The following is a 72089-nucleotide window of genomic DNA, read 5'->3' as shown; positions in this document are numbered from 1 at the left end:
TCTCTCTCTTTCTGAATATGGTCTCATGTTATTTTATTAGCTTCCACTGCCCCCACCGACCTCCAACCTACTACGTATTTGTTTTTATTCTCTCCATCAAATTGTATCTTTTCCAGGATTTATTAGTCAGAAATGGTGCAAGACAATTAAATTAGGATCAGCATGCTCCAGCTGCCAGAAAACCACCCAGCTGTGATTGATTAATAGCAAAATGCATCTGATTGTGAGGTTCAATCTGCACCCCCAAATTGCAGTTATTTAATATGATTCTGTCAGCAAAACCTTCTCAGCTGACAATCTTTATGGAACAGCCATCTGTTTTTGAGGATTACAAATACTTTATCAAAATATTTATGACATGTTTCTCCTGAAAGATGATATCGTCTCTTTTTCAATAGATTAATGTCTTAAGGGTAACTGCAAAAGCTAAGTATACAGTGAGAAAATAAACTTTAAGATTTATCTAATTCATCAGCAAGTGACATAGCCCAGAGCCTGAGTCCATTTTTTATTGTCATAGGGGATATTAAACTAACATCAACATAACTAGAGCAGCTGTCGTTTTATTAACAAATTTAAAGGTCATGTTAAATCAAAAATAAGTAGAATTTAAAATGGTTAATTTTGGTTGCAGCTTCCCTCTCCCCCTCTTCCTGATGTGCCAGCAACTTGCCTCTGTTTCTATGCCATTTTGAAGGGAATTAGAAGATATTTCCTGTCAGGCATTCATCTTGAAGTTACACAGATGCTTCAGAATATACAGTGACTTTCCCCCTTCATATCAGTTAATTTATACAATTATTAGTATTCATTATTTATATTAAGGACATGACTAGGGCACCAGCTAAATCAGGGCCTTGTTGTGCTAGGCATAAAGTAAAAAATAATCTCTGATCCTAAGTCTCTACAATCATAAAGACAAGACAATAGATGGGCAACACAAATAAATAGAAGATGGGAAAGAGGACGAGTAAAAAGCGCATGCTTGTGCATAGACTACATGTGTGCACATTCTGAAGTTGTAAGAAGCTGATCAGTAGCAGTATCGCTCACTACCTGCCTAGTCATTATCAGATGGATGCTTTTTGTAGACATCTTGGTAGGAAATGCCTTAGAGGTATTATATATACCTCTAAGATTGGCCATTATATATATTTTAAAGCAAGTCCTATAAGAATCTTGTTAAGAGAGCTAAGGCTTCATTTGCTTTTCTAATGGTTTGTACTGCAATGACTTTGATTTTCCCTCCCTGTGTAATACACATTTTAACAGATTCACATATTTGAGAGAGGAGGCTTTTTGTAGTTGTGTCTAGGAGGCATATAAAGAAATAATACTATTGAAGAAGCGTAAATAAACTTCTGGAAACCCAGGGTATCTTTCAGAAATATCATGTATTTCACCAAGTTATTTCTAACTATTACTTTTTATTTTACTTGATTTCCCTTTTATCTTTTCCCATCAACATAGAACACTGCATAGCCTTCCACACCGATAGCCTCTTTCATATACTTATTGTTTTGAACAGGAATTAAAAGGGAAGTGTAAAACAATTGCATGCTCTTTTCTTCATAATTTTCTTAGATCTAGGGAAAAGAGATTATTTTTCAGTTCAGTTATTATATTTTAGGAGGATCACATTAGGGACATATATATTTATTAGAGAAAACAAATAAACAACCTTTCCATATCCAGCACAGCATTCATTCACTGTTGTAACTTGTTACAGGATATGGCCTCTTTGAGGGGTTCTTGAAGGACATAAATCCACACCATGTAGAGGCCAAGCATAGGAGTTTATTACACACAGCGCTGGCGGAGTGTCACCTTGCTTATTAGGCTCAAAGACACTGTCAATCAATTGATTACAATAGAATATATGGATTTTCCATGTGCGGGGGAAAGTGACAGGGTAGACAGTTCCACACCCCGGGATAGGTTTTGCAGCAAGACAAGATAGCACAGTAGCCAATGGTTAACAGGTTACATAATGTCTCCGCCCATGGTCTCAAATTAGCAAGTTAACATTTAATTAATACTTTGATAAAATGTTATTAGTTTAAATATATATGTTAAATTCTGATTTGAGTCCATAGGAATGGAGCAACTCCTTTGATTGTCCAACAGGTACATTCCTAGGTGTTAAAGCAAAGAAACAGTGAAAGTATATGGCAATAAAGATTGTCTCCTTTGTGTCTTAAGGCAGGCATTGGTCCCTGGGAAAGGGAGATGGGAGGTTGCCATACCTTATACTGATATGTGCCAACTTTCCATAAACTCAAGGTTGGATCTGCGGGAAGAATGTCTCCCTACAGAAGAAACTAACAACCAAAACAGGGCTTCTTTGTTCAATCCACAACTCTGAATAAGACACAATTATTTAGTTCTCAGCTCCAATACCTGGCAATTTGCTGACTAGGCTTATTTTAGCCAAACAAGATTATCTGTTTACCCTAGCTTTCTTTTAGCTAATCACTATTTCCTAGTCCTCGGGTCCCTTGACCATACTCTGGACTTTGGGTCTGGAAAAGAGCTGGCACAATCCATATACCAGGTTGTTATATAAAATGCACATGGATTCTAACCCTTCAGTTCCCCCCAGGGTGCCACATGGAACTGGGGTACCACTGAGTGCCCCTGACCCACCAGCCTGGGCTCCCTCTCACATTGTGCTGCTGTGACAAGTTGCTAAACTCTCCAATCTTGCTATTTCAATCAGCATACACACAGGTAGGGACACACCCAGCTGTAGTAACATGCAGGCAGGCTCTCTGACCAGTCCCTGCATGGGAAGGCTATACAGCTAGGGTACTTACTAGCTTCTCAGGCGCACACCCACTCTGGAGTAATTATATTATCTTGCGCTGCACAGGGAACTGTACAGCATAAGCTCATGAAATTCGCCCCCTCCATCAGTGTGGAGAGGAATATACACAGCTTTCTGCCCAAAATTATGATTTCCACACACTGGTTTTAGACAACAACAACAAAACAAGTGTATTAACTATAAAAGATAGATTTTAAGTGATTATAAGGGACAGCAAACAGATCAAATCAGATTACTTACCAAATAAACAAAAATGCAATCTAAGTTTAAGATACTAAAGAGATTGGATATGAGTAGCAAATTCGCACCCTAATTGTTGATTTAGGCAGCTTGCAGAGATTCTTGAGGGACCAGCTGCACTTGCTTGCACCTTAAAAAATCCAGGTATTTCTTTCATAAGCTAGAAATCCCTCTAGCCTGAGTCCAACCCTTTTCCTCAGGTGTTTCCAGCAGTCTTCTTGGGCAGAGAGTCAGTGAAGAACCACAATGATGTCACTCACCTGCCTTAAATAACTTTTGCATATGGCACAAACCCTTTGTCTCCAACTTTAGTTCCCATGCCTTTCAGTGGGAAAATACTGATATTCCAAGATGGGAGTCCAGTACCAGGTGACTTGGTCACATGTCCTTGTAGGGTCAGAGCAGCCATAAGGAAGGCTCTCAGGTGTTCTCCCTAATGGCCCTTCCCAGCCAGCCATTTAGACTGATTGCATCCTGCCTAGTGGGTGTTCCCCAAGTGTAAACACATTTGTGGTAGATGCATAGGCAATATCCATAACTTCAGATACGAAAATGATACATGCATACAAATAGGATAATCATATTCAGTGAATCATAACCTTTTCAATGATATCTTACATGACCTATCTTTCATAAAATACATCATAGTTATTCCATAATCATATCATAATAACATTACTATGAATAATATGGGGCATAATGCCACAGCCTCAATACTGCAAACATGATCTGTATGTGCCTAACATTACTCATGGGAGTAAATATGCATATATACACAAGTGTTTGCAAAACATGCCTATAAGTGGAGATTTTCAGAGTACAGGTGTCAAGCTTGAAGCACTGGAAAAACTGTGCAGTTCACATACAATGGAGACATAGGCACCAACTCTGTGGGTGCTCTGGGGCTGGAGCACCCACGGGGAAAAAATTGTGGGTGCTGAGCACCCACGGGCAGCTCCCCTATGAGCTCCCCCCACCACCCAGTACTTTCCACCTGCCAGTGGGCCTAACAGATCAGCACCTCGCCCTCCCCCAGTGCCTCCCGCCCGCCGCAAACAGCTGTTTCATGGTGTGCAGGCAGGAGGCTCTGGGAGAAGGAGGGGAAGAGCGAGGATGCATCATGCTCGAGGGGGCAGAACTGGGTGGGAAGAGGTGGGGGTGGGGGTGGATTGGGGCAGGAAGAGGCAGGGTGGGGCAGAGCTGGTGGTTGAGCACACCCTGGCATTTTGGAAATTTGGCACCTTTGGGTGGAAGATTTGCTATTTGACAAAATAGTGGGAGGCAACACCTGCCCATAAACTAGATTGTGGCATTAGGCATAACCCTGAGAAAGGGCTGGTGGGTAAATCACAATCATCCATGAGAAACCCTCACTGCCTTGGAGGCATCCTTCTGAAGCACAGTTCCTCAGGATCTCCTTTCTCTTGCTGAACTATGTGGGGTGAAATCTACTACATCATTTTACAAAGTACAGCACACTCCCTCTAGAGATGGGCAGGAAATTCCACAATTTCAAAAATCTTTCAATTCCAAAAGAGAATAAAACAAAAAAAATAAAAATTTCCTATGAAATAAAATTCTGAAAACAAAATCATTTGGGGCGGATGGAAACATTTAGTTCTGATAAAAAAAAATCCAGTCTGACTTCGACCTCTTTAAAGTATTTTTTTAAATTTTCATATTTTAAAAATTCCTTCTAAAAAGATGGCTTTAAAGTTAAAAATTTAAACTTTTTATTCCAAAAATGCATTATCAAAATGCTCCTTTTCTTTTTTTCGAAATAAAATGTTGTTGAAATCAATACTTTTTTGAAATACTTAGATTTTGATGAAGATGGCATTTTTTGTAAAACAAAACATTTCAATGAACTCTGCTGGGAAATAGAGCCCCATTAACAAAGGCAAATAAAAAAAATCCTGTAAATACAATGCTTTGGGGGCATTTCATATATTTCTGGTGTGAAATGTTCTACTGTAGAGGTGAAATTCTAGCTCCACCACAGTCAGTGGCAAACTTCTATAAACTACAATGAAGCCAGAATTTCACCCTGTGTCTTTTAGTATCTCTTGTGCCAATCAACGTTGTGCAATGGCAGATCATTTTGTTTATTTCTAAGATTCAGTCTCTGGTGAACATCTTATTCACTCACACATTCACACTCCTACACAGTCTCAAATTCATGGAGATTTTCTAGTACTTTTCATTTTGACATTGACTTTAATTGGGCGTATCTCAGGCTTATAAATTTGAAGAGCATTTCATAAAGGCAGGCAGTTTTCCCACCATGTATTTCTCTCTAAGCTGTCACAACCTAGCTCCTGCTAGCACTAGAATATTGTTTATTGTTGTGCTGAATACACAAATTAAAAACAACTAAAATCAGAATTTATGTATAGCTGAAAATGTGCTCCCATTCACAGCATGCATCAAATGGGTGAATATGTAATTTTACAATACTAAACGGTGTGCAGTCAGAGTGTTTAAATGTGAGTTCACTACATTGTTCAGCACCAAAACAGGCAAAATTTACACTTTTGATTCACAGGAAAAAAATGGCTGGAAGGGTAAATTGTCCCTGTTTTAGCTGAATGCAGTATCAATGACTGATCATTGTTATAGTAAAACAATTTTTTTGAGGGGGGGGAGGGAGCGGAAATGACCTGAACAGAACAACAAGTTCCTGAAAAGGTTAGGGCAGACATGTATTTCAATGAGCAAACCTGTCATCCTTCTGTTCAGGATAATGTATGCATTTCATAGACTAATGTTATTTTATTCATAAAAGAATGGATGTACATTCATAAAACAAATGAAATGTCTTACACATATATGTTGCTACTTTTTGAATGGTGTCTGTGCAATATTTGTGTCTACTCCATTCACTGGATAAACTGCATCTAAGAACCTAGGTAGGCAGGTAGATTTATTATGTAGACAGAGATTTCTGAATCCCATATAATACATCAGGAGTGTAAGTATGTGGGATAGTGATGAAGCAAATGTGTAAAGAAATAAAAGTTGGAATTACTTTGATATTTTTATTGTTATGAGGAGTGTTATTCTTGCTATTTGGATGCATTCTGCCACACGGGTAATTCACATATCAGCCTCCATGTTAACAATCAGAAGGAAAACAAGCTATACAGATTCCAAAGTTGTTTTGGCAAACTATAGGCCCAATCCTGCAGCCATGGCAAAGACAACATTCCCATGTCAATTATGATTTTACACCACCTTCCTGAAGAATTTAGTTTTTTTTCTTGGAGGTCAAAATACCTCCCAGGCTTGAACATATTTGGCTTATGAGAGTTGACAAGATCACAGGGCAAGGTATTGTAGTCACCACAGTAATGAAATAATACTATTTAGATATCAACTAGCCAACTACGATTTTAAATTTACTCCTGGAAAAAATGATGAATTAGATGTGCAATTCAGATAGGAAATAGCTACCATGTGTTTAAATGCCTGCCATATTTTCAGCAATCCTGGAAAACAAATCAAATAAGCAAAAAGGCATTCTATTGGCATTGCAAGAAGCACATAAAGTGTCTTAAGGGAAGCTTACAATTAGTCTTGGTCATTGATTGTTTGACTTTTACCATGATATGCTGGCACATCAATATTCTTAGGATATAACTTATGGATTCATCAATATACTTTAAAAGTATTATTTTAAGGGCAGAATTTTCATTAGCAATTTATGCTGCAAGTCAAAGTCTGGGTTAAAAATATAAGGCCAAATATAATAATCATGGTGACTATATAAACTACAATAAAGTTACAACTGGGATAAACTTTATCCCCAAAAAACTTATTTTTGGAGATGTACTGAAGTCAAAAGAACTAGGATTTTCAAAGCAGCCTAGAGGAGTTAGGTGACTGATTCCCATTGGTTAGGAAATGGTTACCCCCTAGCCTCGATTGAAAATCCCAGCCAGAATTCAGGTACACATCTGAATTTTGATCACCTGGAATTATGAGGAGTTTCATATCAGGAGTTTTGGTCCAATTCCATCTACAGTTGCTTTAAACTGTAACTGTAGAGATAGACAGTGAGGTGTGTTGTCTTCAAGCTGAGTCTTATGCATCCAACTCTTGTTAATGTAATAGGATTCAAAGCTATAAATCTCATACCTACATACCTCAAGCTAAGACTAGAATGATTTTCAAGTATGTCTAACAAATTATCAAAGCAATTAATCCAAATTAGTTATTTGAGCCAAATTTCCTAATGAGCCACAAACCAGCTCCAAATTTTACATGTGCAGTTGCTGAACTACGCAAATAATAGAATTCTGTGTACAAAAGGAATCTGCTCACACAAAATTGGACAACTTTTGAACATGTTGAATATGGAAATTCTGAGTCAGGCATGAGGCCCCTTTCTAAAGAAAAAAAGGTCACCTCCCCATTACAAACAGTATGCTATCATTATTTTCTTTTCCATAAAATATTGCTGACAAAAAATTTAACCTCAGATCTGAACGTCTTCAATATCAGTGTAGTGGGGATGATGGGTCCCTGGATTCTGAACCAATTCTTGTTGACTGTGTTCCAGGTCAGCTGCAAAATGAGAGGTTTGGGTTTTATTTTCCTAGCTTGAATTTGGATATAGACAAAATCTCTAGAGTGGAACAAAATGGAAGAGCTCTCACAAACACAACTCATGAGATATTGGTGCCACCAAAATCTGAGCCCTATTCCTGACTCATTCTAGGTTCTGATCTTAAATCCTTGTCTTAAGCTATGGATCCAAACTCATTTCCTGCATCCCAACTCTAATTAAAAGGGATTCACATAAGAAGGAATTTTCTGACCTGCTCTAGCAGTAACACCACAGAGACTGAGCAGGAAGTCACAGTGGATGATAAATAGCATGAGTTGAATGTGTGATTGCAGATGAAAAACAGGCCAATACCGTAATGCGGCATGTTAACAGGAGTTTCCTCATAAAACAAGCCTAGTATTTACACTGACAATGCTTCATTTTAAATATTGAAGTCAGTTTAGGACACCGTATTACAAAAAAATGCATCATCAAACTGGAAAAAGTTCAGAGGAGAATGACAAAAAGAGGTAATGCTTTGGAAAATAAGAACTGTGACAAAGGGGTATCTAGAAACTGGAATAGTCTAATCAGGAGAGATTGAAGAGACAGACGTGCTAACTGTGCACAAAACCATAAATGATGTCATGAAGAGGGGATGCCTCAAGTATTGTCAGCAGTAAACTTGGACAGAACAAGGAGCATTAGGGTAAGTGCTACAGCAGTGGAAATTTAGGTTTATAAATTAGGATTAACATTATAAGACCAATAGTAGACCAAGCTGCTAACAAAGAGTCATAATCTTTGAAAACTTGGCAATGGTAGACTTTATACCCATATATAACATGAGGGGTAGTTTTTATGACAGAACAAAATCCCATCGGCTGTAATAAAAAGAGGATGGACTAGATGACCCATTTGAAGTCCCTCCAGCACAAATGATTTTGATTGTCTCAGAACACTTATTAGATTTGTGTGAACATATAAAATGCCAAGGTTACTTGTTACCTTTTAGCAATAGAGAAATGTGACCTTTTACCAATGGCACCAATGGGAGTCAGAAGGATATATGTTAGTAGGATATAAGCTTTTAATTTAATCCTAATGGCTGAAATGAGTGTGAGAGAATTAGTTTTATTTCAGTGTTTTCTTAATATTATTTTCAAAAGAATAAATGCCCACAAGAACACAGTATTTATGTTCTCACACATCATGTAAACTTGATCATCCCTTTTTTTAAAAGACAAGAAGTGTTTTTCCTTGCTTGTTTTAATTAAATTAAATTAAATTAACTTTAATTAAATTAAAGTTAAATCTAGATAGATGTAATTAAAATTTAGATAACTCCACTAGATGAAAGAATAACATTTGATTATAATAATTAAAAGTTTGGGGGGCATAGATCAACATTTATGTTGAATGCCCCATCAGTACTTGGCTCAAGCTGGGGAAGCTAATGACCCAACCATTGGACCAAATTTGGTGACGAATCCTGGTCACATGCCACCTGAGGCATGTTGCGCATACACTAAGAAGGAGAGTAAAAGCTTAGACTTTAGAGCAGAGGTTGGCAACCTTTCACAAGTGCTGTGCCAAGTCTTCATTTATTCACTCTAATTTAAGGTTTTGTGTGCCATTTTAACATTTTTAGAAGGTCTCTTTCTATGTCTATAACATATAACTAAACTATTGTTGTAAAGTAAATAAGGTTTTTAAAATGTTTAAGAAGCTTCATTTAAAATTAAATTAAAATGCAGAGCCCCCTGGACCGGTGGCCAGGACCCGGGCAGTGTGAGTGCCACTGAAAATCAGCTCGCGTGCTGCCTTCGGCACACGTGCCAGAGGTTGCCTACCCCATGCTTTAGAGCCTTTGTGTTAAAGGGAAAGGGCAACACTGAAATTTAATAGGTTTTGGATGGCACCGTGTCAGTTTAGCTGAGACTCAAAATATAGCTCAAATATTAATGAAAAATGTAGGAGGTTACAAAAGCTAACTTTGGAACAAATTCTGCTTTTTCAACTACACTGGTGTAATCCTGGTTAACCCTATTTAAGTCAATTCTGATTGGTCCAGGTTGTGCAAACCCTTACACATGAAAGTGATCCTCACTCATGCGAAGAGTCCTTACATGCCTAGGTAGGCACACTGGTTTTAATAAGCCATATCCAGCATTGTTGTTTTAGTGCATTAGAACCAGAAAGTGAATCTGCTCAGTGTTATTTAATTTCCAAGCTGAATAAAATTCAAAGTAAGTAAACAAAGGACATCAGTGAGTAAACAAAGAACATCATGACAAGAATGAATTTGATCTCTATTAATTCTTTCATCTAACAATCATAATAGCTTCAGTTTAGAACTAGCACACAATCTTATGGGATCTCTGTAAGCCAAATCCTTTCCCTAAGAAGTGGGTCCCCAGAGGTCCTGTTCATTTGCTGTGCCTGGAAGAAGGGCCTAAGCCTGTTTAAAACTTGACTATTTATCCAAAAATCCTTTCTTTGTCTGTTGGTCCCTGGAGAATCCAGTTTGAACTAGTATAGACTAACCTCTCCAAGGGTGGCTTCAAAGGGCTAAAAGTCAGAGAAATTAAGTTAGCATCCCTCCCCTCCTCTCAGGAAGATACATACAATCTCACAAGAACACATATTCAGTTGCAGTTTTAATACAATGTACCCCAAAGGTATTGAACTTAATTCAATAATATTTAACTCAATCTGTACACTATTGTCATATGTCACATTTTCAGAATGTGTCACCAGCTCTACAGTAAAACAGAGGGCGAGAGAGACACTTTAGGGATAACACTATTTTCTTAAAGTTCCTTGTTCGGCTGTAGAAGAAAAGAACTCTGTTATTCTTTGTCACAGAATCAGAAATTGGTATAAAGAAGAGGAAAAAGAAAATGTCAAAATTCAACATTTCACAAAGCTTTCAGTCTGATAAGCCCAGGAACTGTCCTGAATGGAATGGACCCTTTCTCCGTATTTGGACTGCAATGAATTTGGACACAGAACAGCAAAACACAGGTTGGCTTATTCATTTTTGCCCAGGGATGAGCCTGAAAATATTTATAAATAATTTTCCTTCATGGAGGAGGGAGATAATAACGCTGACATTGCTCTTAAAATGCCAGTGAACATTCAGTTCTAAAATGCTGTGTAATGCACAATGATCCAAGCTTTTGCCAAAAGGGGAGATTGAGGATGAAGGATACTGGACAAGTCAGAAGAGGAGTGGAGAGGAAGGCGGGCATAGCAGATCTTCTCTTTGAAAGCCAGTCAGTTTTTGTGTAGAAAAGGCGAGATGCGGGGGGGGGGTGGAAGCACATTAAATGTTGCAAATGAGTGACTGGAGCGTGGGCATGGTAGTCAACAAGTCTGAACTCTAAAGATGAGTCAGGGACTGCTGTTGGCATGGAATATCACAGAAGAGAAAGGGGAGAGAATAAACATGTAATGGAAGAAGTATATATATTAGTGAGACTTTCTCCAGAAGCACTCAATGGGATGGGAGTAGGAGCAGAGAATGAATGTTGGTGATGGAACCAGGGCTGGGGGATGGTGAGACAGAGTTTGTGGTGGGACAGAGAGGAGCAAAACTTCAATAAATGTGCAGTTAAAGTTGTATAAGTAGGGGCATTTCCAGCAGATTGAGGGACGTGATCATTCCCCTCTATTCAGCACTGGTGAGGCCTCATTTGGAGTACTGTGTCCAGTTTTGGGCCCCACACTACAAGAAGGATGTGGGTAAATTGGAGAGAGTCCAGCGGAGGGCAACAAAAATGATTAGGGGGCTGGAGCACATGACTTATGAGGAGAGGCTGAGGGAACTGAGATTGTTTAGCCTGCAGAAGAGAAGAATGAGGGGGGATTTGATAGCTGCTTTCAGCTACCTGAAAGGGGGTTCCAAAGAGGATGGATCTAGACTGTTCTCAGTGGTAGAAGATGACAGAACAAGGAGTAATGGTCTCAAGTTGCAGAGGGGGAGGTTTAGGTTGGACATTAGGAAAAACTTTTTCACTAGTAGGGTGGTGAAGAACTGGAATGGGTTAGCTAGGGAGGTGGTGGAATCTCCTTCCTTAGAGGTTTTTAAGGTCAGGCTTGACAAAGCCCTGGCTGGGATGATTTAGTTGGGTTTGGTCCTGCTTTGAGCAGGGGGTTGGACTAGATGACCTCCTGAGGTCCCTACCAACCCTGAGATTCTATGAAAGCCAAAATGGCTTTCTCTTTTAATTTCTCCTTGCATTTTCCTCATGTTAGTCTGTGTCCCAGACAGGAAACTCAGTCACACTGCTTGATCATATAAAAAGACCTATTATCAAATAATTAAAAACATTACAAAAGCCAAGTTGAGGATACAGCACTGTTGTTTATTTCTTCAAAGCTTGTTTTGCAAGACAATTTTATTAGCATTTTCTGCCTGTCGTTCTAAACAGAGAGAGATAAAAACTAGGGCTGAGAGCTTCAAAGCTATGAGACTTGGATCACCAATTCATATTCATTCTGAAGAGAATTGGACATCCAAATCTTTTAGGTAGCTCTCAAATCATAGTCTGGACTTCTAGCAGAAACTGTGGACTAACTTCTGCTCTTATTGCATTCACGTAAACCTGGTTGAACTAAAACTTTATGCATAGAAGAGTGAAAAAGTCAATGCAGTTATCTAGATTTATTTTGGTGTAACTGGGAGTTGAATTTAATTCAGTGGGGAGTTCTACATGTATAACAGGGCAGAAATAGTCCTGAGAAACTGGAAGTATGTGTAATACAAAGTAGGAAATGGCTTGTATTAACTTGCAGGTTTTTAAGCCTTCCTACTGGTTGCTTTTCCTGCTACATTCCTTTCCTCTAGCCCCTCAGCATGTAAACTAAAATATATCCACTTAGGCTCCCAAGCAGCTCCCCAGCACACAATTAGACTCAGAATCAATTGCACTAAATACATAGGTTTTGATTTCAAAAATCCCTTCTGAAAAAAAATTAAAGAGTTTTTAAATTTAAGGGTCTGATTCATTTGCATAATTAAAAAACAAAGAAAAAAATAATGTTGATGAGAATACTGGTGTTGACAAAGTGTAGATAAGTTTGTCATAAAAATATTTAAAAGACCAAAAAAAAAAAAAAAAGCAGTCACAGACTTGAGTAAATAAGAAAAATCCAAATAGATAAGTGTTGTTCTTTGCAGCAGCTTGAGAGATGCTCAAAACACAAACATTGTTGGCTGTAGCAATGTTGGTGTCAGCTTCTATTAAACAAAAGAAGAGTATATCCAGAGTATAAATTACACTATCACATGGTAGTAGTAATAATTGGACCTGACAACATATATTAGAAATGCACCACCCCAATGACACATTAAGAAGTACAATTGTGTTGTAGTTACTTTGAAGAAATTGAATTCTCAGTTAAGGGGAGGGGGGAGGGAAGGGGAAGAAGGATTTTGCATACCTATTATGCGTATCAGTGTATGCACAAGTTATACACAGAACAACTTCCTGAAGAGATAACTTACGGCAGATCCTACTGGCTTGGATAGGAAAGTAACCTGGAAAAAAACAGCTGCACATTAATCAAGGACTCTGATTTGAATCTTAGCTTTCACAATTCAATTGAGGATAGGGATAGCTCAGTGCTTTGATCATTGACTTGCTAAACCCAGGATTGTGAGCTCAACCCCTGAGGGGGCCACTTAGGGATCTGGGGCAAATCAGTACTTGGTCTTGCTACTGAAGGCAGGGGGGTGGACTTGATGACCTTGCAAGGTCCTTTCCAGCTCTATAAGATAGGTATATCTCCATATACTATATTATAATTCTTTTCTAGGGGGAGGGATAGCTCAGTGGTTTGAGCATTGGCCTGCTAAACCCAGGGTTGTGAGTTCAATCCTTGAGGGGGCCACTTAGGGATCTGGGGCAAAAATTGGTCCCACTAGTGAAGGCAGGGGGCTGGACTCAATGACCTTTCAAGGTCCCTTCCAGTTCTAGGAGATTGGTATATCTCCAATTATTACCTTCTATAGGTTTATACTCTCCATATAATGGTGAGGGATAGTCATGCAGAGAAGATGAAACTAGCTAGGGGACTTTTATTGTATAAATGAGTCTAGCAGGTTCTGGTTTGATTTATAACATTCTACTGTAATAAGATGCTAATGTCAATTGGATGGAATACAAGAAAATATGAAAAGGTCTTTTTTCAACTATTATAGAGCATCTGGTAAACTTTGGGTTTCTGGTTCAGAGTTTAAAACTAGTATGTGAGCCACCATTGAAGCTAATATGTGAATGATTGATTATTGTAATAAGAAAAGCCCATCATTAGCACAAAATTAGGTTTGGAAGAATTTGATTTTTTTATATAATTTCTACTAATAATACCTATGTTTTTTTGTAAACATTTTTGCCTAGATATTGTTTTAAATGTTCACAGTTGTGGGAAATTATGTGAAGGGTCACACAATGGGGTGTGTGGTGACATGAATTTAATTTCATGACTTTAATTTCAGAAATTTAAACTTTTATAACTGTTAAAACATAAATTGTCAACATCACATGTCAAAGTATACATAGTAAATATCCTGAAATCAAACTTTAATACATTCTCAAGCAGCATTTTTTTATTAGCTTATCTGTACATTTCAATTACTATAGATGGAAATCTTTGATGTGAGTGTGTATGGTGAAATTGACTGACATTTATAAATAAAAATCTAATCCTTCCAAGGCTATAAAACACAAGTATTAAAGTATTTGAATGAAAACTGGTGATGAAGATACATTCAAAGGCACATTGCAGTGCACAGTATCAGTCTATCAGGATCGTAAACTATACCAAAATTGATATAGCATTTAGTATTCACATTATCCATACTAGTAGATCATGTTAAAAGCAAAAAACCAGTTTCCCGCTGTTCAGCAATGCCAGGTATGGGAACTAAATGAGATTCAGCTACTGGAGATAGAAGAATGTCTTCAGTTACTTTCCTATTACTTGTCTTTTCAATCCTGTCTTCGAATACCATGTGTATGGGCATCAAAAAATGATCTAGATGCTATACTGACAGGTGCATTAAGAACTTAGACAGATAGATTTGAAATATATAGATAGATCTGTCTCCTCTTACTCTTGTGTAAACAATGAATACAGAGAATAAAAAAAAATAGAGAGAAATCTTGAGCTGATGAATTTAGACTGGAAATCTAGCCTGCCCTTCTTCACAGTGTTTTGCAATTGCTTCCAGTCAGTTCTGGCTTTATTCTATTCTATTCGGGTTCTTGTATTGCTGCTGTCACTGCTGAATTATAAGTGCCTTTCTGGAACAAAGAGGAGCATGAAAATGAAAACATATATATATATAATTAAAAGGACATGTAGTTCAATAAACTCCCTAGTACCTCAAAACATTGTTTCAAAATTCATTCATGGACAGAATACGTGTGCTCAGGTCAACTGGAATTCCAGCTGATCTAATTCTCTGATCCCTTACTTGAAACAAAGGGGAAAATTTCTCCTTAAAACTTCTAAACAATTCTTAATATTGTATTTACATTTTTAACTTTTATATGCACAAAATACAGAAAATAGAAGCTGGTTATAGCATTTCTTTTATTCCCCCACCCCCCCCATTCTAAGCTACTGCAAGTGAATGTGAAGATGTTGAAGAACAATGTGAAGATACCGATGAACAATGTGTGCTAAACAATAAATAATAACTACAATCTAGTGAGGTACCCTACTAAAGAGTGTTTGACAGGAAGACAATTGATTCTCTTGCTTTTTGTTTATGGACAATAAGATTTACAAAGGAGTGAGATAAAGCTATATAAAAACGCTGTTGCCAAGAACATAGCAAAGTTTAAAGTTGTGTCTGCACTCCTTGCCTGTTGGGATATTTCTTCCACTTTTAATAGACGGTCACAATTGATAAATCTAACACAGGTCTGTGGTTCACTTTGGATATGAATGCATAAGTTTAAGTACCATGAGTTAAATCCGCAGCCCAGTGCCTAGCTCAAGTAACTGGGCTGGAGGCTGGGCAGATGAATGGGGGAGTCTTCCTCACTGCCTGCAAGTGTCAGTATCTCTATGGAGACTACTTGCCTCTACGGGGTCTATTTCAGCTTAATGGATAGAGTAGCCCTGTGGGCTCAATATCCCATCTCACTATGGGAACAAATACGGATTCTTGGCTAGCTCCACCACTAATCCCATGTTTGCTACTGCTCCGGGAGCAATGCCACAGAAGTGCTTTGCATTTGCAGGGGTTGTAAACCCTGCCCTTGCATTACAAAACTTCTTTCCTTCATAATGCCAGGTGGCTGTGCATAGCTGTAGAAGAGGGAATGTAATTTACCCCACCTGAAACTCTTGGGGCCACAACATTTGGCTAGGAATTATTCTGGATAGGTTGTTTGGTGATATTTCTAGTGCTTTCTGCCTCTGGACAGAAATATCACGAGGACAAACTTTCTGGTGAGATTTTAATATTTCTGCTTCCAGCTTATTGGGAACCAGGAAGTGCAGAGTTGTATGAAAATGAAAGAGGAAGGGGAAAAAAAACAATATAAAGTTTTTGAACCTTAAAAAAGCTTTAGTTTCAGGCTTGCTTGTATTTTACAGGAAATGTTAATTTTATTTTCACTTTATTTATCCAAAACAGATCATCCATTTTAATTTTTAACAACAAAAAAGTCATTTTCAGTCTGTTCTGTTTGAAGCTAAAACTGGCAGAAGCTAAAACAGGTCTGGCTGGAAGTTTTATGGTAGCAGAGAGTCTGCTCCCAGGGGCTGTGGCACCACAAAACAGTCTCCTCCCTGCTGGAGTAGCTCCCCAGGCATCCAGTTCCAACCCCCAAAGTGAGTGGTACTGACTGGGCCAGGCTGCAGCACATCTCCACTGCAGCCTCTACTCCTGGGAACCTTGTAGGATTCTTGAGCATAAAATCAAGCCTCCCTGCCCTTGATAGATGCCTCATGGAGGGAGGAATGGAAACAATGCCTGCCTACCTATAGGCTGATCTGCCTGGTCACAGCAGGCTGGGCTGGTACAAGGAGATGCCATGAAGTAAGGGTGAATGTGACCCATTGGTTGTGCTTTGGCTTCCTTTGGGATGAAAGGTGTTTACATATATATGGGGATAACATTCTTCTTATCATTTGCCCAGAACCCTGTAGATTCACTTGTGTCTTCAGTCCACATATGGGAAACAAGGCAATCTACATTCCTCGTATTGTTGCAGCTGTTCCAATTTCAGACATCTGAAACACTGTAATCAGAATCAAACATCAAGCTCTTTCTTAGTACCCACCTCCAGCCACTAAAACAACAGTTGTGGTATATACTTTGCTTGCTATCACACAGCATAACAGTATTCTAAGGTAATTACTATATAACATCCTCAAGACCTAGATGCCACCCTTTCTATAATTAGTAAATATTAACCTTTTCTTATTTCTATATGTTAAACTCTCATCATTTATTTATATGTTAACCAACATTCTTTTTATGTTGTGTATCTAACAGATCTAAATCTGCTGAAACTGAAAAGTTCTTTGTCCTTCAGTTGAACCTAGTGGGTGAAGGGAAAATTAACTCAACAATGGAATGCTTGTAATCTTTTACCCTCCTTTGCCACTGACCTTCCAATATAGCCTAGACATCCAGGCAGAGAACCCTGGAGACTAATGAAGGGACATACAGAAGTTTGTTATAACAAACAAGACTGGGTAATCGATAAGAGGGTGCTTATAATCAAATTATATTTTGTAACTGACAAGGGATCTTTGTTATCACATGTTTTAAGGACCCATTGAAAGATGTTTTTAACTAATTAGGAATTGCTTATTACAACAGGTGCTCTTAATAACTGAATTAGAAATCCTTTTATGTCATAAAAGAAATTCCATAAATAATGAGGTAAAATAAGATATCGAAAACAATAAACCTCTGGGAAAGTAATTCTTCTCCCGCAAAAGGAATTTATTTGTATCTCATCCTAAAAAGAAAAGAGGTTTGGGAGTTATATTGGGAATGAAAATTGTAGGCATTCCATCAGTTACAGAAGGATGATCCAGGTGCCAGCTTTTCACCTTACACAAAGAGTGGTAACATACTTTTTTCCATACTCCTTATAGTGCTGTATTAATCTTTGAGTGATAATCTTTTATTAAATAATTATGTATGAGCCTGTTAATTGATAACCTCAAAACATTATTAAATTAAAACATGCAACAGTTCTAATAAATTACTTACATTTCATTATGGTGCCTATATACCTTTTAACAGTATTTACTCAATAACAGAAGGCTGTGTAATGTAATTACTTGAGGCAAACCATGACAACGGTTTGCATAGTCTGGTGTTCCCTTCTACTGTATATCATATTTACAGATGTAAAAAATCCTCAAAGCATTGACTCATACAGAATTGTTGTTCTCTTGTGAACCAAAATGACGTTTTTAGGCTAAAGATAGTATAAATGAATTGGAAATTAAAATCTCTCCCACCAACACACTTTTTCCCCCCTACTTTGAACAAGGATCAATTTAATGACAATAAAAGCCAATTATTTGAGGCCATGGATCTGAGTAATTCTATTGAATATTTATTACTTATCCCAAAAGACTGCAGAAGGCTTTCAACGTAAATTGAGCTGTTTCACCATTCCCATCATATGGAATCAAAGACACATACATACACAAGAGTAGCCTGAAGCCAATTTTAGACTTTCAAAAGGAAAGCAGAATATTTCTATTGTGACTATTTCCTCCAAAAAAATATTTTGCCAAATCTTTTTGCCAAATCAAAAAGTGTTGTATATAAATGAGGGCAAAAGCGCAAACACAGAAATTGTATAACTGTTTTTATTCTCCCAACTTCCCGAAACATGGGAAGAATCTTTCTCTTTTTAACAACTCTTCTCTGGGGAGCTGAGTTCACTGATGTCATGTACAGTACTATTGCTGCCCACAAAGGATTCAAAGAGTGATTTGAGTTTTCCAGGGCAAAGTATCCTAAAGATAGCATCTGTCACAGAATAGTGTTGCCTGCGGAAACAGCAAAGCAGCAGCTAATCAGGGTGAATACCTTCCCTTTCCTGCTTTATTTAAAAGTATAATTAAATTGGTGCATCAGGTCCACTGTAGTTACAATAGGGCTTAAAATATATTTGTGCCATAGTTGTAAGAAGCAAGATTTAATTCTAATAGTGGTGTGGAGGACTAAAATAGCCACATGTTAATAACAATTATAAATAATAATAAATGGATATAGCGTTGCAAATGTAGAAGAAACCAGAACCAGACTTGGTGCAACTCCATAGATAGTAACCTGTCACAGAGAGAGCGGGCAGTCAGTGTAATAGAGCAGGACTTTGAAAAATTACAATCTGTCTCCTATGCAATGTCCATTGTATATTACCCCTCTTTGGGTGAGTCTTTGCTATAAGTCAGGCACACCACAGCAAAATATAACAGGGAGGTTGGGGAGGGATGCCATGAGATACCAGAAGCCAGAAGAAGTGACACCTACCGGGATGTGACCCAGGAACCTCTTAGTGCCAACTGGCAAGGGGCACAGAGATGTATAAGGATTACAGGGATCTCCTGGGTCTGGTGTTTACATTCTAGTTCACCACAAGAGTTCTCTAATGAAAGTTGGTTTCACACTGGTCATCAACATCATTGTAAAATGCATGTACAGATGTTGCATAAGGAGTTATGAATATACATTGAAAATTATGTTCTTAAGATCTGTGTCTAGATATTGGTCAAGAAGGTGAAAAACAGGTTTTCTTTCAGGCTTATCTACCTCTCTGTATATTAAGTATAGTATAGTTCACAGTGGGGATCCACTCACCAGGCTGAATCAAATGCTAATGAAAGATTGTGAAAACTTCAAAGAAACAAAAGTAAAGTAAACAATAGGGTGTGGAGGGACCCTATCTTGAGGTGCATATCAAAGGTTTGTTCTGGTATATTTTGGGGATAAGGAAAGCACTCTGTCATCCTTCACCTAAGAAGTAACAGATAGCAAGTTTGCTTAATGAAAGATGGGTCTCAGCCAGGTCTGGCTGAAAATGCTGGAAAGAACTTTAAGTGAGATAAGCTTCTTTAGACAGGAGGATAACTTGTTAGTTAAGTTTAGTCTCTAGAAAGGGTGTTATGATTTTGTTTTATATGTTACCATTTGTTTACAATATTCTTACTCATCAAGACTTGAATCTCTGTTTTTGATAAACTTATTCTCATTTTCATTATACATATATCTAGGTGCTGTGTGATTAGCAGAGTTGTGTTGAAAGCAGGGGCGGCTCTAGACATTTCGCCGTCCCAAGCAGGGCGGTATGCCACGGGGGGCGCTCTGCCGGTCGCCGGTCCAGCGGCTCTGGTGGACCTCCCGCAGGTGTTCCTGCGGAGGGTCCGCTGGTCCCGCGGCTCCACCTAAGCCGCGTGGGACCAGCGGACCCTCCGCAGGCACACCTGCGGGAAGTCCACCGGAGCTGCCTGCTGCCCTCCTGGTGACCGGCAGAGTGCCCCCCGTGGCATGCCGCCCCAAGCACACGCTTGGCATGCTGGGGTCTGGAGCCGCCCCTGGTTGAAAGGTATAACTAATAAGCTGGTGTGCACTGTTCCTTTGGGAACAGAAGGCTTGGTAATTCTGTGAGTGTTCAGTGGGTAAGAGGCTGGACACTAACAGGAGCACTAAGAGAACTTGGGTATTGGAGTGTGCCTATCGCTAACCTTCACAGAGAGAGCAAGGCCTGCAGATGCCTGGAAGGTAATACTTGCAATCCCAGAGGTTGGTGGTTTCAGGGAACTGAGCCACTGCAGGCACAGACAAGACTTCCTCAAGCTCAGAGCAGCTGATAGTGAGATGCCTCACAACCCTGGGGAGTGTCACACTGGAGACCAAAGGCTGCTGTCATGTGAAAAAAAATAATTGGAGGAAGCTGGATATTTACTAGCCCAGGGTTAAATGGAGATGCTATCAGGATTTTTTTTTTTTGGGTAAAAAAATGCCCTGATGACTCTTACATACCTGTCAGCTGAAAGCAGTGGAAGTAGTTCAATCTGATTAGCCTTTTCATGGCCAATTGATTCTTCTACAAGTTAGAACATTAAAATGTTTTAGACGACCTGAATGTCACACTGTCTTAAAAAGTTCTTCCACTGTGTTCCAGGTCAAAGGAATGAACAAGTGAACAAATGGATCAGGTGTGGAAAAGAGCGGTCTTCAGTTACCAGGAAATAAAAAGGTCTTTTTTCTCTGTAGTCAGCTTTAAAGGTCTTCAGGGAAGGGGGGGAATAAAATCAATTTTGGTTATATTAATACTCAATTCTTTTTTATTCTTTAAACTGTTTAAAATTAAATAATTAAGAATTAATGTAGAGCCAAAGTAGTTTTTTTTTAAATGGTTACATGGTTATATTTATTAGTTTATATGTAGCCCATCCCCTCTCTGCCATTACAGAATTGTCCCTACAGTATATTCTTCAGGGCTTTATCTAGTATTTTTAAATGTCTCATAATGAGGCGTCCACTACTTCCCTATTCCACTGTCCAGCAGATTTCAACAATAGGAAACATTCCCGATAACCAAGAAACGTTTTTCTTTTCTCCTTTTTATCCCATTACTATTCATCATACCCTTAAACCCACCCTAAAGAACTTCCCAGGTGTTTGCATACCTCAAATTCTTGTAGACATTTACTGTGTCTCCTCCCACTAACTAGTACTTGATAATTATTAAGCCATATTTACTTCTTTTAGCCTTTCCTGACAAAGAGGTCACTTCATTTCTGTTGCTCGGGTTTTGGCAAATGGGTCATAATGGAATTCTGAGAGCACTGAATGAGGCTTAATTGCAGAGGTTTTTCTGGGGTTTTCCCCATGGACAGTACAGAGTGGCAGCATTTCAAACATTGCTACTCAGGACATGCATATGCTCCCATGGAATGCTGGCATAGAGTGTGTATGGAAGCATTTGATAATAGTGCATTTCAAGAGTTATTAATTTTAGTGTTTGATGTCCACTAGTTACAGTAAGATCAAGCACAAAAATGGGTATATTTCAATTATACTTATCCCTTGATTAAGGAAGGGAAGTGACAGGCAATTTAATAGCAATGCAACAATTGCTAACGTATAATGCTGCCATGAATTAAATACCTACCTGTTTACACATCAGACTCTTCAGCGCCTGGCTAAATCACAGCTACATCTTCATCTTCTAACCAACATTAGTTTGAGAGCTCTGATAGATATTTTTTTTGCTTTGCAATCTCCAGGCCACCATGTAAGCAGTAGGTCATGAATATGATATGTAGAGTTTCCTGAATTTACTTTTCTGTGCTTAGAATTCACAGTTTCATTGGAACTGTCAGAGAGCAGCGAGGGATAGAAGTATCTATCCTATTGAGAAGCAAAGTGGGGAAAAATGCAAGAAACCATTTTTGCTCTACAGAGACTTCAGACTTTCACAGCGTATAATTTGAATTCCGGAAGATTCTCGCAGGTCAGCTGGGCAGCACTTTTACCTCTGAAAACTACAAACGGGACAGCCAATTCAGAAATGATTTTGAGATCCCAAAACATCAGATGTAAACTGTTTATACAACATACAGTGTGGACTAAAACTGCAAGGAGACAGGAGTTACCTGCTCGAAGAACACAGTAGAATGCATGATAGAGCAGGAACTGGATCCAAGGGTTTTGGAATATAATCAGACTACACACAGCTGTCTGTTTGCTCATTTTTGGTCACATTGTATCATTTCATTTCCCTGAGCAAATGAGGGTAACTGTTTTAAAGAGCGGGTGGAGTGGTGAATTCACAAGGACTTAGATTCTCTCAGAGAAAGCTCTGGAGAAGTTTATGAAAATAGGAAGATTTAGGCCAGGATTAAGTAATTTGGACATTTAAAACTTTTTTTCTTTTCCAGATTACTAGAGTTAAGCTTTGCCTAAGATATCATTACAAGACATTTAGGTTGTTATGGTATTATCAACTGGAGTCAGGTTTACATTTAATTTTTTTTCCACAACCCGGCACAGTAATTTCATTCATATTCTCAACCACAAAGGTCGTGACCAGATCAACCTCTGGGTTATTTAATTTCTCTGTGACTGGTCTCTAGCCAGTGGGTTTGCCCCATCCTAGATATGAAAGGTATATTTACATACAAACATATATTTTGCTTAATTATTGGAATTTTTATTTGTATCAGAGCAGTCACCTAGAACCTCCAAATGAATGAGGACCATTGTGCTAAGCACTGTATATCCACATAGTGACAAATAGTGCCTGTTCTGAAATGTTCCAGTCTAAATAAACAAGGAAGACAAAGAACCAGAAAGGAAAACCAGAGGTTCAGAGTCCTTGAGCAGAGGCTGGAATAGAAATCAGTCTCCTGAGTCCATGTCTGGTGCCCTATGTCAAATTAACAACTCTAGCTCCAGGCTGTGATTCTGGGAACACAATCTGTATAGTTCTGTTTTGTTGGTAAACAATATTGTTGTATATGGATGAGGCACAATACTTATGTCTATAAGTGTAGTGGTCTCCAATGATCTGTTACCCGTTACCATTCACTACAGACTCTATCACAAATGAATTAATAATTGAGATGTGAATGAACATTCATATTCTTAGCTGCGAAGGAAACAGCAAAAGTGGGTTCCTGTAATATCCAATAAATCATTGTCAACAAGGCTTTTAGCTAAGTGCAGAGGGTTAATGTCAACCATCTCTCTACTTGAGGTCTTTACCTTTCTAATAAAAAAGCCACTGATTATTCGTTTATGCAACAGGCAAACAAAGCCACACAATGTACAATATATACACTTATGTTTACAAAGTGGTTTCAGAATTTGCTATTCTTGCCTTTTACCATGAGAGCTCATAGTTCTGGGTTGTTTCCTGTGAACCATGTATCAAATCAGTTAGTTACAGGAATAAGGACTAAAACTTCTGCCCTGGACTATGCCCCAATCCTACCTCTATTGAAATTAATGGAAATGTTCTCATTGGCTTCAGTGGAAATAAAAATCAAGCCCTTACACCTTGGCAACTCCATTGAAGCTGCTGGGATGATAAATAAATAAATAATAATTGCACAAAAATAACTGAGAGCAGAACCTGACCCAAGTCCTCTGATCTGTCTCCGCAATCCAAAGGCAGCACTAAGTTACAATAAAATTGGAGGCCTTCCTTTTGAAGTTATATCCTTTAATTCCTGATTTAAGCCATAAGAAATAACAATGTTCTTAGTACCACACGCTTGGAAGTTTCTTTTAGTGCCATCTGGAACTGAATAATGAATTTGACTATGTCCACTCACTGTGTGAGGTATCTGTGTTTTAGGTCACTGTGTGAAAACATGCCCGGCCAGAGAGGGTTGGAAGAAAAATTGTTTGGCCATGTATTTAACCAGGAGGGAGATAGATGGAATTACTGGACAAATGTGCAACTGCTAGGCCACTATGCCGTCAGCAAAACACTGAGAAACCCTAGGGGGCATTGATCTTTGTGATTTTACTCAGAGGGTAAGAACAAAATTATTCAGTGCTGTTCTACTCTGTAACTGTGATACAGTGGGGAAATTTAGTGCTGGATGGATCATACTCATGTTCCTTGCTTTGGTGATTTAGGACTAGGCTGGGATACAAAATGTGAATGGAGGACCAGCTGGCTTGAATATGCCAATTACATTTGTTTTCTGCCAGTGGCTGTGCTGCTGATTTTGACTCCTTTCCTTTAAAATAGATGTTTTCTTTAAAAAAAAATAATCAGAAAAAGAAGCATATTTCATGAGATGAAATTACAGTCAGAGCTGGAGTCACTCTTTCTGAATTCAGCTCCCTGTGCTGAAAAGTAGATTCATGGTGCAGGGAAATAAGGCAGGCAGACAGGCTTTACACACAGGAAATTTAAGTATCTGTACCTGGATTCCATAGCAGCTTTGCTGGTGGGGGCTACAGTAGGATTGCAACTGCTAAATCCTTATAGTCTCCCAGCTTCCCAAGTGGCCATTCTTCCTTCTTAGCAACTACCAGGTCGACTCACTTTTCAGACTGAGCTGCCCTCTTGAGGTGGGTAGTTTGCAGACACTTTGCTGCATATGGTTAGTAATTATTTTGCTTACTAATAATTTTGGCTGATTAATACAAAGTCAATTTGTTTTTTGAGTAATGCTGGCTGAGTCTGTGTCTAATCAGTAATTAATTCAAGTAGTTTACCTTAAAGCTGAATTCTGGAGGTATTTTAAATAGTTTTTTAACTTTACCCACTTAAAACAATTTCCAATGCAGTCACTGGAAGGAAAGAAAGTTGACATGTTTCCCTATCCTACTTTTTACTCTTCCATTCTGTCTGTCAGCAATCCATTATCTCCCTCACCCAATTTTTGTATGTGGTTTTTCTCTACTTCCTAAACCCACTTTAAAAAACACCTAATCAGGGGTGATGACCCAACATGCCTTGCACTCTGATGCTAATGTGAGTTTTAGGATATGTTATGCAAGATTGGGGCCCATTATTGTATTCTAAAACAGGAGAGTCTTCAGTTAGCTCAAGTGAAATGCAATCATGTAAACCAAGAACAAAGAAAAAGCGCAAAACAAAGGAAATGGTAAACACCTCACATAGCAGAAATGGAAAGAGCAACACTTCTGTGCTGAAGAAGCAGAAATCTAAGCAAGCAAATGTATTGAAAAGAAAACACAGTAATTTCCTAATATAAAATGCAGTTGGATGAAACAAAGCTCTGCTGGGAGAAAACAGATGGAATCTTTCACAGAGGCTGCCAGATCTGGCCTTCCCAGAGTGTTTAAAAAAAAAGTGGCACAATTTCATTTCTGCTAAATAGAAAGTCTAAAATAAATGGTTATGGTTGTTTGGAAACCTCTTCTGAAATTGATGTAATTTTATCTATTAAGTCCTGTTTTGAACTAGTTAGCACTGAAAAAAATGAAGTCTTAACCTAAGCCATAGTATCAACCCAGAGAGCTACCAGCTATGCTATGTATCAGAGGGGTAGCCGTGTTAGTCTGGTTCTGTAGAAGCAGCAAAGAATCCTGTGGCACCTTATAGACTAACAGACGTTTTGCAGCATGAGCTTTCGTGGGTGAATACCCACTTCTTCGGATGCTATGTTATATCAACTACTTGTTACAAAACCTTCAAGAAAACTGACTCCCTGATGTCTCCTAAAACAAATTAAAATAAAGGGTGCATAGAGTAGGGCTGCTTGAGTATCTGAATTATGGGATATTCAAATAATGTTAAAGTTTGATCTGAACCAGATATAAACTTTGCGATCCCTCTAACTTTGGGGAAGTTTGGATCTGTATCTAAAGTCTGTGATCCAGGGCTAGAACATGAATCCAAACCAAATCACTGGTTATGAACTTTCTGAAATTTAGATCTTGCTCCAAAATGCATGGCTTAGGTCCATTTTTATTTTACATGAGTTCCTGTAGTAGACAATGAATTGGAGAAGCAGCTGTCTTATCACTTTGTCAGAAATTATTTTAAACTAAGGCTAGATTAACGAGTTCAAGTAAAATAAGAATCTTCATCCAAAATTTAGGCTGAACCAGAGCTGAACTCTTTTTGAAATTGTTTCCATAACTTAACTCAGCTTTGTGATATGGCTGGCACCAGAAGCAGACGTGTAAAAATACATTGGAAAAATAGTTTTTTGTGGTCTTTCTTTCTCAAATGAGAGTATTTCCTCTTGTGATCTCCAGCCCAACCTCGCAGACCCAAGAGATTCAAATAAACTTCTGATAGAAGCATCTAAACTTATGTGGCTGGAGTAATTGGAGTGACTAGAGACCTGGAGGGATTGGCTCATGAAGAATAATTAAAAGAGTTAAACATGTATTAGCTTAGCTTTACATATTAAACTGGTCATAAACTTTTAAGTTTTCATTTTCTTAAAATATGGGGCTCTAATTCCACTCTTCTTCATAGATTGGCCATTCTCTTCCTCTGTCTCTGTGTTGTTTCTGATATTTAGGCACCCAATTTTCCTGGTCTTCATGTAAGCAGTCACCAAGGCATTGTTTCAGCAAAGCCCTTAAGCTTAAGTAGATAATTAAGTTCCATTGACTTTAAAGCATGTGTTTAAGAGCTTTGCTGAACCTGGGCCCTAATGCAGCACAATACCAGGGGCAGCAAAGAATTTAACAACTGAGCTGCAAAAGGGAGGCATTTTCCTTTATAAAGTAGCAGCTTGCATAGTTCTGCCACAGTTTCTCCCTAGATAATCATGGTTCCAAAGATAGTACAGTACCTTCATTTTCCAAACCTATTTGAATTTCTATAAAAAGTGAATTAAAATAACATTGCATAGTAAAAGGTTCTATTTCAAATAGTTATTATGCAGAGAGAGTTTTCTCTGTCAGATAAAGAGCAATAAAAGAATAAAACGCTAGGAGGCTATTTTTTATTCTATTTTCATTTTGTCTTGATAAATTACTCACATAAAGAATGCTTTCCCCGTGTATAAAGTTGCTTTGTTTCAAAAAGCCTGCATAGTTGTTTGCAGCAAAATAATACATTGTGTATCTGATCTAATCCTCATTCCAATGAAAGAACAAAGGAAGTTAGTTATTTTCACTACTTTATGTGTGGTTCACTTTGCAAACACCTTAGTTCCATCATATAAAATAAATTAACAAATCTCTGCAAATAATTTGGCCATATTCTCTGACATTTAAGCCTACACTATCCAGTGATATTCTCATTTCCCCTTTCATTCCAGCAATGAAATATATATAAAGGTTTTTTATTTTAGTTTTAAGTTAAGATTGCTGGAATGAAAGGGGAAATGAGAATATCACTGGATATTGTAGGCTTAAATGTATATATAAATATATATAAACACCTGCCTTCTCAGTACATGGGAATGGTGGTGAGGACACAAGTCAAAACCCAGTATAAATGATGAGAGAGTCATGCCTGGGTAGTTTATTTTGCCTCTAGAGCTTTATCCACAAGAAGATAACATGATCCCACAGATTTGACCAAATATGTGATTCCATCCGATAAAGGAAGGGCGATGTTTCAAATACATGTGAACGGAGCGTATTTATTCTAAATAGTCTTAGACTGAGTACTCCATCTGATACCTGAATCCTACCAAAATCTGGAAAAATGTAGATGAAAACTTCATAGCTTGGCCCTAAGTCTACCATGGCTGAAACAGAACCTTGGTTGAAATCATGACCCATGGAAGACAATGGGAGTTTTCCTAGTGACTTCAGTAGGGTCAAGATTTTACACCTTTAATCTAAACAATCTATAAAACTTTGGAGAAGCTTAGATTTGAATCTGATTCCACTATTAAACTTCAGCCTGACAGTCTAAAAATTACATAGTAGAGCCTGCACTTTACTAATCTACAGGCTTTATAATTTACACTCTAAGTACTTGTGTATATTCCCTGCTTCTCATTAAATATCTGATGGCTGAGTACTGTAGTGTGATTTTGCAGTACTTGTACGGCATTATTATTTTCATAAATTATACTATAAAATATTTACTAATATATGATGAAGTGATTCTAGTAAATTCCCCCCAATTGTCAGAATAATTGAACAAACTACATTTTGCAATGCATCATCCCACGTGTGTGTTTATTGTGTTCATTCAATTATTCACTAATGTGCAAAACTGACAATTTCTGAATGGGTATCTGAGTCCACATTGTGAATTGTCACTACCTTCATTTATATAATGGTAGACCAAACTGTCTTCCTGAATTAGTCATTCTTTTTCTCTTATTTTGTTAATTTCACTAACAAGACCTTGTGAGACTTCATAATGGGTTTCTCAGCACAAAGGTAATGGCACAGCAACTCAAAGCCCTGTCACGTGTGCAATGTGTTTTGCAAAAGCGGGCATTTCATTTTACGCTTAATAACATTAAAGTAGTCAGACTTTGGGGGACACTGCCTTCCATTTGGATAGGAGTTAATAATTGGGATTCTTAGTTCCCAAGTTTAGCTAATAAAACCCCAGCAGAAGAAAATATGGTCTTGGTAAATAAAAAAGAAGAGCTCAAGTCCATCAGTTGAAGTCAACGGAAGTGCAGAACTGAGGGCAGAATTGGAGCTAGTATGTGAAATCTTGGATTTCAATAAGTCAGGATTTCACCCACTGTTTTTAACTATTAGACAAAACTGCATACTTTCTGAGCCCAAAACGTGTAATATGTATTGGTTAACGCAGAGGTGAAAAAAACCAACACATCATATTCTGAAGAATGAGCTGGCACCCTTCCAAAGGGATAAATAACCTTCAAAAGAGATGATGTTGTGGATGGAAACTGAGTGTGTCTCACAGTACAGAACTAAAGAGATCAACAGACAGTGATATGAAAAATTGATAGCCCTGCTAGATTTTATAGTTCTGTTAGCTGCTCCACACCAAATGCCCTGGATGCAAGTAGAACCACAGAAAGTTGAGTGGCTTCTGTACCGTTAATTAGTTCTTCTAATACAACTTCTTCTACCTCCAGGCAGGAATGAGTCTGTACTCAGGGAGCAACTTGAACATGGGTTTGAGCTATACATTATTTAGTTTAGAATATTTTTCTCCTAAGAAAAATCTCTCCTGCTCAAAATCACTGAGTAACATCGGCTCAGTGGTGATAGAAGCAATAGCCATTGTTCCATTGAACTTAACGGCAAAATTCCTATACATTTTAATGGGACCAGGACTTGTCCATAGTGAGTAAACTTGATCTTGACCTTCATCCGACTTTCAAACTGAACCTGGATGTCACTATTCTGTAGTTTTGTAAAAATTTGTTATTTTTCATAGTGTCTTCTCTCTGTACTTTTTTGTCCCTGACAGGACTGGTGACATAAGTGACACCATATCACAGGAAAGGATGTTTTCATAGAATATCTGTCTATTGCTGAAATAGGACATATGTGAAATCTCACAATAAAGCTTATCATGAGAAAATCTGAAGCACACAGGCTCACAAGAATTGCATAAGCACCTGAATACACAGTCACTTATCCAAACAAAACAAAACCACCAACCTTATCAGGATTTAGTCATCTCTATCAATGGGGAAACTTTTCAAAGCTGAAGGGCTATGGGGAGGATTTTTATAGTGGAATTATTTGAGCAAAACTTTGAGTATGAAAAACTGAGCTGCCAGAACAAGGGTTGCCCTGTTTTCACGTATCCTGATCTTCTTCTCAGGGAAGGTACTGTGGCTCTTTTCAAAACTTCTGAGTCTCATTTCTTTAGTGTGAGATCTTGCCATGAGTTACTAAAGGCTCCTTCTTGAATTACTGTCATGCAGCTCTGATGGAATCTTGTCTAATCCAACATTGCTTAGCATGCTGATTTAGATGGATAAAATCTAATTTAGCTGGCCCTTGCATGCATGTGCAAGAGTGGAGCAAGAAGATGCAAAAAACCAGGGCAAGCCACAATATATCTAGTTTAACCATATCCCCTTTTGCATCCCGGACCCATGTCAGGTGACCAGTGGCAGGAAATAAAGATGCCCGTGAAGTAATTAGCCAGCACATCTTGGAGGGACTATTCAAATTGAGTTGCCCATCAAAGGAACATTTAACTAACAGTGGACCATGGGAGACACCTACCTACACTTAATGAAATTTCCTGCTGTGATTAGGTGAAATGCATGGATATGTGACTTGCCCATGTGACTCCAAACTCCATCTTGTAGCTGTAATTTTCCACAGTAAGAACAATAGGATGCCCTCCACATGGCAAAAGCTATAAAAGGCCCTGGAAACACATCCAATTTGTCTTCAATCCTGCCTCTTACGTTTGGAGGAACTTTGCTACAAACTGAAGCTCTGAACAATGGACTGAATGACCCATCCAAGCTGTGGATGTATTCCAGAGTCTTGCCAGCAGTTTATTCTATCACTGCTACAAACCTGAACCAAGAACTTTGCCATTACTGTATGTAATTGATTCCTTTAACCAGTTTTAATTCTCACCTTTTTCTTTCTTTCTTTTTATAAATAACCCTTTAGATTTTAGATACTAAAGGATTGGCATCAGTGTGATTGTTGGGTAAGATCTAAGTTTTATATTGACCTGGGTGTGTGGCTGGTCCTTTGGGATCAGAAGAACCTATTATTTGATGAAACAGGTTGTAAAGAACCACTCATCTCTGAGTCCAGTGGTTTTGGTGGTGATATAAGAACTGGAATGCCTGAGGAAACTGCCTTTATGTTTTCTTGTTGGCCAGTGTGGTGAAACAGGAGTTTATTTTTGTGGCTGGTTTGGTATATCTCATAAAAGAATAACCACCAATTTTGGGCTGTGTTTGCCCTATTTCTCAGCAGTTTGTCCTGAATTTGGCATTCTCAGTTATGACCCAGTAAGGCATGGTTACAAGCTCTTACTAGCACTCCTGTGTGTCACTCCTTTATTACAGATGGAGGATGAAGCAGGTGACTCACAGGTATGAACTATTTGAAGTGGGCACAGTCGGGTGGGATGAGCTGTGATCTGTGGGCAACCCAAAAGAATCCACAGATATTAGCTGCAACCTTGTCACTTGGCAAGCCCACCTTTTGCAAAGGGTAAGATCTAGCCCTTAGTTTATTGGCATTGTCAGCACGGCTACATCTCATTTATTATTTCCTTCATGCAAATGTAAGTCAAACTGCTGGTGAAAGATGAGCATATTGTTAAGTGCTCCATTGCTTTTTCCCCATTCTACCCTCTAATCTGCTTCCACGGAGATTGCTTTGGGCCATACTGTCACAAATTGTGGGAGACAAGGGATCCCAAGGTCACCAAGGTGTTTCCCAATTAACACTTCAAATTACAGTTGTGAGGGCTGAGCATCTCTGCTCTCCACTCAGCTGTCAGAATTGCTGGAAAAAAAGACTGTCAAGAAGCAGCCTGCAGAGAGTCATCTGACCTTGGGTATCATTGAAGATGTAAATGCATGTAAAGGTCTTTAGAAAGAGACAGAATTATTTCTCAAACTGTGTTCGTGGCTGATACTAGTAAATCAGAATTAGTGGGTTTTTTGTGGGGTTTTGGTGGAGCATTGGGTGGGGGTGGGGAGGTGGTTGCTTGTTGTTTTGTTGCAGTTGTTTTTAGCTGCAAGGGATAGAAGCTGGGATCAAAGGATGTAATAGAAGGTATCATCTGTCAACAACAGCAACAACACCACATGACAGCATGCAGCCACTTCCAATTCCTGGTGTGAGGTATGTGGGGTTTTAGTTTATCAGCTGAATATATTCATTCCAGCCAGTGTGGATAGTGGTTTGTGTTTGAACAGGGGAATGCTAAGGTATCCTGAGTGGCATTGAAATTCAGTGCTAAAAAGGACTGCGTTGGTGAGATGTGAGTACACCATAAATATGAGACCCATATTTTGGTCATTTCATTTGTTTGCCATTTGAGAAGATCAACAGTTAAAGGCAGACTGGGCAAAGCACTGAGAAATGCACCGGGAACAATCCTGTACTTGCTGAAAGACAGACTAGAAGACCCAATAATTTTCCTCCCTTCCATCTCTGTAATTCTGTATTCAGTAGTTCCATACTATTGTCTGCTTTGAATTATATCCTTGAAAGGCATGTGCTGAATCCTTTCTTTATATCAGAAGCCTTGCTGCAAGGCACAACCTACTGGATTATACACAGGTTTGAGAACCAGGGATCCTGGGTTCTGTTCCAACTCAATCACTAACTTGCTCTGTGACCTTGTGCTAGTCACTTTATTTCTGTGCTTTAGTTACACTACCACTGTCAGTAAAAATGGGCTCACTCAGCTTTGTAAAACACTCTGAGATCTATGGAAGAAAAAGAAGTGTGGTGGATGCATGCAATGTGTTATTAAATGTCTGGAGCCCAGGGACATTACTCTCTGAGAATGTTGCTTCCCCATATATAACTCAATGTGCCAGAAGGAGCCTTAAACTTGGTGTGGGTAGATGGATCAAGATAGGATGCATAGTCTATTTTTGTGGGTGTTGTGTGGGGGATTTTTTCTGGTTTTTGTGGGTGGCTTTTTTTCACGCCTTGTTCAGTTTGTAGAGGGAGGTAAGGGCAGTGTACTGTGACAGAAACAGAGCCCTGATTAGGGAGTGGGGTTTGCCTGATTAGGGGAGCTATAAAGGCAGCCAAACAGTCAGCCAGTGGCAGAGGAGCATCATACAGAGCAGTAAACAGGGGCGTTTGAATGGGACTTGAGGGCAGGGCAGGGGGGGGTGTTCTGGTTTTATTTCGGTATTTGTTTGGGTCTGTTGTGGGTTTTGTTTTTCTCCCTTTTCAGGAATTCAGGCAGGAAGGCTGTGACAGGTACAGAGGCAGTAGTGGTAGTGACCAAAGCCATGGAAGAGACAATGAAGATGACAGGATGTGGAAGCTGTAAACTGTACATAATGCTAGAGTGGGTACCTGAAAAGAGCTTCATTTGTTAGAAGTGCTACCTGATAGAGCTGATGGAAGAGAAGGTCTGAGACTTGAAGATACAAGTATAAACTATGTTGGAGCTTCAAAGGGGTTTCAAGCAGATGATGGAGCAAAGGCAAGAGGAGGCCGAAAGGAAAAAGTCAAGACTTCTTGTAGGTGCAAGCTGGACTGAAGAACTCAGAGTGGAGACTGCTGGGTGAGGAAAGTGGTCAGTGTTTGAAGCATGTGACTACAAGAACCAGACAGAGGAAAAGAGATGCTAGTGAAGAAGAAATAATGCTCAGAAGCAGGTTTGCTGCGTTGGATAATGAAGAAAGTCTGCAAATGAAGGAGGGATGGCAAGGAAGAAGAGAAGAGCAGCTAGTTCTGTAAGAAGAGGGGAAGAGCCAATGGAAATACCCATAGTTCAATGCGCAGGAGGATACAGAATGACTTGCAGAAGATTGTAAGGGAAAATAAAAGACATGAGAACTGACAGCCAGAAAGAACAGAAGAAAGAAAATATGGAATACACCTTTATTAGAAAAAGCTGATTTATGTAATTGGGGACTTCCTACTAAGAACAACAGATAGGCCTGTCACCAGAACTGATCTGGAGAACAAAAAGGTGTGTGATCTGCTGGGAGCTAAGATACAGGATGTGGACCTGAGGCTGAAGAGGATCCTAATGGGAGCAGGAAAGAATCCACTGATTGTCCTCCATGTGGGAACAAATGACATAGCTAGATTCTCACCGAAACATATCAAGGGAGACTACGCCAGGCTGGGGAAGATGCTTAAGGAAATGGTGGTTCAGGTGTCCCTAGAGGAGGAGAACAAAGGTGAGACAAGATTATGATGATCAATAGATAGCTCAGGCAGTGGTGCTATAAGGAAAGTTTTAGGATGTTTGACTACTGGGAGGCATTCATGAACAGTTCTCACGGGATGGACTCCACCTGAGTAGGGAGGGAAATAGACTTCTGGGATGGAAGTTGGAACAACTCATTAAAAGAGCTTTAAACTAGGAACTCAGAAGAGACTGTTGGGAGAGGCTCATGTAATCTCCATGCCTAATTTTAACACTGAGAGGGAGGAAATCAAATAAGAATGGATACAACAATGGAGAATGGACATTAAGGGGAAGGATAGTGTTGATACCAGTCAGATAGGTGATACCGGCAGTAGAATGACTTTACTGAGTCAGGCAAGGAATGTGAGCAAAGCCAAGCAGCAATAAGTAAGATTTTTGTACACATATGCAAGGAGCCTGTGTAATAAAATGGAAGAACTAGCGCTACTGGTTCAGTAAGTGAAACCAGGTATTAAAGAGATAACAGACATACGGTGTAGTAGTAGTCATGACTACAGTACAGGTACCAAAGGGTATGTGCTGTTCAGGAAAGACAGAAATAAAGGCAAAGGTGGTGGAGTATCATGGTATATAAATGATGAGGTAGACTGTAATGAAATTAGAAGAGATCGAATGGATAAAACGGAGTCTGTTTGGGCCAAAATCACTTTGGGGAAGAAAGCTACTAGAGGTTCCCGATACAGTGCTTGAGGCATGTTACAGACCACCAGCATCCAATTGGGATATGGATAGAGACCTCTGTAATTTTTTTAAAATGAAATAAATGCTACAGGGAATTGTGTGATTATGGGAAACTTTAACTTCCCAGATATAGAATGGAAGACAAGTGCTACTCATAATAGTAGGCTCCAGATTTTCCTGCATGTGATAGCTGACAGATTTATTCACCAAATAATTGCTGAACCAACAAGAGGTGATGCCATTTTAGATTTAGTATTGGTGAGCAGTGAAGACCTCATAAAAACTGGTTGTAGAAGACAACCTTGGTTCAAGTGATCATGAGCTAATTTAGTCGAAATTAAATGGAAGGATAAACAAAAATAGATCTGCAACAAGAGTCTTTGATTTCAAAAGAGCTAACTTTAAAAAATTAAGGGAATTACTTAGGGACGTGGACTGAACCAAAGAACTCAAGGATTTGAATGTGGAGGATGCTTGGAATTACTTTAAGTCACAGTTGCAGAAATTATCTGAAGCCTGCATCCCAAGCAAGGGGAAAAATATCATAGGGAAGGGTTGCAAACCAAGATGGATGATCAAGCATCTCAAACAGGTGATGAAAGAAAGCAGAATACTTACAAGGAAGATGGGAGGGATCAGCAAGGAAAGCTACCTCTTGGAGGTCAGAAAGTGTAGGAATAAAGTGAGAACTGCCAAAAGCCAAGCACAGTTGGATTTTGCAAAGAGAATTAAAACCAATAATAAAAGATTCTATAGCCCTATAAATAGGAAGAAAACAAGGAAATAAGAAGTGGGACCTCTAAACACTGTGCATAGGGTAGAGATTAAAGATTAGCTAGGCATGGCCCAACACCTAAACAAATACTTTGCCTCAGTTTTTAATGAGGCTAATGAAGAACTTAGGGGTAGTGGCAGGGTGGCTAATGACACTAAGGATATGAAGGTAGAAACTACCACATTCAAGGTGGAAGTCAAATTCAAACAGCTTAATGGGTCTAAATCAGAGGGCCCAGATAATCTCCATCCTAGAATATTAAGGGAAGTGGCACATGAAATTGCAAGCCCAATAGCAAGGATTTTTAATAAATTTCAAACTCCTGGGTTGTACCATATGACTCGAGAATTGCTAATATAGTTCCTATTTTTAAGAATGGAAAAAAGGTGAAATAGGAAGCTACAGGCTTGTTAATTTGGCCTCAGCTGTATGCATGGTCTTGGAAGAAATTTTGAAAGAGAAAGAATTAAGGACATAGAGGTGAACAGTAATGGGGATAAAATACACATGGTTTTACAAAAGGTAGATCGTGCCAGACCAACCTGATCTCCTCCTTTGAGAAGATAAATGATTTTTTAGACAAAGGAAATGCAGTAGATCTAATCTACCTGGATTCAGTAAAGCATTAGATACAATTTCACATGGGAAATTATTAGTTTAATTGGAGAAGATGGGGATTAATATGAGAATTGAAAGCTTGATAAGGAATTGGTTAAAGGGGCAACTACAATGGGTCATACTGAAAGGTGAACTATCAGGTTGGAGGGAGTTTACTAGTGGAGTTCCTGAGGGATCAGTTTTGGGACCAATCTTATTTAACATTTTTATTATTGACCTTGGTTGGTTTAAACTAGTGTAAATGGTGAATTGTCTGTAACTTGAAGTCTTTAAACCATGATTCAAGGACTCCAGTAACTCAGTCAGAGGTTAGGGGTCTAGTTCAGCACTGGGTGAGATCAGACTAGATGATCACAATGGTCCCATCTGACCTTAAAGTTTATGACTCTACTGAGATTTTTTTCTTTGATAGTTCTCTCAGGGGCTGTGTTGTCGGAGACAGATCACCGGGGTTGTAATCCTGAATCTGGCATTCACTCATTGTGTGACCCTGGGGAACTCACATAACTTCTCTGTGTCTCAGTTTAACCATAGAATCATATAGGTTAAATCACCCAGCACAACTCCCAGTACAACTCAATGAAACCCCCAAATCATGTCATTTGTGCTACAAACTAATAACTCAGACCGGGATTGTCTAAAGATTCAATAAGGGTTCATATGAATGTGGCATTGTTCATGATTAGCAGAGAAATCATGTGAAATGGTTTAAACTGGTTTAAACTGAACAAATGTCTGCACGAATCTCTGGTTAGTGAAACCACCATGTTTTGCACAGCTCTAGTAACTGAGCTACAGAACCTCACAGAGTTATTGAGAGGCTCAGCTTCTTAATGTATGTAGATTACTTTTCAATCCATAGATGGAAGGTGATGTATAAAGTGCCAAAGGTTAGCTGACCTGAACATTAAACCTTCAGACACTAAGACAGGGGCATAGGGTAATGTGACAATTGTGCATATGCTTTGAAAGTAGCAAAATTTAAGACCTACCATGTTTACTGCCCATTGGTCAGATTGGACTTGGAATTTGGAGTATTCTTTGCGCTGTAATCTGCAGAGGTAAAATTTCAGTGCTACCAGTTTTATTAATCTCACAGGATTGATATGTTTTTAGCCATCAGATTCCTTTGTGTCATCTGCCTGTCTTTAACTTAGTATCTCATTGTTCAAGCTTACAGGGAAAGACGGAAAGACCAAAGAGAAACTGTTTTCCTTTATGCTGCTCTACTTTTCTAGGTGAGGCTGAAGGTGTTATATTATATCTTTATGTTTGTCTTATTACAGATCTAAGCAGAATACCTGAAACATGGGGGGAGGATACAAACCACATCTGGCTTCAGTTTGATGCTATTTATTAGAGTTGGTTGGAAATTTCCAACAGCACATTTTTCTGTCGGAAAATGCAGATTATTCAAAATTGAAATGTTCTGTGATAATGTGTCAATTTTGACAAAACTCGAGTTGAAATCAGTCAGGTTTCCATCTGAAACCTACCTGGTTTCCTGCCAGCTTGCTCACCCATATTCTCTGCAGCTTGCCTGATGGGCTGACGGGCAGCTGGGAGCCTGGTAGCCAGCTCCTGGGTCCTCAGCAGCCAGGTGAGCTGCCAGGAGTCCTGAATCCCAAGCTCCCAAACTCATGGCTACCCAGAAAACTAGAGTCCCCAGTCTTCCAGGTCAGCTTGCCAGGAAGACTGTCCCAGAGCTGGAGCTCTCCGAGTTTCCAATCTCCTGGCTTCCCAGCAATTCTAGGACTCCATGCTTCCCAAAGTGCTCAGCTCCTTATCTGGCAGGCTGCTAAGGTTTGGGGAAGGCCAAAAGGTCTCAGAAATATTATTTTTAAGGGATGAAGCAAATATTTTTACTTTTTCAAAACAAAATTTTGGAATTCCTGTTCCACAGGAAATTTCAAACATTTATTTTTCATTCTGTTTAGGAACATTTTTTTTTTAATTGAATTGCTGCACAATGGGGATTCCGGTTTCCAGCCAGATCCATTGTTTGTTCTTATTTAAAGGGTAAAGGGCAGAAATGGTACAACATTCCAACTGTAGTGTTCACTTACAATGGGGCTATACTCTAACAACAACAACACTACCTAGAATGGAGTAAACAGAATCCCACTAACTTCTAAGCAAAGACTAGAACCCAGAACTCCTGGCACCAAGTCCCCTGCCTTAACCAATAAAAAGGAGACGGCCTACTTTCATATTTAGACACCTTTGATTTTTGGTTAATTCTAATCACTGAAATAGTTGTATGCTAGAATCTTTTGTGCCTCCAATAACATTCCAAGCTAATTTACCGAGTATGTCCCTAAAACCTAGTCTGACTCTCAGAGCTAGGAGGTTGACATATTTAAAAACCTTTAGAGAACATACCAATCTATTATTTTATATGGTCTTCTTATCACCTCATCTAGAGAAAAGTGATTTATGACTCATATAACAGTTTGCTAGCTGACTCTGACTGTCCTAATTAGGTCTCCTTCAGAAGTGTGTGTGTGTATGTGTGTGTGTATAAGGGATTTCCACAAACTGTGATTGTTTTGGAATAGAGGCCTATCAGAGGATATGTAAATTTGGGTAAGTTTAAAACAAAATAAGTGACATGGAATAAAAAGGATTTGTAACTTCAAACATGAAAATAGATAATAGTATTTATAAGCCTATAAATTTTTAATGCTCCCAGCCTAATTTAAAAGCAGTTTAGTGATGCTGCCAAACAAGAAGAGTATAAACAGAAGGTTCCTTTGATTATCAGAATGTTTACTTCTGAAAATTAGAACACAGCCATTTATCAGAGGGTGTCTCAAAGCTATAATCAGTTAAAAATATTCAAGAACGGAGGTAATTTAGTATGCTGAATGTCAATCAAGCTGGGGCAAAACATGAAGCAATGTGCTAATGTAAAAGTAAAATATGCATATGCTAAGGTAACATGTAGGAGCAAGTGATAATCGGGTACCTGATGTGTTACAGTCCTTTTAACACACAGTCATGTGTGTGTGAACTCAAGGGATGCCCCTGAAAATTATGAAAATGAATATGTACCGTTAGTTTTAGCAAAACATGAATATGACTTCATGATGCCAATGTCTTCAATGAGGCCAGAGATTACTATCATTTCACAATAGTTTCAAATATTAAACAAAAAAGGGAAAAGAGGGCAAACCTTCTCCATGCATCATCCTACCTTCAGCCCCTGCAGGTATTCCACAACAAAGTTAACAGTGATTGAATCAAGATGAATTTTGACGTCTGTGATCTCTTCTGTGAAAACTTCCATCTTCTAAGAAGGGATTTGGGTGAAGTGACAATAGGTGAAACCATGGCAGTATGACTCCATTGGTGAAAACAGGAAGCTCTAGAGAACTGGGAAAGTTCTGATTTATTTTAATAAAAAAAAAGTGGGACTCAATTTTGCCTCCCTCCTTGTACTGTTACCTGTGGCTGTGAAGGGTTAATTTCTTTTGGAAATAGGATTAGCAATGCAAGGGTGAGGAGGGGATGTCACATAAGCATGAATATATTATGGAAGACTATCAACCTATGTATTGAGCAATGGAATCTCAGAACATTCGAAAACCAATGTCTCCGCTTCATAACTGTTGTGTATCTTGTAAGTGTTATATGGGATGGAGAGTGGGAAGGAGGGCTGTAGGAACTAAAAATCACTGTACCACGTTGGAGAGAGGGACCTAAATCAATCACTGGGAATAATTAATGCAAATCCCTAAGCAGACAGACAAGTCTGGAGAGGAGCTTTACCACCCTGGGAGAAATTGCATATACTGGTTTGACCTGATTAAAGAAGGCCACCCAAACAAAGATGAGAACTGTAGAAAGTGCCAGCCTGATACTGAGGAGCTGTTACTCTGACTCGATCCAAGAACTGATATGACACTATGACCAAGAGGTGAAGATGGAACTTTAAAGATCTGAGACCCACTACATGTACTAAGTTGTAGAGAGGTATTACCAGGTAAACTTGTGCAGTAAGCTGTTTATTGTTTCATGATTTGTTTCCTCTGTAATACTTTTGTTCTGAATAAATACTTTGCATTATGAAGCTGCTGGCTGATTAACCTTGTCATTGTCCCTGAGAGAATAGAACTGCCAGTGCTGAACTAAACAACAATCACAGTGAATTGCAGCCTAAAATCCTGGTGTGGAGGGAGAAGAGCTCTGAAAAAAGAACATTGAGAAAAGTGATGAGTAGCGGCCCACTACCTGAATGGGGGTCTCAAGAAGGCCACAAAGGGGTCAGAGATGCCAACTGTGGCAGAAGCGGGGAGCCAGTTTGGAGACGTAGGTTCCCCTCAAGGATGGTCCTGGCCTATGTCCATTTTCTTTAGGTTGTAATTCCTACTGCATTTCACTGTGATCATCTAAGCAAGTCTGAGTTTAATTCGGCACCTGCAGTCCTGCTCTCTCAGGGGCAATGACAAGGTTAATAAGCCAGCCAGCCACATAAATCCACATGGGGTTTGCAGGTCCAAACTCCAGTTAATTCTGTGAAGGAAATGAACCCAGGTCTCCATAACTGCTGAGTTTCTTCTCTGTGATAATACTGACCAATAACAATATGTTTCTTTGAGACACAAGACGTGTTGAGAAATACATATTTGTGAAGGGCACTCACTGAAAGTGCCCCCTTGTGGTCAGGTATGGACATAGCAGGCTCTCATCTTTGCTGGCATCACTTTTTGACAGGCACTTTGACTTTGCTGGCCCCTCTCATGACTTGGCCCTCCATTCAAGTCACACATTTATGTCCACCCCTTTGGACATATATAAACAATCCAGAAACTGCATAGTGCTGTTGGTTACGTGTGGCCCTTCAGCCCTCCCCTGGGTCAAAGTTTTAGGGGCTTGACTCTTGTCTCCAAAACCTTCTTTCACCTAGCTTCTCCATACCCGAGATAGGCTTTCTGCACCTCCTAGAGGTTGTTAAGGGAACCCATCAGGCAGAGAATATGGGTTCTGATCCAGGGCCCAGCAGTAGGCACTAATACCCTCCACCCAAAAGTGTGATATTGCTGCTTCCCTGGATCACTTCCTACCCAGGGCCAGCTCTAGGTTTTTTGCCGCCCCAAGCAAAAACATTTTTGGCTGCCCCCCACCCCAGACCTGGGCTCTCAACCCCCCCCCCACCAGTCCCCTCCCCCACCTGCCCCCCTGTCACCCCAGCCCAGGGGTCACCGCAACCAGTACTGACTCTGCCCACTCCCCCCTCGCCTCCAGCTGGTCTGGCACTGGCAGGGTCGGGGTAAGCAGCAAGGCTCCCAGGCCGCGCCTGATCCTAGGGTCCCTCCAGCCAGGGCTCCTGCATCCAGGACCAGCCAGGACTTGGGAGGGCAGAGCCAGGGGGACTACTCTGGCAGGGGGCTGAGGAGCGAGGGCAGGGTAGCCCCAGAGGGAGCGGAGCCCCAGAGAGTGGGACGTGGGCCCCGCACGGCAGCGCCCCACCCTCTATGGCCCCACTGCTGCTGCTTCTGGCCACCCTGTCTCAGCCCCTGGGCGGCTCGGGCCGCTTCGCCCAGCCCTGGCTGCGGCGCTGGGGGGCGGCCACTCTGCGGCACCTGCAGGCGGCTCCGTGTGTCCCGGGGGGCGGCCCTCAGCCTGAGTGTCCCCCACTCAGAGCCTGCCCGGCCCAGTCACAAGGTGCGGGTGCTGCTCCCCCACGGTGTGAACCCAGAGTGCCTCCCACGCACGACACACTGCTGCTGCCAGGGCTGGCTCTAGGCTTTTGCCGTCCGAAAGGGGGGGGGAAAGATGGCCGGAATGCCAGCCCTGAAAATGTGCCGCCCCTGAAAATGTGCCACCCCAAGCATGTGCTTGGTTTGCTGGTGCCTAGAGCCGGCCCTGTTCCTGCCAGTCCCTTCTTTCCCAAACAATAAAGTAAAGTTATGAAGGTGTGGCAGGATGAGGCTGCTTAACCATTTCCTTACTGGTGCAGTGCTTGTATATCCTTTCACAGCACTGTTAATGTCTTATCCTTTGCCATGGATCCTCATTACAACAGTTGATGGAACAAGCTTGCCTTTTTACTGTCCAGATAAGATACTATTTTAAAGTCCTTAAAAACTTATTGCATACAAATTAATTGAAATATTAGCACTGGGCCCTTTGGGTTAATATAGATAGGTTTTTCTTCATTCTGTATGAAGGATTCCTACTTCAACTGGTTTCCTTTAGAAAGTAATTTATTGACAGAAAAGCTTTCCATTCGCTTTTCTTACTATAATGAGAACTATTAGAAACACAAGAGTCATTGTAATAGATCATGGATACTCAATTGGTGGCCCGCAGGCCAAATGTGGCCCTCTGAGGCTTCCAGTGTAGCCCTCTGGCTCACCTTTGAAAAAAATGTTTAAAATTAAATTCATGAAGTGATGCACTGCCTATCTTTTGCCTATGATTTCCTTAGTAAGTAACTTACTGGCACTGCTTAATTTGTAATGAAAGGTGCCGGGGCTCAGCCCTGGCAACCCCTGGCACAAATTAAGCACTGCTGGGTAGCCAGAGAGCAGAAGCTGCTGTCCAGGGATGCTGCTCTGAAGGTAGTGTTGCCAGCAGCAGCTGCGCAGAGGTAAGGGTTGCATGGTATGATGTACTGATACCCTTACTTCTGCATTGCTGCTGGTGTCAGCTCTGCCTTCAGAGCTGACGGCCAGAGAGTGGAGGCTACTGGCTGGGAGCCCAGAGATGCTGGCGGTTATTAACTGCCAAGGTTAGGGATGTGGGGCCTCAGCCCCGGCAAACCCAGGCACAAATTAAGCACTGCTTACTGGATCTTACGTTCTTGAGATAGCATTGGCTATGATTGAGCTAGGACACTGCCCATTTTTTCATTAGTGATGGAAATGGAGCCAAAAATGAATGAGAGTGGGAGTAAACATTGCAAAGTCAACAGAAAAACAGAGTATTTAACCCAAACTTATCATGCTACCTCTTTTAAACACAAAACCGTTGTTTCACATGCCAAACCACTGTATCCATCTGTAAGGTCATCGATGTGAGGCACCACTTTGAATCAAAGCAGAGTAACTTCAATGTGGCCTATCCTCCTGGCAGTGTTGCAAGATGTGACAAAATTGAAAATCTGAAGTCTTCGTATCACTCTTCAAATTTCATTGTCATAACATCAGCAAATGTACAGGAAAAAGAATCAGCTGCTTCTCTTCAGATGAGGTTGGTACCAGCTAAAAAGAAAAAGTCTTTCCTGAATGCCAATCTTGTGAAGGCGTGCATGTTGGAAATGCTGGAGGAGTTTTTGCTGGAGATAACAAAGATTACATTGTGAACTGTGTGAAGCAAGTTCCCCAGTCTGATTCCATGGCAGTATGAAGATTGGAGGTAATTTACAAGGATTGTTTGTCAGCACTGCTTTCCAATTAAAAAGCACACCAAATACATGTCTCTTTCTATGGATGAATCAAGCAATTAAAGTGACACTGCCCAGCTATTGCTGTTTGTAAAATTTTTATGATGGTGAAATTTTCAAGGAAGAATTTTTATGCTTAATACAATTAGAAACCTACACTACAGGAGAGATCATTTTTGAAAAGGTAAAAGGCTTTTTAAAAAAAAATGGTTTAGATCTGCAGAAAGTAACCTTACTTGTTACAGACAGAGGTCCCTCCATGACAGGGAATGAGAAGGCTTTGCTTCATGTTTGGCAGGGACATACCCTTCATTAAATACACGCTAGTGAATGATGCAGCGGACTTTCCTGTGTGGTAAGTAGTCTGGGGGCTTGAAAAAAAACAAATAGTATTGTGATGAGATTAGTGAACTACATAACGATCAACTTCTAGATTGCAACATCGTCTTTTAAAAACTCTTTTACAAGACATTTCAGATGAATACAGTGACCTGTTGCAGCCCAATGATATTCACTGGTTAAGTAGGAGATGTGTGTTAGAGAGGTTTTGTGAGGCTCAAAAAGAAACAACAAAATTTCTTTCAAACTACAAGACCAACAAGGCTTGTGAGTTCCTGGAATTTATAAATGGATGTCCCCTTTACATCACTAGTAGATTCTCTGTGTGATATTCCTGATCACTTGAATTCCCTCAACTTGTAGCTCTGAGGCCGAGCAAGCAGTGTTGGATCTGTTCAAAAAAGTTTGTGCCTTTGAGGAATCTTGAAATCTTTCACACAGACTTAACAGGAAAGATGTTGCACTTTCCTACATGGTGTATTGTTGCTTACGATGAAATATAGATGAAAATGATGTAAGAATTTCTAAACAAGCTGACTGAATTTTAAAATGTGATTTGAGAATTTTCAAATTCCAAAGGATTTACTTTTATTTGTTCATGATCTGTTTCTTGTCTCTGCCAGTGGACCTTTCAATTAGACATTGTAAGGCTCCAGAGCTGAGATGTCTTGAAGACAGAAGTCAGAGAAGTGTGACTGTGATTTCTGGACTCAGTATCCTGACCAATTTCAGAATACCCAGAATCTAGCCATCTATCTTTTAATGATATTCAGATCAATATACCTCAGCAAATCTGGGATTTCTACTGTGAACATTAAAAAATCCAACACTGCAATCATCTGACAGATGAGTATCTCCACCAGTGCATGCGCCTTGTCCTGACCTCCTACAAACCACTCTTCACAAAGCTTGCCAGACATCATTGGTCACCTCTCCCATTAGAGATTGCCACAAAGACAGGTAATAATGTTGATTTATAAATGTTGCTAAAAGATAGAAACACTAGTACTTATGTTATGATCAAGGTCTTTTTATTTATTGGCAGATGAAGGTTTTGTTTCTTTATTTTGTCAGCTTTCTGTGCAAATAGTCTGTCTCTTGTCATAAAGTTCTCAAATTGGCCAGTGGGTAGATCTAATTCAATATCATTGTAATAGGTGATACATATTAAGGCTTTATCAACTGGTCTGGAAAGAACTAACATTATTGACCACAACTTAAACTGAATCTTGGTCCAATCCTTTTCTTAGAATAGATACAGATTTTCTATATTTTGGATTATTATTTTTCATTTTCATGCATGTACGTACATCTTGATTCCATTAGAGAATAAAAGTACTAAGTGCTTTTATAGAAAAGTCCTACCAAATTTAATAGAAAATGAACTTTCTATATCATTTTTGAACCACCCTATAGAATTTAACAATGAATTGTATTCCTGATCATTATAAAAAAGATAGTAAGACCACTCTCTACAATATTGTAACAGTTTTCAGAATAATATCCATAGAATCTTGTAGTTCTGAATGCTATGCTAAGGGCAAAAAAGTATCTTGCTTCAAGGCATAAAAAGATCACTGAACTTTTATCTATGGGAAGTACTGCAAAATTGACTATGAAGATTTCTGCCATCTTCAGAAGCATCAGAGATAAGCAATAACAGAGGTAAGACATTGTACTTGACCAACTGTCTAAAACTGATCCAGTACAAAAAATGATCTTTTATGTTCCTGTGATTATGTTCTTATGTCAAACAACCAAGAACTCTGTTTTTACTTCTTTCCCTCTAGATGGTATTTTATCAGTCATTTAACTTCCGAGACATTCCGCTGAGCTGAAGAAGGAAGAGAAAGATCATTATATATAATTCTCCAGAAATACAAAGCAACCTATTCAGTGAAATAGTTTCAATAAGACAGCCTAAAATACACAGCTAATTTAGGTCTGAACTGTTTAGACTGTGTAATCTTCTTTTGTACACTCAAACCCTATTATAACTGGATATACAAACAACACTGAAAGACTCAAATTCTCACGAAGTAAAAGCACAAAAGCTACTCTGCATTATACGCATTGCTTGGTTCAGATTCTCTTCTCTCTCGCTAATTCCCTTAAAGACAATGAACGTTGGAAGAATAAAGGGAAATGGAAACAAAGTAATAGAATGGGCTATTTTTTACTATAGTAAATGCTACATGTATTTTAATGTAGTGTATTCCCAATCTTCACGTAATAATTACTTTCAAAGTCTGAAATAACCTCGTTCTACTCTATTGTTCCTTAGCATTTTTCTTAGGGTTTGTCTACACCGCACCACAGATCAGTCTATGATGGTGCCAATTACAGAGTGCTCTAACAGGAAGCACTCTAACTGCCCTGTGTAGACCCTGTTGGTGTGAACTAAAAAAGACCTAGTTGATTTAGTCCTTTTTCAAACGGGATTGCATTGACATATGCTAGGTAGCAGTCATTTCACAGAGTATGGAAATATCATTTAATTTAGGTGACCAGTCACACTTAAAAATAAAATGAATATTCATAGTGCCCAATTCAATGATAATGGGCAGGCTGAGATTTGATGTACAATTATGACTAGTGAATAAATCTGGGGCTACTGAGATCAGTTTGCTGATTGATTCTAAAGATAGTACAGAACTAAATTTGTCAGATAAATTGTTCATTGCAAACAGTTCACCTAGCAGTATCAGTAACTGCCATCTGTGCTGGGTGCATCCTCTCTCAAAACATGTTATTTCATTTGCAATGTAAGTTTCAGAAACGTATAATGAAGCTTGACTTCAGGATTCTCTCTGGTATATCCATAAGAGGTTATACTTGAATGGCATACTATAAAACCTATACATACAGTATGTCATAGATTATATTATATGAAGGACTAGGATTCATACCCTTGAACTATCCCAAATTTGCCTGCAGTCCACATGGATATTTGCTGTACTCACTTGTATGAGACAAGTGTTAACAATGAAACTGAGGCTACAAAAAGGTTAATGATGCTAAAGACATCATTTTAAATTTCCAGCACTAATATTGTTCTTTATTTCATCATTTGGGGTTATAATGCAACTATACAACTTTCAGCTTTAATCTTATCAGATTTTACAAGCTAAGCAGGGTTGGGCCTTGATGGCCTCTGGATGGGAGACCCCCTCAGAACATCTGCATGCTTCAGGAAGCAGCAATGACAACTCAGTAGGTAGCATTCTTCCCACTCAGTATTGAAACAATGCTGGTGATAAGGGATGCATTGAAAAATGGGACCTAAAACCAAAGTTCTTACCACATGTGCTCATTTAATATCTAATGGAACTTTTTCTAAGCATCAGAGTTTTAACTTTGCCAAATCCTAGCCAAATTGTACCTTGGGTAATGACATTTTGCCTACCTACAAACTCTCCCTGTGGTTTCTAATGGATGTGACACTATTCTTTTCTGAACTGTTGTGTCATGCTTCTTTGTACTGTTAAATACCTGCGGTGGTTTACCTTACAGGAGGTCATAATTTCAATGGGGCATGAGGTGATTCATGTACGTAAGTAGGGCCTGATCCTGCACCTCCAGAACTCAATGGGTTCAGGACCAAGAATATAGTTTGTAAAACACTTTAGGAGCTTTTTGAGACAAAGTGTGATATTATAAATGTAATTCATTATTATTTTTCGCATGGCCCTTTGAGAAGTATCATCAAAATTGTAGAGAGACTCCTAAAAATATTACTTTTTCAAGATGACTTAGTTGAAGTTCAGTAGGTACCACTGGTTATCATGGAGCCATTGATTAACAAAGGACTCAAGACACATCTGAGAATCACAGAGCAATCATTTTAAATTTCAGTTGTGGGAAAAGTCTTACAAAGTCTTTTAAGAGATCAAAACAGGAAAAGTACTTAGAAATACACAGTGTGAGCAAAGACTGATGACCTCTAAGAAAGGAAAGTCATGCCTCACCATCTAGTTGTATTTCTTTGAGGATAAGCCTACCATGGGAGACAAAAGTGGGATGCAGTGGGCATCACATCCTCAGATATCCAGAAAGGATTTGACAAAGGTCCAGCTCAGAGGTTACTTTCTTTATTGTAAAGTTGCTCAAAAGCATGTGGGTTAGCTCCCTGTTAGGGTTTTCTCTCTGTTCAAAGGCAGTGGAGATATGGAGGAGGAGCGGGTTGGGCAGCAGGGGCATCTGGCTATATTAAGTGCTGTGAAATGCCATACATTAATGTTTCACATGGCAACACCAGCTCTATTGATCTCTGTCACTTTCCACAGTAGCTACTGAATTATCTTCTGAACTGTTGCTTTTCCATTGGAACATAAGTCTTTCTAAGTGATGCACCTTGTACAGCACTTGAGGTGCATTTTTCTCTGAGTATGTTGGGAGGCATTTCAGCCATTAATTCTGAGTGTGACTCTGGACCATTGTCCAAAAGTTTGGGAATCATAAAAAGGTGTTTTTCACTATTACAGAATTTACATATGAGGCATGATCTTGCACAACTCAGCTGTTGAGTTTTGTGCACATTAGCACAACATAAAATGCAATGAGCGGGACAGGAAGCATAGAGGAACTTGTTTTTAAATCAGGGCCTGATCCAAAGCCCAATGAAGTCAATGGAACATACATACCAAGAAGGGACCACCGTGGTCATCCAGTCTGACCTCCTGGATAATGCAGGCAATAGAACTGTCTCCGCATATTAGTTAGAACATATATTTTAGGAAAAATCTAATATTGGTTTCCACCACAACCCTAAGTAAATAGTTCCAATGACAATTTACCTCACTATTAAAAAAGTATGCCTTATTTCCAGTCTGATTTGTCTAGCTTCAACTTCTAGACATTGGATCATATTGTAAACTTTATCTGCTAGATTGAAGAGTCTTATCAAGTATTTGTTCCCCATGTAGGTATAAACTGTGACTGAGCCATTCCTTAACCTTCTCTTTTTAAAAATAAATAGATTGAGCTATTTGACACTAATCACTATAATGCATCTTTTCAAATCCTTTAATTATTTTCATGGCTCTTCTTTTAATCCTTTCCAATTTGTCAACATCCTTCTTGAATTGCAGATGCCACAACTGGACACAGCATTCCAGCAGCAGTCACACAAGTGCCAAATACAGAGGTAAAATAAACCCTCCACTCCTACTCAAGATTTCCCAGTTTATGTGTCCAAGGATTGCATTAGCCCTTTTGGAAACAGCATTACAATGGGAGCTTATGTTCAGCTGATTATGCACCATGAACCCCATATGTTTTTCAGAGTCATTGTCTCCCATCCCTGTATATAAGACCCACATTTTTTGTTCCTAGATGTATAATTTACATTTAGTGATATTAAAATGCATATTTTAGCTTGCACCAAGCTTACCAAGTAATCCATCTTGCTCTGTATGAGTGACCTGTCCTTGTCATTATTTATTGCTCCACCAATTTTTTGGGTCATCTGCAAAATTTACCAGTGTTTAATTGTATGTTTTCTTCCAGGTCATTGATAAAAATGTTAAATAAAGTAGGGATAAGAACTGATCTCTGTGGGATGCCACTAAAAACATACCCACTCGATGATGAATCTTGGCTCACAATTACATTTTGAGACATATCAGTTAGCCAGTTTGGAATCCATTTAATTGTGTATCTGTCTAGTTTAAACAAAGTGTTGGGTGGTTACAGAAATCATCACTATTATCAATACTGTTATCTTTATCATCCAAACTTGTAATCTCATCAAAAGAAATATCAAGTTAGATCCTGCCAAACTATTTTCCACAAATCCATGATGATTTGCATTAATTATATTACCCTTCTTTATCAGCTGCTCTATTATCTTGCCTGGGATCAATGTTAGACTAACAGGCCTATATCTGGTCATCCTGTTTACCCTTTTTAAGTACCTGCACAACATCAGTTTTCTTCTAGTATACTAGAACTTCTGCAGTCTGCTAAGACTTATGGAAAAAACAACATTAATAGTCCAGCAAACTCCTCAGCCACTCTTAAGACTCTTGGATGCCAGTTACCTGGGCCTTTAATGTTAATACCTCCTGCTTATCATTCACCCATGATAGAAGAACTCAAAGGATCCCGAATGTAATTGCTGCTGTGTGCCAAGTAAGTGATTGTTTCCTTGTAGCATGAATAAGAGGGGACCATTTAGTCAAGTTCCATATTAAGGCTCCTGCCTCCTCAAACATGCCCATTCTTTATCTGCATTTTGCATATTTTCTATCCTGTGCTCTTGAGAGTAAAGGAGCAGACGCTCAGGGGCCTTGAGACTGAATACGGCTCAGTGAGAACTACTACTTAATGTTCTGGGTTTTTTTTAAACAACTAACAAAATCGTCCAAAGCATAGGACTTGTGGTGTTGGGGAACTTCAACTACCCAGATATCTGTTGGGAAAATAATAAATGATGGCACAGATTATCCAATAAGTTATTGGACTGTATTGGAGACATTTTTTTTATTTCAGAAATTGGAGAAAGCTGTTTTAGATTTGATTTTGACAAACAGAGAGGAACTGGTTGAGAATTTGATATTGGAAGGCAGCTTAGGTGAAAGTGATCATGAAATGATAGAGTTCATGATTCTAAGGAATTGTAGGAGGGAAAGCAGCAACAATAAAAGATAATGGATTTCAAGAATGCAGACTTCGGCGATCTGGTAGGTAAGATCCCAGGGGAAGCAAGGCTAAGGGGAAAAATAGTTTAAGAGAGTTGGCAGTTTTTCAAAGAGACATTATTAAGGGTACAAGAGCAAACTGTCCCACTGCATAGGAAAGATAGGAAGTATGGCAAGAGATCACCCCGGACATAGGCGCCGACTTTTCCCAGTGCCGGTAGGTGCTCAACCCCCTGACCCCAGCCCCACCCCGACTCCACCCCAGCTCTGCCCCCTTCCACCCCTGCCTCACCCCCATTCCAACTCCTTCCGCAAAGTCCCTGCCCCAACTCCATCCCCTCCCTGCCCCATTGGACTCCTTCCCCAAATCCCTGCCCTGGCCCCACCTCTTCCCCAAGTGTACCACGTTCCCTCTCCTTCCCCTCCCTCCCAGCGCTTGCCACCATGAAACAGCTGTTTTGCAGCAGCAAGTGCTGGGAGCTAGGGGGAGAAGCAAGCCGCGGCACGCTCAGGGGAGGAGGCGAAGGTGAGCTGGGGCAGGGGGGCGAGGAGCACCCACCAATTTTTCCCCGTAGGTGCTCCAGCCCCGGAGCACCCACGGAGTGGGCACCTATGACCTGGACATAAGCAGGAGATCTTCAATGATCTGAAACTCAATATAAACAAATAACACAAGTATGTAGGGACAGATTTTGAAAGGCCAAGGCACAAAATGAAATTAAACTAGCTAGAGACATTAAGGGTAACAGGAAAACATCCTACAAATACATTAGAAGCAAGAGGAAGAACAATGATAGAGTAGTTCCATTACTCAGGGGGTTGGGGGGGGCCAATAACAAAATGTGGAAATGGCAGAAGTACTAAATGACTTTTTTTGTTTCAGTTTTCATTAAAAAGGTTAGTTGTGATTGGACATCTAACAAAGTTAATGCCAGTGAAAATTAAGTAGAATCAGAGGCTAAAATAGGGAAAGAACAAGTTAAAAATTACTTAGACATGTTAGATGTCTTCAAGTCACCAGGGCCTGATGAAATGCATCTTAGAATACTGAAGGAGCTGACTGAGGAGATATCTGAGCCATTAACGATTATCTTTGAGAAGTCATGGAAGATGGGAGAGATTCCAGAGGGCTGGGAAAGGGCAAATATAGTGCCAATTTATAAAAAGGGAAATCAAGACAATCCGGGAAATTGCAGACTACTCAGCTTAACTTCAGAACTCGGAAATATAATAGAGCAAAAATTAAGCAATCAAACTGCGAACAGCTAGAAGATAATAAGGCGATAAGTAACAGTTAGCATGGATTTGTCAAGAACAAATCATGTCAAATCATAGCTTTCTAAAAGATTTCTTTGACAGGGAAACAAGCCTTGTGGATGGGGAGAGGGGTAGGTGTGGTATATCTTGGCTTTAGTAAGGCTTTTGATATTGTCTCACATTACCTTCTCATAAATAAACTAGGGAAATACAACCTAGGCAAAGCTACTATAAGGTGGGTGAATAACTGGCTGGAAAACGATTCCCAGAGAGTAGTTATCAGTGGTTCACAGACAAGCTGGAAGAGCATATCAAGTGGAGTTCCATAGGCATCAGTTATGCTTCAGGTTCTGTTCAAGGTCATCATCAATAATTTAGATAATGGCGTGGAGAGTACACTTATAAAGTTTGCGGATGATAGGGGTTGCATGTGCTTTGGAGAATTGGATTAAAATTCAATATGATCTGGACAAACTGGAGAAATAGTCTGAAGTAAATAGATGAAATTCAGTAAGGACAAATACAAAGTACTCCACTTAGGAAGGCACAATCAGTTGCACACATAAAAATGGGAAATGACTGCTTAGGAAGGAGTACTGCAGGAGGGAGTCTGGGGGTTGTAGTACATCACAAGCTAAATATGAGTCAACAGTGTAACACTGTGGCAAGAAAAGTAAACATAATTCTGGGATGTATTAATAGCAGAGTTGTAAACAAGACACGAGAAGTAATTCTTCTGCTCTGCACCACACTGATTAGGCATAAATTGGAGTATTGTGTCCAGTTCTGGGTATCTCATTTCAGGAAACATATGGACAAAGTGGAGAAAGATCAGAGAAGAACAAGAAAAATGATTAAAGAAAACATGATTTTAGAAAACATGACCTTGAAATAACTGGGTTTGTTTAGTCTGGAGAAGAAAAGACTGAGGAAGGAATTGATAACAGTTTTCAAGTACAGAAAAGGTTGTTACAAGGAGGAGGGAGAAAAATTGTTCTCCTTAACCTCTGAGGATAGGACAAGAAGCAGTGGGCTTAAATTGCAGCAAGGGCAGTTTAGGTTGGACATTAGAAAAAACTTCCGAACTGTCAGGGTGGTTAAGCACTGGAATAAATTGCCTAGGAGGTTGTGGAATCTGCATCATTGGAAATTTGGAAGAGCAGGTTAAACAAAGAGGACTTAATACTTAGTCCTGCCATGATTGCAAACGTCTGGATTAGATGACCTCTCGAGGTCCCTTCTAGTCCTACGATTCTATGATTTACTCATCCTGACAGTAGCCTCAGCTCTCACTTGAGCCAGTGGGCAACAATCAAACTCCTTGAAACAGGCACAAGGACCTGAATGATTAAGACCACAAGTGCTTTTATATTTATTGATGTACACTCAGAAATAAACTAAGAGACCATCACCTCATATGAGTGAATCATTTCAAGTAGCCCACCAAATAACTGTCAGATGAGATTAATGACCCTTCTGGTGGTATTGACCTGGACCAAATTTGAACAAGTAATATTGATATGAAGGGCCCTCTATTCTATTATTAACTCCCTGAGCTATCCATCCCTTTAGCTTATTTCAGTTCTACTGCTGCCAGACAGTTACTATCACATTGAGACAAATTCTACTAGACCCATCCATTCAGTGTGTGACAAAACAAACTCTACACCAACATATAGTATAGATTTTTGTCTTCTTACCAAAAGGATCAGCTGCAATATTCATTTTGACAGGGCAGTTCCTTCACCTCACCTGTGAACTTACTGGCTAACTACAGCCATTTTTTAAATATTATCAGTTATATGGCTTCTTAAAGGCTATCCAGAAGCCCTGATTTAAAGTTGGTGACAACAATTATTTAGGGCTGAAAAGCCTCAGAGAGCCTTGAAATCAATAGAAGTGAGGCCATGTCTACACTACCACTTACAACAGCAAAACTGATGTTGTTCAGGGTGTGTTTGTGTGTTTTTTCACACCCCTGAGTGACATAAGTTTTGCTGAGACAAGCGGCAGTTGGCACAGTGCTATGTTGGTGGGACTGTTTTTCCTGACGATGTAGCTACTGCTGCTTGTTCAGGTGGTTTTATTATGTTGATAGGAGAGCTCTTTCCTGTCAGCATAGGGAGGCTACACGAGCGATCTTACAGTGGCACAACTGCATTGGTACAACTGTGCCACTGTAAGCTCGCTAGTGTAGACACAGCCTTAGAAATTCACACAAGCCAAATGATGCCAGTCACTGTTGACAGAGAGGTATAAACAGGCCTTGTGAGCATTTTGAATGAAATGTGCCTCTTTATCTCCAGCAGCATGCATAGATGTTTAGTTCTGTTCCACAATCATACATGGTCACTTCTGGAAAATGTTAAATGGGCACTGGCAAATCTGAAAATTACTTTGAAATTCAATTAATATAATGAGACTTTAAAGTATTTTAAAAAGTTATGCTCCCCTCCCCACTTCCCTTAGAAAGTGATATCCCTTAAGGAGATTCAGCAAAAGTCACAGAATTAGTTTATATTCAGGGCACTTTGAAGGGGCCAGTTCAGTGCTTGATTTTCCTTCAGCCTATTTGCACAAATATTGTGTAATTAAAACAAAAGTTTAAATAGATTTTGGTGGCCTTATACTGACCACACTTTCAGAGATTATGGAGGTGCTTAAAAGAGCTCTCCTACACATTAGCCTATACTCAAGGACAGGACAACGCCTGGACATATGGAATGACACTGTTGTGCTATGTTATGTTGGGAGTACTATGTCTGATGTGAGTAGGTCTGGGGCCTTTTTTATAAATGGAAACAAACAAAAAGAATAGCTAATAAAAATAAGTGCATAAATGGCCCTGCCACCAGCACTATTAACACATCAATTACAGCTGTTTAGATCTAATCCTGCAGATACCTAAGCACATGCTTAACATTAAGCACAGAGGGTTCCACTGAAGAATCAAGGCCTTAACACAGGCCCTGCACAAATAGAGGATAAAAAAGGCAACCCCTAGCCTGAAGAGCTTACAACGTTCAGGTCTTGATCTTAGTTGGGATCTCTTCAATATTTTTTTTTGGTTCGGTATTATAATTATTATTATGCCTGGGTCTTATAAAAGGGACACGTGGGAAGGGGGGATGGGAAGAGTCTCCTTTTGCCCTCAGAAGTAAATGAGATGCTTACATGTGTTTTAAAGAATCACTAAGCACTTATCTGGATCTTTAGGCACCTTTGTAATCTGGTGCATAGGCATTTTGCAAATTCATCTTTAGGCTCCTACGTCTCTCTGAAAATCAAAGATGAGTTCATAAGACACTGAATTGCTTCTTAAAATTTTACCCTTAGACCTAAAAAGTATAGTGAGACTGTTGAGGATTAACATAAAACAAACAACCCCCCCACAAACCTTTGAAAGATATTTCTGGTTTAGATATTTTCTTATAAAAATACATTGAAGTTGCCCAGCACTGATTTTTAAATTAAGTGCTATAGCAATCAAAGCTAATGCTAAAATATAGTCAGAATTCACCAGAATTAGGTTTTGTGATTTAGCCTTTGCATTGATTAAATAGCTGCTGTTCTTTAATGTTCTGTTGTTGGATTTACTCTTTTTCAAATTAAAAATTATATAACTCCCCCCGCCCCGCTTTCCACCGCATGTAAGCCTGATGGATGTATCAAACCTGGGCTAAATATAGACAAGATTAATCTGTGACTGTACAACATTTTGCAAAAATCTGCATACTAAGGTGATTACCCTCCTCCTGATAAACTAAATGATTTTTTTCCTAATGAATATACATGTTATTACTGAGCTTTCTCAAAAAGGCTCTCTTAACAGTATGGATTCAGCGTGCCTCTGCAAGTCCCCAGATAACAAGAGAGGAAGAGAGGAAATACAATGTCTTTCACAGTATTCATGATCTGAATTAATAACATGGAAATATTTCCATGAACATTTCTTCAAACTTTAAATGCTAGGTCACTTTCTGACACCATTATTCTTACTAATTAGCACCTTATTCCATGAGTGGGTGTATTACTTCAACAGTACCAGTCATGGAATAATCATGAGTAAGGGCAAGATTTTGACATCCTTTTATTCAACATCTTCCACAAACATTTGAGTCCTAAAACCTGACTAGTGCAAATACTCAAGAAAGCAATTTTACGTCAAAAACAATTTTTGAATTTTATATGCAATTTTCAACATCATACTCCACAATTCCTGCCATTTTGTTTAGTTACATAGGTTTCATGGTTTTGTTCCTTTTCCCCGACTGGATGACTTTCATCCCAGCAGTGAGAGAATTACAGTTCAGGAATTTCCACAAAGGTACTGTTCACAAGCAATCTAGGATGAAAATTAATTTGATGAAGACGTTTGTAAATCACTTTGAACAATGAATACATTTAAGAATTCTACAAACTTCAGGGAAGATTTGCAAACGGGGAAAAAAAATAAGCAAAACCCATCAGAAAAATGATGCATTGCAAATTACTCACTCAACTCAAGTAAATTGCCAAAAGAAAAAAGGGATAATGTCCCTTCATTCAGCCTATAATAAAGCACCCAATGTGACAAAATAGTCCTAGTTAAATTTGAAAGTTCCAGATTTACCAGAATATCATTAGTCCCCATCCCAAATCTCTTTGATTCAGGCAATAAACAGAGTGGAAGGCTGCTCAACACTTAAAAAAACCCCTAAAATGTCAAGCAAGCTGTATGTGTATATATCTGAAGGACTATTGCTTGTTTATATACATGTATTACACACGGATATCTACCGGAGTCAGTATTAAATGGCAGCCTAACATGAGAATTGAGCCAACTTCTGCTATATTGGTGTGAACCTAACATAACCCAGTTACCATTGACTTCATTGGAACTAATCTGGATTTACACCAAAATAAACAAAATAAAAATCTAGTCCATCTCTTTTAAAATGTCACATTATAAAAATCCCATCTGCTAAAATATATTGCGATAGTATTTTAAAGTGGTTCCTATTAATCAGAATAGACATATTTGAAAAAAAAAACTGAATGTGGTCTGTAGCAATATGAAAAGAAAATTAGACCTGATTCTCATCTTGGAGCAATTCTGCCATTGCAGATCTCATGATTTGAATGGAATTACGTTTGATTTACTTCAGTGAGAGAGATTAGAACCAGGCCTCTTGTTATTAATAAATTTGATAGAATAAGAAATTTGCAAATTTCACTGAGAGTTTTATCATGTCCTCAGCGTGGTTTAATTTAAACTCATAGTTGCTGTCCTGGACTTATATATTTCCCCCACATATTTCTTTTGCAAGCTCTAGGATGATTATGCATGGCATGATATACACTGTCAGCCAGGGCTACTGGTGCTGTGCTGTGTAGTGAATTTAGAATGTTTTCAGGACACCAAGATAAAACCCCCTTACAGTACTTCATCAACGGGTTTTGGATAGCAATAAAAGTAAAGCATTAATAGTCATGTAGTTTGTAATGTTATGTTCTGATAATCAAATTTTAATAGGTGTGATACCTGGATGAATTTTAAAAGATTATCCTGTGAAGGAACAGACCCATTGAAAGATGGTCTGTGTCTCTTACATTTAATTACCTATTCACTTCTTCTGCAGATATATCTATTAAACTAAGTAAGCAACAATAATAAAAATAATAATTAGTAGTAATGTATATATTATGTATAATGTTATTGGAGGTGATGTTCTTTACAAACAAAGTATGAAGACGAGGTCCCTGCTTTGAGAAGTTTACAGTTTAAAATACGGATTTTCCTCTTATTCACACTAGTTTTACATTGGTTGAACTCCATTGTCTTCCGTGGAGTTTTTCCTGATTTATACTGCAGTAAGGGAAGGGAGAATTGGACCTTAAGGAGTCCGATCCTGCACTCAGAGTGCCCCAAGATCTCCCATTGAAGTCAGTGGGACTTTACACAGCATAAGGAATTGGCATCACCCTGTAAATTGAAGCCTGTTCAACTGAAGCAGGATTAAGCCCTCAATAAAATAACCTAGTGACAATATCATTGGACTATGAGCCAAGGAAGAGAGCTGTGGCATAAGCAGCTACATAGCAAAAAGCACAAGGGATAACATTTTCAAAAGCACCAAAGTGAATTAGCAGCTTAAGTTCCATTTCCAAAAATGGATCTAGAAGTCTAAGTACCATTAGACTTACACTCTTATATGGTCCCTTAGAAGTCAATGGGAGTATTGCCTTTGATTTCAGTGGGAGCAAGATTAGCATGAAGTTCACAGATTCAATAAGCAGGATCTTTAGTTAGTGTAAATCAAATCACACCACTGATATCAAGGTAATAATGCTGGACCAGTGCAATGAAAGTTAGGTTAAACAAGGTTAAACAAGAAATCTTTTGAGTGTTCAGCCAGACTGAACATCTACAGCTTCTGAGGTTTGTCCATTACTAATGTAGTTAAACTGTGCTCATATACATGATATTTTGCATATTTGTTTGATCTTTCATCAAAAATATGGGTAATGATAAAATCCTTACTGTTTATAGTCATGGATCGTCATGGATTAATTGAGAAAGAATTCAATTGTTTATATGAACACGAGGAACCAAATTCATTCATCTCAGCCTACTGTAACTCCACTGATTTCAGTGAAGTTACATGGGATGAATTTAGCCCAAATTGTCTGCAGGTAGAAGGGAATCAAGCCTCTCACACTATTTAGATATCATGAGCCAGATTCAGCTATACACTTGGGGCTGTTTTACACGGCTCCAGTGACACAAATGAGGTATACATCTTCCTTAATTGGCCAGTTAAACTTACCAGTGAATCTGGCATAGTACATTCTGTGACTAAATGTATAGAGAGAGTTGTAAGTTGAACTGACAGTTTGCTGGTTTGTGTTTCTGTCCAAAGTTGCCCTAGAAGAGATTAGTTTAGGTAGAGTGCATCTTGCTTGAGATTTCTCACCATTGGTATCTTAACCTCTCTCTGATTGCCCACTGCAGTGTTAATTTGGACATAACAATTTGTATGTTGCAAGGTTCAATTATTGTTTGTAAAATGCTTTAAAGGAAGAGTAGCATGACACTATAGCTCCATTTCATAATGGCCCGTAATGTTATCAGATGCAAATTTACTACAAAGTAGAATAAAATTAATAAGTCTTGAAATTCTTCTTAAATTCTACTTTGCTTTTTGTGCTACTTTATCTGGGTGCACATTATGATTCCTATATAAATTAGATAAAAGGTATTAGAAAAGCAAGCAAACAAAAAGCTCTTCTCCAGTGGAGGTAATGGTGCAACAAAGTAGCACTGAGCAATTGTGTGTATGAGGCACCAGCCCCTCTGTACTAACATACATTTTAGTTGTTTTTTCAGTTGGCTTGACAGTACTTTCCTGGTTGATAGTGGTTGTGTCTTTCTTTATCAGTAACTCTCACACCACTGAACTCTTCAAGTCTCACCATGTGGTGCCATGCATGAAGAGGAATCACAGCACAAAATGATCCCTTGGAGAGATTTTTTTTTAAATGGACTGTAATGACAATTCTATATCTAAGCCATTTGCCCCAAAAGTGCTCTTTGATAAATTATGGGACTGATCCAAAAATCATTTACGTCAATGGGAGTCTTTCAATTTACTGAATTGTACTTTTCATCAAGTCCTAAAAGCTTGAGGAGTTTGGGACCAGTAGTCTCTTTAGAGATTCTTATTTAGAAGGCAATTATCTGTACCTAACCCTTATACAAATACTTCTGTATTCAACAGTAGTGGCCCTAGTTCTATAGTAACTATAGTATATACTCTAATAAACCATGTTATATGAGGCATAAATCATCAGGCACACAAAATAATCTGATGGCTTTAAAGTACAGCAAGAGCTGAGAATGAGGAATGCAAAGGATTTGTATGACAACAGGGAACAATCTGGCCAATTAGCACTATATATCAGATTCTAGACCAACAAGCCTTATGGTACTGGGGTTATTTTTCCCCCCTTCCCCCCCAAATATTTTTTATATTTTTGCTAGGACACTTGAATTGAAAATGAAACTGAGATTATGGAGGGAGTGCAGTCTATTCATAAAAGCAGGAGAATGGTAGGAGTCAGGATGCCTGGGTTTCATTTCTAGCTCTGCTACTGCCTTGATGTGTGACCGTTTACATATCACTTAAGTAAACTGAGATACAGAGAGGTTAACACTAGAAGTATGGAGACTGGAAAAGAAGGTATATGTCAAGCTATGTGTTACCTGCAGGAAACTTTCAGACACATGTAGGAACATATATATTGCAACAAATATGTGAAGCACTATTGAGACATTAGCAGAGTTAGACAGGTGGCTAGCCAGGATTACTGGTACCACTGATGTCAATTGATTATTTATATCTTTAAAAAAAACCTTACAAATTGTGCAGCTACTGTAACTAATCTACATAGCCACACATTCCTATCCCTATTACCCACTGCTCTCCCTCCCCTACTCTCTGCATCTGCTTGTTATACCTATTTCTTCTGTCTTCTCTGTAAATTCTTTGGGGTTGAGACTACAAATGCACAGCAAGATAGAGTGCCTGCCACGGTGGGGCACTGATCTGACTGTAACATCAGATCAGCATTATATTCAGTACAAGGCACAACAACAACAACAACAATTGCTAGAACAGGAGTCAGAGGGACAGATTTTTAAATGGGAATCAGGTGCCTAGGTATTTTGAAAATCCCACTAGGAGTTTCTGTATTTTTAGATGTCTAAATACCTTTAAGAATCTGACCTGTAAGTCCCGTTTAAGCAGCAAGCAAAAACCTGCAGAAGCGAGTCTCAGAACCTGGGTCTACAGACTTGGGCTTGCCAAATTTGTGCAATGAAACTAAAAATAGTGATGTAGACATTCTGAGGCTCTGAAGCAGAGGGAGATAGGCTCCAGCCGAAAGTCTATTTTTAGCATTGTAGAGTGAGCCCTGCAAACCCAAGTCTATAGCCCTGGGCTCTGAGACTCGCTGCCACAGGTTTCTGCTGGTTATGTAGGCGTACTGTGTCGGTGTTCTTGAACTTTATTCCCTGCTGTACTATTGATGCACTATCAGTGAAATAAGCAGTTTAATAGAATGTTTGTAAATCACTTCAAGGTGAAAGTTACTATATAAAGGAAAAGCTCTCCTCTTCCTTCAGGAGTCATAGTTACTCTAGTTAGCTTTCCCTAATTGATTCCCCAAGTAGGTACTCCAAAGTCAGGGGCTTCCTGGAGTTTTACAGTCATTTGAATTACAAATAGTATTAAATATATTTTAGTGCCTTTGTTGACTATGCACATTTTTGTGTCAAACCTTGCAGAATGGTCTGTGGCCATTGTACAGCAGTGTTATATGACTCAGTTGCAGACTGAAATTTGCCAGCCTGCTTATTTTTCTCCCTCTCAACATCCATCCTGGTCTGTTAACCAGATCAGAGGGAATGAGAGCAGCTTGAGCCAAGGATATCCTCACACCCCGCTGATTTCCTTTCATTTGCAAATAGAAGGCTGAGATAGGAGCAGACATATTTGTCACTGCCCATTGATTCATTACTTATGTGTCCCTACTGGCTGTTATTAACCCTCCTTGCAATGTCTCTTGTGATGGCTAGACCCAAAGTCACCATATATGTGGGGAAATAAATTTGATAAATATTAACCACAAACTGCTGCTGGCTAAGTCAAAGAGCTTATTGGTTTATCACTCCATGTCAAGAGGTTCACTCACCATTGGAAACCCCCTTGCAGCTGGATCTGGTGATTAGCTCCACTCAGGTCTGGCACCCCACTCCTTCTGACAACTTGCTCACCCCACATCCATCCTTGCTCTCCAGGACATGCAGTGCTCCCTCTTCATGACTCAGCTCTCTGGCCAGGTCATTATATAACCCTTCACTTCCAGGGTATTGGAGTCCCTCTGGGTTAACTGTCTACACACCATTCCAGACAGTCTTCTGCTCCAAGGCCAGGTCCTATGACACTTCCACAGTGACTGGTAGGGAAACCCAGGCCCACTCATTACTCTGGGTTCCAGTCCAGAGACCCTATGTTTAGCATCTCCAGTCTCCTTGCTCCCAATCCCTGTCACTATTTCCCTCAACTCTTTCCTACTTCCTTGCTCTATCCTCTACACCCCGGACTTACTAGCTCAACTCCCTCAGAGTGTAACTATAGACTACTCCTTTATTTGGTTCCTTGGCAGATTCTGTAACCTCAAACACATCTCCCTTCTTCCAGGGAGGGACTGCTTCTTCTTCTGGTCTTAGCTTGCTGGCTTTATCCAAGCTCAGCCTGCCCCTGCCCAGCTGGGCTTCATCATCAATTAGTGCTTGTCCTTCAAGCCTAAAATTCTGCCCAGGTGCAGCCTACCTAGTTAACTGACCTAATTTAACCTGCTCTACCTTTTGTGGAGTGGACACCCCATTACACCCCACCTCACATAGAGGACTGGATGGATCCAACCACACTAATATAATAGATGACAATTCCATCAAATAGTCTTTCTTAACAGGTAACAGAAAAGCAGAAAAATCCAAAACATCCCATTACACATGAGCTCTGAAAATAATAATTACAACAATGGTTCTTGTATTCTCTCCTCACAATTCTGACATCACAGTCACTATCACTTACCCTTCTTCCTTCTCTTTTCATTCTATCTCCTGCTGCTTTTGAAGTTATCGTATTTATAAAAATCTTCATGGTGGGGTATGACATTAGCTTGTCTCATCCACATAAAAATGAAAGGCTTTATTACTTCATATGTACAATCTTTTGCTTATGCTGTGCTGTTAATGTACCTGCATTACTTGCTGCATGTCACCATAGATCACTAGCAATTTGTTCTACATTAAAACTGGAAAAATACAATCATGGTTAAATAACACTTGCAGAAATTAAGTTGACACTGTTTATTGTGGAGAAGGCCTTTTTTTACTGTCAATGCATTTTGGATAATGGGATTTAATTGGTGATAGATGTATTACCAGGTCCTAAATCAATCAAGGGTTTTTGATGGTATCATAAGTGGAGAGCACAAAGCTTGAGCAGTTTGTAATAGCATCAGAAACCCATCAGAAGACATAATAAATAACCAGCAGTGTATCCCTCATGCTGCACACCTCCTGACACAGGGGAACAGGAAAGGCATAAGAACCCACTGAGGAATCTGAACTGAAAATGAAAGTTAGGCCCGAACACGAATGAGCATTGTGAACCATGTTAAAATAAATAGAACACTTGGCCAAAAAAAAGAAAAATAAAACAACAATAAAATACTTAGATATTACCTTACATCACAAAAGAATAGATAGAGCAGGTATTTTTGTACATGAACACAACATTTAGAGATAATTTATTACCTCATTTTATCAATACTGGGCCTGATTTGTCTCTCACTTATGTAAATATTGTACTGGCATTTAGTTTGATAGACTTACTCCAGATTTACTAAGCTAAATGAGAGATGAATCAGGCTTATTAACCCTAATTTTCTGGAAATGGTGGTTGGATCTTTTGTTACTCATTTGTAAGACTAGATTTCTGATAAACAACTAACCCGGAACAGATAGATAGAACTTGAGTAAGTCAAGAACAACAACAATCAAATCCTTCTTCTCCACCCGCCCATCCTGGGAACACATGTTCACCACACTTTTCAGAGAAACCTCAAGTGGTTTGACATTTGAGATTCTGGAGATCAACCCATGGAGAATCAAAATAACTGTGTGTATGTGTTTTCTTCTTCTTTATATAAGAACCCAAAAGTCATTTTTAAGACTAAGTATTATGAAGCATGATAAAAGAAGAAAACAAAGGTAACAGCATTTATCTGTAGGGATTTTTGCTGTAAACTTGCCTGGGGTTTTGAAAGTCAAGGTTACAAGCAATTTGGTTAGCATTAGAAAATGCAGCTTTTATTAAGACTTGCTTGTTCATATTAGAGCATATCATATAGCGTTCCATGCAGATTAGGTTAAGGAAATGCATGTACTTATGGGTGAATTAACTATCAGAAGATATTAAATTTTTGTTTTATGAGATAAACATTGCTAACTACAATCATTTAAAGGAATGGACTTAAAATTATTTTAGCAACATTGTAAACAATGTCTAATTCCTTCCAATGCAAAGGTCCAATTTAGAGGAAAAAATCATTAATTCTCTGCAAAACTTATGCAGAAAAGCTTATAAAATGCCCTTGCAAAACACTAATAAAATAATAGCACAATGCTGGAACCAGAGCTCAATACTAAGCTAACAATATACTGACATTGTTTAAGTATATAAATGTATACTTAATGTACATAAAGTAACAGACCCCACTGCAGGTGTTGCTGTGGTACACCAGGCCCCTCCAGGTACCTGGTAGTGTGCTCAGGGCACCAGAAACCCAGAGGCAAGAGTTGTAGGTGCTCCAAAGGCTAGGCTGTACAGGCTCTAGCCAACAGTGGGTCTCCATTGTAACTCATAAACTCCAAAGAGATAACAGAGGATTACTTTAATTGGGCTGCCATAAAGTAAAAGGTGCAAATAGCCTATGAGCAATTAGTTTAATAGGTACCATAAAAGATCAACCTAACAGTTTCTAACCCAGCCTGTAGTGAAAGTCCACAGCTGAGTAAAAGCAACCATTGGGCTCCTGAGGCCTAGTCCTAGGAGATACTCTCGTCAGTCAACTTCTCTTTCAAAAAGCAACGAAACACTGGCCTGACAATCCTATTCAGAACTTATTTTTTTTGTCCAAGGTCTCATTGGAGCTCTGTCAAGTTTCCCTCTTCTTTACACTCTCTGCAATTAGTGCTTATGGAATTTAAGAGACAGAAAAGTGATCTGAGTTTGTTTCTGTGTACTGCACACTTAGATCTCTAAGGACTCTGTGGTTTATAGAGGCAGGTAGCCATTTTGTATTCAGGGTAGTGCAAACCATTCCAAAGAAAACACACACACTATTTTACTTTTGTTCTTACATGTTGTTTCCCTTAATCTAAAATAAAACCATTTTTGACCAAAAGTACACTTTCTGATCTTTGTATCTTGCAACATGATTTATCCAATATACTTTCTAACCAATTTTGCAGGCCCAGGAATGCTGGGTAGGTCAGGTAAGATTTGGATAAACAATCAAATTTTAGCTTCATATTCAAAGTGATCTAATTTCTGTAAGGTTCACCCACCCCTGTTTATTAGAAAATGGCTTGGCACTTGGAGATGCAGTATCTTTTGAAAACAATGCTATACCTTCTTCTCTGCTGAATTTCAGCATCCTTTGCTACTGTACCTTCAATCCCTTCTCTTCAAGTATGTGGGTTTTTTCATCATCACACCCTATCTCATCACTTGATGCTTGACATCAAACATATTCTGGTGGACCATGTCTCAAAGTCCATCATTTCACTGCCTCCACTTCTGAATACCTGCTCTTTAGCCCCTGCTGCAAATTGATTCCTCACAAGCCTCTGTGATCCTCAAACCATGCAAAATTCTTTTGAGGCTTTAAAGTGGATTTAAGGACTCAGAATTAAATTGAAGTGCCAGCTAAGGGGAAAAAAGAATGAATAAAGTGAAAATTTAAAACCATGGATGAACCCATGTCAAACTCTTTTTTCTTTTCATGCATGATTCTTGCACTAAAGTTTCAATCAAGTCTAAACAGCATTAGACATACTTTTATTTTATTTGCCACTATGTTTAAAAGAAAAGAGCTAACAAACAAACAAAAAAGATCCAAGCATTTGCTTTCCCATAGTCAATCTCACTTTCTACAGTGCACAGACACAGCTGGGAAATTACTTTATTGCTGCCATTTTCTCTGTAATATCTATTGTTAAAATGCTCCCTCTTTTCCCCCATTACTTGAAGGGTTGGGGGTTGGAGGAGGAATGAGCTAATGGAAAAACAGGAAATATCAATCCATCTGAAATAAAAGAATGCAAAGTGCAATAAAACCCATGGAAAGCTGAAGAGAATCCCACTCCTAGGCTTCCTGGCAAATTTTTGATGATTCTTTAAATATGAGGAAGAGAATATTTGTATTTTAAGCAAACCCCTGCATTTAAACTTCTAAATTGCTAAACAACATTTTAGTTGGAAGAACTTCATGGGAGTCTTTGGTGCATAAAAGGTACTCACAACTGACATAAAATAAAACACCTTTATATAGAGAAAATCATTTTAGAGTAATCTCAGTGAAAGATGGTGCCACCAAAATAAACTGATCTGAGATTATGTATATATTGTGCAGTTAAAAAGTCCTACGGGTCAGAAAGAGATTACTATTTTCACAAGTATGATCCACTTTAGATATAGGGATATCTCTCAAAGGACTAGAATACTTCCCAATGGAAGAAAGGTTTTTTTAGGTGTGATCACTGTATATGGAGGGTTATATTTCCCTTTCATTTACAAAAGCTAGAGCTTTCCCAATCCTGGGTCTGGTTTGGTCTCAAGGTGGAAATCAGAGCAAATTCAAGACTGCTTTAAATTGTATGGTTGGCAATAGACCATTATGTACCAAAGGTTAGCTGGAAATAGCAGCTCCATGGCCAGATCCCCATTTCTCAACTGTGCCTCCTTGGACAGAGAGGTGAAATGAATTGTCCAAGGGTACACAGTCTGTGGCAGAGCTGGGAATAGAATTCAGGGTATCCAGAACCCTAATCCTATACTCAGAATACTAACCCATTCCTGGCCCAATTTCTTGACTGTCATCAAAAATCTTGTGTCATCTGGCAAAAATCCAAATTTTTAAAATGTACTCAGTGAAAATAATAGTAAATACTCACTATCACACTGTCCGAGTATCACCCTGTAGAACAGTCAGGGAAAAATATGTACCTTTCTGGGTTGAAAATATATATGAAAAGTGACTCATTAATTGTAATGAAAACATGATGGCTTTGTCCATGGGCTTATGCCAAATGGATCTCATACTTAGAAAAGAAAGTACAGGGTCAAAAATAGGACAAAGTGACAAAGGACAGAACTACTTTATATTCTGAGACACTGAAACTAACCTTGATAGGTAAATGCCCTGCTTTAGATGAGTTCATTACCAATTGATTACTAACGAGACTCTATTGGTCAGATAACTGGAACACTGTTTGCCGATGTCCTCGAAGGAAAGGGATAAATGCCTCAGTGACAGTAATGATAAAAGTTTTAGACTGCAGGCGGTTTCAGTAGCCATCCCATTTGAGCTTCATGAAGACTCTATTCCAATTCACCAAAACACAATGCCAATTTAAAAGCCTGCACCAAAATTATCCAGTATTTAGAGTCATACTATAGACAGATAATGACCTCTTGGAGGTCTTTGATGAGCTCCTACTGGCTTTAGTAGCTGAGGTAACCTAGTAAGATGGCTATCAAAAACTGCAACAGTCATTAGACCAGAGCAAATAAATTATTTCTTCAAGGCATTTAGCTTCTTTTCTCTGATTATTAGTTGTTCACACAGAGATTGTGATTATTTCAAATTTATTAACAATTCAAAATTATTTGCCAAATATTTTCTATGGATAATCCCTTATTTGTAATTTGTTACAAGCAATTCATTCTAAATACTTGACATTCAAAATACCAAGCTCTTTTTATTGGACATATATATAAGTTTGTGTTACCTGATTGGGTGAATATAATATAGCCCCCAGAATCAGGCTCCCCATGTGAATACTCACAGCCCCAAATTCAAAATTCACTTCCTATAACTATTCTTCACTACTGGCTTATGACATGCTGCTTCAGGAAAACTCCAGCCAGCTTATTTGCTATTATACTGATGAAAGTGAACACAAATGGTATGGTCACAGTTGAAGTAAGTTCATTTTAAAATATGAACAAATAATGATGGATAATTTTTGTAGGTGGTCAGATACTACAGTGATGGACAACAGTTGAAACCCCTACAGGAGAAAGAGTTGCTCACCTGCAGAAATAATATATAAGTCTATAGAACACAGACTGGAAAATCACTTTGAGAATACATGTGGGGGACTAATTAAGAGATTCATGATGGGATATAGTCTTCACCTGTTAGGTCATTGACTCTCAGGTCCTGTGTGGAAGTGATCATAAGTAGTTCTCTTTTCCCTTCTGGATGCAAACCTTGTCACTGTTATCCATGCTTTTGTTACCTCAGCATTAGACTATTAAAATGTGCTTTACATGCTCTATACTTTAAAACTATTCAGAGATGGAAGCTGGTGTAGAATGCTTATTGAGCAGGCCATCTCAGGGGACCATATGGCACTAATGCTCTGGAATCTGCATTAGCTGCTTATTGATTTCTGGGAGGAGTTCGAGTTGGTTATATGACCTATAAAGCCTTACATGGCTTGGGATTGGCCTATCTGAGGGATGGCATCTCTTCCTATGCCTTAAAGCCATAGTTGGAGTCAGCAGAGGCACCTGAGGTGGGGGGGTCCCCACATTATAAAGAGAGTAAGCAGCTGGCAGGATGTTCTCTGTGAGTTACATGCCTGCAGCTGGCCTGGGCCAGCTGTCTTGGGGTTGTGGGCTGTGAGGCTATAAAATTGCAGTGTAGACATTAAAGCCTGGGACCCTGAGGAGGGGATTGTCCCAAAGCCTGAGTTCCAGCCCAAGCCTGAATGGCTATACCACAATTTTACAGCCCAGCAGCCCAAACTCTGCAAGCCCAAGTCAGCTGGCCCAGGCAAGCTTTCATTGTTTAATTGATGTGTAGCCATATGCTGGGACTCTAGAAGCGTTACCTTCCTCGCCTCCCATCAGTCTGAAATAGCCTAAATTTGGTGACCTTCTGGGCATGCTCTGAGAGACACCTGTTTAATTGGGGTTTTGAAAAGGATGGAGAGTGTATTTAGTACAATGATGAAGGGGTAGAATGAGTTTCTGTAGATATCTAACTGGCTGAGTTCCTTTTGGAATTATTATTTAAGTGGTGTTGGGATGTCATTGTATTGTAAAATTAGGAAAGCTATTAGGGTGCCTAACGCCTGAGATAAGCATCTTTGTGTAGTTTTAAATCTTAATAAATCAATTAATTAATATAATTAATTAATTTCCTATGAACAAGCATTCACAACCCTAATACAACCCCCTCAATTGGCATTAACTGACACCCTTTTTGGCAGTTCAAGCAAAGACACCAAAAATTAAATGGAGTCATAGACTGGGTTCTTTCCTCCTTCCAACCACCTTCCCCATGAGGTTATTCAGACATGTTAGGATGGAGGCATAGTGGTAGGACAGTGTGAGAAAACTGTACATTGCTGCAACCAATACCGTAGCTGTTCTCTGAATAAAATGAGGACTGGAGTCTCCAGGGCTCTCAATGTAGTACTTTTGGAAAAGAAACATATATTTTTTTAAAGAAACATACTGAGTTTCCCAGCTGACTTGCAGCTTTACTAACCGTCACACATCCTTCATGCTTTATTTATGTGCTGTGGACTCAAGTCACAGGCAAAGTCACTCTCTGCTAAGTTAGGAGGACTCCAAGGCAGTATCTAAATTGTAATGTAACCATTAGGTCTTTGAAACTACATCATTATAAATGAGCAAAACTACAGTAGTCTTCTTCATTCAATACAACTAGTGAAAAATGTTTCTAGAAAGTTTAACTCTAACTTACTTAATTCAATTAAGAATCCATTATAAAAAAACATAAGATAACCATGGCTGTTGTACAAAGTGTTTAGTCATTCCTTCAAGTAGCCTCTGTCTCTTACACACTCACATTCAGAATAATCTGAAAAATCCAGTTAAGGATGCCAGGCAGTGTATTACGTACTACTCTTTAGAAATTTCAATGCAGGGGCGTATCCTATGAGGCTTTCCTCCTACTTCTGGTTTGAGAGGATGCCTAATATGTTTCATTATGAGTTTTGCTGTTAGATGAACTCAAAAATTCAAAACAGAATTATGCAGAAAAAAACAAGTTTTGTTCTGTGTCTAAACCATAGTTGCGAAATGTTTGTATTGACCTTCAAACGCAATCCCAATTAACCTAGGATTTGAGATCTGATGTTTTTGCAAACTTCGGCACCTATTTACAAGAGTTTGGAAATCACAGGTTTGATTTTGTTCAAACAGCTGGGAAACCAGAGTCCGCCCGTCCTGCCTTCCTTCCAGTTAGCATTCCCTTGTTTCCCATCAACAGCTGCCCCATTCCCCTCAACAAGCCCTTTCACATAGCATCCCAACTCAGATATTGTCAGCAGGAGAGGCATCCAAAGGCTTGCTTGTTGGGCGTCTATGGCTTGCTCATTAGAAAGATTTTCAATCAATGATCTGCAACACATAGTGAATACTTGATATCCCTCTCTGTCTACACTGAGTGGCAGCATTGAGTATTTTTTACTGTGTGGTGTTTTCACTGTGTTTTCTTCATGAAAAATATTACTTACAAATTCATTTTCTGTGGAAATGGAAGCTGTTCAGGAAGGATCTTCATTGCCTGAGTTGCCTACTGTGGTTCTGGCAGTGCTGAAAGAACTTTTGGCCAACACCTGCAAGTTGGATCAATGTCTTTTCATGGTTCATAAAATCTAATGGTGAGAACATGAGTTGCTAATTAGAGAGGAATTCCAGTTTCTCTCTGAAGGGTAGTTGGGAACATCTCCTTCACAGTGGCATCCTGCTCTCAGTCTCACCCAGTTATACTGATGTAGAGTTATTGGGTCTGATTCTGATCTCCCATAAACAGTTTTACAATGGTGTAACTCCCGTGAATTAATTGGACCTGCTGCTGATTTATATCATTCTAAGTGAGAGGAAAATCAGGCCCAAAGATGCTACAGTACAATGTAATGTCCCTTCTGGAGCAATTAAGTGCCTATAATGTAATGCAACCTGTTTTGTGAATGGTAAGATATGTTTTAATGCTCTATTACTAGAGCTGGGGACAGTTCAGACCACTTTGAGATTTAGGGGTAGTTTGGCTCTGGATCTAAATATGAATATAAACTTTTGTTGCCTGTTCATATTTCCATAATGAGCTGAAACAAAACCCTAGATAGGAACAACACAACATTACAGGAGTGTTTAGACACAAATCTGGATCTCAACTGTGAAGCTCTAGCCTATCTCTATAATAAATCGCAGATCTCTAATTCATGCCCTCTTCCCTCCTTTTACCCCAGACTTTCACTTTCATATGTTTACTCCTAATTAATATTGTTATATCACATATCCACCACCTTCCACAATATTCTGTCAATGTCACCAACTATCCTTATGCTGTTCTGCTGCTTATAGATTAATTTATTAAACCACCTGTCTGTTTTTTCTAGTCTATGTATTTCTACATTGTATGATACTGCAATAAACCAAAGCCTTTCAATCTGAAACATTAGTTTAATTTGTGAAAGATAGAATGATTTGTCCACAAATTCTAGCTAACTTGATGCAAAGATAAATGGTGCTATGCAGGAGATCTTTTGATCCACACAAAAGAGAGTATTTCATTATCCTTATAGATGCTTTTATCTGTGTTTTGTTACTCTATGAGCTTTTTTACTTGTTCTCTCTGTCATTCAAATACTACTGGAAAAAATATTTACACTAAAAAGAATAGCCAAATGGCCTTTTTTGATGTGGTGCTATTTATTTTGAGCATTGGTTGCTGGAAAGGCAAGACCTATGTGTCTCTGCTGGACATTTGTATCTCTCATTTTTATATAACCTCTTTCTAAGTGGACCCTAAAGCACTTTACAGAATATTGCAAACCGAATGGATAAATATGCACACCCAAACACACAACCTAAAGTGAAATCTCTGGGTTGAAACACTTCCAGTTCCACTGCTGAACATGTTAGAATGCAAAGAATACAGAGGCCAGTAACAGAACTGATGGGAAAGGATAGCAATTATTTATGCCTAAGAGATGGCATGTCTGATAAGATATGCTAGTGACCTGGACACTTCAGAATTATTATGCCCTTCTCAGGTCTAAAATACAGTCTAAGTAACAAAAGCCTACATCTGCAATAATTTCCCCTAAGTCAGTTAACCACATGGAATGATTGGTGGTATTATCACAATCTTATCAAGATTTTGGTATAATATTACGTAGCATTTGTTTCTGATTTCATTCGGGTATAAATCAGGAGGAATTAACTGAAGTCAAATGAAGTTATATAGTTGTGTAAAAACAGTATAAGAGATAGCAGTATTTGGCTCATAGTCTATATATTATATGTAGGACACCAAATTTAAGCACCTGGACTAAAAAATATTCTGACACCTGCTGTGAAATGTGGTCACTAACTCTGATAGTTGGGCCACTATGTTACCGTTTGTGTTGTTACAACATATGGGCCTGATTCTAATTTCATTTACTCCAAGGTAAATCATAAGTAAATTCACTGAAGTTATCTGAGTTAAATTGGTGTTGAACGGTTATTAGCGAGAGGAGAATCAGACCCAATATATTTAGTTACATTCCATTAGGTGATAAGAAACCTTTTGCTTGTAATAGTTGTATAT

The 72089-nt window shown here is 39.0% G+C and overlaps 1 long non-coding RNA gene across 1 annotated transcript; it reads right to left on the bottom strand.

The window, feature by feature from the left end:
• Nucleotides 1–16366: 16366 nt before the first annotated feature.
• On the bottom strand, nt 16367–64050 carry LOC123368276. The gene is made up of 3 exons (XR_006578735.1): nt 63942–64050; nt 36980–37040; nt 16367–16882 (listed from the first exon to the last, which is right to left on the bottom strand). It is a non-coding gene; the product is annotated as an uncharacterized LOC123368276 (long non-coding RNA).
• Between the last annotated feature and the right edge of the window lie 8039 nt (nt 64051–72089).

The sequence above is a fragment of the Mauremys mutica genome, chromosome 4 (genome assembly GCF_020497125.1).
Source record: "Mauremys mutica isolate MM-2020 ecotype Southern chromosome 4, ASM2049712v1, whole genome shotgun sequence".
NCBI classification, from domain to species: domain Eukaryota; kingdom Metazoa; phylum Chordata; order Testudines; family Geoemydidae; genus Mauremys; species Mauremys mutica.
The sequence above is the reverse complement of the archived record's forward strand: the minus strand, read 5'-3'. Positions and strand labels throughout refer to the sequence as shown.